This window comes from Mercenaria mercenaria, unplaced genomic scaffold, assembly GCF_021730395.1.
Source record: "Mercenaria mercenaria strain notata unplaced genomic scaffold, MADL_Memer_1 contig_2805, whole genome shotgun sequence".
Classification (NCBI taxonomy): Eukaryota; Metazoa; Mollusca; class Bivalvia; order Venerida; family Veneridae; genus Mercenaria; species Mercenaria mercenaria.
In genome coordinates, this window is record NW_026460886.1 from 1 (window position 1) to 68125 (window position 68125).

At 34.8% G+C, this 68125-nt stretch overlaps 3 protein-coding genes across 5 annotated transcripts; 2 read left to right on the plus strand and 1 right to left on the minus strand.

Moving 5' to 3' along the window:
* Positions 1 to 2052: 2052 nt before the first annotated feature.
* LOC128552441 (uncharacterized) lies at positions 2053 to 40847 on the minus strand. Of its 3 annotated transcripts, XR_008369079.1 has the most exons (6): positions 34921 to 35093; positions 18329 to 18434; positions 16278 to 16457; positions 15721 to 15833; positions 3635 to 3739; positions 2053 to 2508 (listed from the first exon to the last, which is right to left on the minus strand). XR_008369079.1 is itself a non-coding variant. In XM_053533481.1 (4 exons), exons 2-4 carry the CDS (start codon positions 18423 to 18425, stop codon positions 2276 to 2278), a joined length of 435 nt encoding a protein of 144 aa, XP_053389456.1. In that variant the 5' UTR covers positions 18426 to 18434; positions 40709 to 40847; the 3' UTR covers positions 2053 to 2275. The 3 variants fall into 3 exon arrangements, 2 of the variants coding, with proteins under 2 accessions (XP_053389456.1, XP_053389457.1); XM_053533481.1 differs by lacking the exons at positions 15721 to 15833; positions 16278 to 16457; positions 34921 to 35093 and adding an exon at positions 40709 to 40847; XM_053533482.1 differs by lacking the exons at positions 15721 to 15833; positions 16278 to 16457 and having other exon boundaries at positions 34921 to 35081.
* Positions 39622 to 43920, plus strand: LOC123543574 (jerky protein homolog-like). Its single transcript, XM_053533479.1, has 6 exons — positions 39622 to 39950; positions 40448 to 40485; positions 42139 to 42204; positions 42777 to 42985; positions 43245 to 43458; positions 43658 to 43920. Exons 2-6 carry the CDS (start codon positions 40452 to 40454, stop codon positions 43918 to 43920), a joined length of 786 nt encoding a protein of 261 aa, XP_053389454.1. The 5' UTR covers positions 39622 to 39950; positions 40448 to 40451.
* A 41-nt stretch (positions 43921 to 43961) lies between these two features.
* On the plus strand, positions 43962 to 46735 carry LOC128552440 (uncharacterized). The gene is made up of 4 exons (XM_053533480.1): positions 43962 to 43970; positions 44282 to 44495; positions 44743 to 44990; positions 45385 to 46735. Exons 1-4 carry the CDS (start codon positions 43962 to 43964, stop codon positions 45799 to 45801), a joined length of 888 nt encoding a protein of 295 aa, XP_053389455.1. The 3' UTR covers positions 45802 to 46735.
* Positions 46736 to 68125: the final 21390 nt, after the last annotated feature.

Below are 68125 nucleotides of genomic sequence, written 5' to 3' on the forward strand. Positions count from 1 at the left end.
AATCGTTCTCCTATTAGATAAAAAGACGGAACAATTGATTTGAGATTTAAATTTACTCTTCAATTTGCTCTTAAAAGATGTAAGTATGTTAGCATTGCGTGTCGGGAGGTCAAGGTTATTCAATAGTTTTACTGAATAAACCAGAAGACCTATATCTTAGCTATTTGATATGTAGCATGGCCTAGTAGACTTCTACAAACTTTGTTCAAATCATGACTGTCGGGGTAAAATTGGGCCCGCCCCAGGGGTTACTTGATTGTACATCGGAAAATCTTCCAACAAATTTCAAAAAATCATCAGTTTGACATTTGAAGCATGTAGCTCATATTACTATGGTGAGCGATCCATGGTCATCATGACCCTCTTGTTTTTGTTTTTGATGCTTTAGCAAAGAAATTTGTTCAAGGAAGCAACTTAACTCAGGTGAGCGCGATATAGGGCCATCATGGCCCTCTTGTTTATTAATTACCTCCCTTTAATATGATAAATTATTTTATTATGCCCCCCCCCCCCCCCTTCGAAGAAGGAGGGGTATATTGTTTTGCAGATGTCGGTCGGTAGGTCGGTCGGTCGGTCGGAATGTGGACCAATCCGTTTCCGGATGATAACTCAAGAACGCTTGGGACTAGGATCATGAAATTTTATAGGGACATTGGTCATCACCAGCAGATGACCCCTTTTGATTTTGAGGTCAGTATGTTAAAGGTCAAGGTCACAGTGACCCTGAACAGTAAAACGGTTTCCGGATGATAACTCAAGAACGCTTAGGCCTAGGATCAGGAATTTCAAAGTTGATTGGGAGGTTGGTCATCACCAGCAGATTACCCCTATTGATTTTGAGATCATTAGGTTACAGATCAAGGTCACAATGGCCCTGAACAGTAAAACGGTTTCCGGATGATAACTCAAGAACGCTTAGGTCTAGGGTCTTGAAAGTTGATAGAGAGGTTGATCATGACCAGCAGATGATCCCTATTGATTTTGAGATCAGTGTGTCAAAGGTCAAGGTCACAGTGACCAAGAATAGTAAAATGGTTTCCAGGCAAATAACTCGAGAACGCTTGGGCCCAGCTTCAGAAAATTGATAGGCTGGTTGGCCATCACTAGCAGATGACCCCTATTGATTTACAGGTCATTAGGTCAAAGTTCAAGGTCACATTGGCCAGGAGCAGTTTCTGATCTTCTTATCCAAAGCAATAGGGCCTAGGGCTTTGGTATTTGGTATGTAGCACCATTTAGTGGTTCTCTACCAAGTTTGACCCTCTAGGGTCAAATATGGCCCCCACCCCAGGGGTCATATGGTTCATATAGACTTACATAGGGAAAAACTTAAAATGTTCATGTCCATAACTTACATCATTCAAATTTGGACACATGTAATGTTTTGTGGCAAGATGAACCTTACATGAGTTGACCTTGGTCTTGACCATGTGATATTTCATTCTGTAGTACAAGCCTTCAATTTGGACACTTGCATTGGTTTGACCTGTACTTGACCTAAGTGACCTACTTCACATTTTGAGTACAGCTTCAAATTTGACCACATGCATTGTTTTTGAAAAAATTGACTTGATTGACTAGTGACCTACTTCCACATTTTTGAAGGTACAGGCTTCAAATTTGAACCACATGCATAGTTTTTTGTTCCAAAAAAATGTGACCTTGATTTTGACCTAGTGACCTAATTTCACATTTCTCAAGCCTTCAAATTTGAACATTTTGACCTTGAGATAGTGGTTAAATTTAGAACATTCACAAATGGCTCAGTGGATGGCGCCCAGATCACTCTGTACTCTATTGTTAGGTTAATGGGTTAAAGGTCAAGGTCAGATTGAACCAGAATGGTAGAACTTTAATTTGTTTACAGTGAGCATATAATTTCTGTTCCTTGTGCAATTACTGAATGCATCAAGAGGGGGGGGGGGGGGGGGGGGGGGGCATTTCGGGTTCGACGAGCTCTTGTTATATTTGTATTTATTTTTCCATGCCATAAGAATAAAATCACATTAAATCTTAAAATAAATAAATAAAAAATTGAAAGCATTCACCAGACATTTTTCAAACTACATGTACATAATATTTTATGAATTATATGATACATAGTTATGATTTATATACATTTTTAGTATGTTGCCCTATAAAATAGAAGAAGATGCAGTAATTTTTGTTAAAACGTCCCTTGTTTGGGGACGTTGGTAACTCTGTTACAAAATTTCGTTTTACATTAGTATTGACGACACATGTTATGCTGTTATGTAAATCTGTAGATACTTGTTTATTTTTTACTTCCTTTTGTGTTTCGTAAAAAGTTTTCCACTGTTTTCATTAACGATTCACCTTTCTGAGAAAGAAGGAAGTCAGTTGTTAATTTGTCCGGAGACAAGCTTCCGACAACTTCCTGTATCTTCTCCACCAGTCGTTGTTTGTCAGAATCACTGAGATTTTTCATCACTGTAATCATTGAGTTGTAGTCTTCCGAAGAACATGCATAGAAACCAACACTTAAACCTGAAAAGAAAGTATGTATAAACAATAATTGTTTGTATTATGTCCCTATGATGGCCTATCAGAAACCTCCGGATCAACATGAAAAAATTCTATTTTTTTAAAACAGATAGCAATCGAAATTAAACTTAGAAAATGGTAAACCAGTATTGTTTAAATAGGTAATTTTGATATTTATGTCATAAAATACAGCTAAATTTCTTCAATTTCATATCACATTTTAATACCTACACTCTTGAGAATTTTCTACATATCATTATATTAACTAAAAAGGTGTTATTGTAGATCATACTAAAATGTATGGAATAATTTTGTTATGACTTTCTACTGCATAAGAATTTACAAACTATAGGGTGTATTTTCCAAGTAGCTCTAATATTTGAAACAAGAGGGCCAAAAAATGGCCCTATATTGCTCACCTGTTATCATTGCACTTTAGGACAAGAAGGATCCGAAACATGTCGTTTCGATGAGGTAAACATTTGTGTCAGGTTTCTTTGAAATCTTCAAGGGGTTCAAGAGTTACAGAGCGGAAGGGAAATTGCTAACCAACAGACAGACAGACTGACACCAAGGTGATAAAATAATATGTCCCTTCGAGTGTGTAAACAGGAATCAAGTTCTTATGGTGATACAAGTTTTGTGCAAGTTTGATTAAATTGAAATCATAAATGAAGCTGCAATTCTGCAGACAATGTCAAAATAGCTAATTCTTGCTTTTTCAGGGGCCATAACTCTGGAACCCATAATGAAATCTGACCAGTTCAATAAAGGTATCAAGATAGTATGGTGATACAAGTTGTGTGCAAGTTTGGTTAAAATAAAATCATAAATAAAGCTGCTATTGCGCAGACAAGGTCAACATAGCTAATTTTAGCCATTTCAGGGGCCATAACCTTGGAACCCATAATGGAATCTGGCCATTGCAATAAAGGAAGCAAGATCTTATGGTGATACAAGTTGTGTGCAAGTTTAGTTAAAATAAAATTATAAATGAAACCACTATCGTGCAGACAAGAAATCGTTGCCCCACGGACGCACTGACGAGGGGTGATCACAAAATTCACCTTGTCACTATGTGACTGGTGAGCTAAAACAATCAAACAGTCATGTCTAAAATGGTTCTTACCTGCAAATCCCCCAACAACAGCCCCTAGCGGACCTGCAACCATACCTCCTATCCATATTCCTGCAAATGTTCCCGGAAGTGCATAATTCAACTGCTTTCTTATACCTTAAAATATAAACATAATATCATTCAATATCCAGTTCCTTGAGTTCATTGTTCTATAAATGAAGAATGTATCAAGGTTGAAAGCTATAACAACTATACTTCAGTGTCCTTAAACCTAGTTTATTAAATGCAGGTAGAATGAACTTTACCGGTCCCTGGATGTTTACAATGCGCATGCGCAGCTAGTTGTGGGTGTGGAGTAAAACAGGTGTTTGGGGGCCGCAACCCACAAACATATTCATCTCAAAATAAAGTTACCCCTTTTAACTTTTAACATCTTAGACATTATTAAATTATTATTATTATAGGGACCACTAAAGTGCTCCTTAAATGCATATTTGTAGTGACATGACAGGTAGTATCATTTATACTTATCTAACATATGCAGTGAAACCTGTATTAAGTAGTCAGCTAAAAGGAGCAACATAACCTTGTTGCTTAAGATAAGCTGAAAGTAGAACTAAATTTGAACTTACAATCAATTTGTTAGTATACTTATTAGGGGAATCAGTGGCGCAGTGATTGGCTGGTTGGACTACAACGACAGCGGTCCGGCCCAATTCCCAGTCGCAGCTGATATCACGACTAGTGTTCAGTGTTTGATTTTACTTAAACTGGTACTGTTTCCAGCAGTATCAGTCTAAACTGGACGCTCGGGAGGTAGATATGACACCTGTCATGGGCTTGACTGGAAATAAGCTTTTCCATCAATTCCAGGTCGGTACTTTTCATCAAATACCCACATTCAACGAGACGCCTTACCTTTACCTTTGGGAAGTTAGCTGACTTTCTGCGTAATACAAGAAGATGTTAAATACAAATGCCCACTAACGCAGATTCAATAATCAAGTCTTCAGTGTCATACAAGTAAATGTATATAAAAGCCATGTTAAAATATTACCAACCAAAACAAATGTTTTGTGTAAAACGTAAGTTTCTAAGAAAAAAGACTTTTTTAAACAAGAGCTCATTTTCAGTAATTGCACCAGGAACAAAAAATTCTCTGCTCACTGTAAACAAAAGTTCTACTGTTCCGGTTCAATGTGACATTGACCTTTGATCGATTGACCTCAAAATATATAGGGGTCATCTACAGGTCATGACCAACCTCCCTATCAAGTTTCATGATCCTAGGCCCAAGCGTTCTAAAGTAATTACAACAATGTACCTGGAAACCGTTTAAATTTTCTGGGTCACTGTAACCTTGACCTTTTACCTACTGACCTTAAAATCTATACGGGTCATCTGCTGGTCATGATGAACCTCTTTATAATCTTTCAAGACTAGAATTTTCAAGTAAATGTCCAGAAACCGTTTTAACTGTTCCTGGCCAATCTGACCTTGTACTTTATCCAAATGACCTCAAAATCGATAGGGATCATCTGTTGGTAATGATTAATATCCCTATCAATTTTTCTGATTCTAGGCCAAAGTGTTCTTGAGTTATCGCCTGGAAACCGTTTTACTGTTCCTGGTCACTGTGTCCTTGACCTATAATCTACTGACCTCAAAATTAATAGGGGTCATCTACTGGTCATGGTCAACCTTCCTATTAACTTTCACGATTCTAGGCCAGAGCAATCTCGAGTTATCATCCGGAAACCGTTTATCTGTTCCGGATCACTGTGACCTTGAACTTTGACATACTAATCTCAAAATCAATATGGGTCATCTGCTGGTCATGACCAACCTCTTTATCAACTTCATGATCCTAGGCCCAAGCGTTTTTGAGCTATCATCCGGAAACCGTTTAACTGGTCAGGGTCGCTGTGACTTAGACCGACTGACAGACAGACCGACCAACATCTGTAAAACAATATACCCATCCTTCCTCGAAGAGGGGGGGTGGGCATAATAAAATGTGGGCATTTTAAATAGAGAAGAAACAAGAGCTATATTACTGTGTTTAATATGGTTGCCTTTGTTATGGTTTTTAAAATGTGCAACTCTTTATTTGTTTTCATCAATCTCAGCCTAAAATCAAATAAATTGAAAAGAGTTTTCTTTAAATCTCTGAATGAACACTGGCATTGTGTAAACTAATAGAATCCCTTTCTTAATTTAGAGTTCTGCCGCGAACAAGAGTGTAATGTGTACATTAGGAGGTAATTCAAAAAGGGTTGTATTTCTTGTCCATCAATTTCAGTTCCTCTAAATATCCCCCATCTCTGTGTGTATTTAATAGTGTTGAAGTTTAGCTCCAGAGAAAGCTGTAATGAATAAAAAAGAGGAACAACTCTTGTTTGAAGTAAACCTATGAGATCATTACAGAGATTAAGAGAAAGTTCATCACAACCTTTACAAAATCCGGATTCTGACAAACTGCCAGACTAAAAGATGATAGCTCAAATTCTTGAGATAATTTTTACGGTCCATCTTATAAAAACTGATTAGGTAATTGTTCATTTTGTTTCTGTAAGTCATGAAATTCATTAAAACATTATGCCCAAGTCAATAAGTCTGTGAATAGTTTTTCATTAAATGTCACTTGAAATGTTGTAAATCAGAAATTTAGCCGAGCACAATAATTGGCGTTTCAACCTCCAGTTGTTTGTTCCAGGAATATAAGTTCCTAATCAAAGGGAGATGAAAATGCCACAACTTTAAAAAGAAACACTATCACCATAATCTCCCTTGTATTACTGGTTACATGAGTAGTTGAAATTGTAGTTTGCCTTCAGAATCTAAATATCACAATATATTTTCCTGAACTGAAAGCATGCTGACATAAGGAGGTCTACCATCATAACTATTGCTTCTGGTTTCTTTTGGGACCTTGACAAGCCTAAAATGACTGAAAAGGTGAAAATGAAGTGAAAGCAGCATTTATTAAATCTAAAATGGGCAATGTGACCTAGGGTGCTTTACTAATTGATGGCAAAGTAAATGTGACTAACTTGAAGTAAAAGCTCAAAGACACATCTATATATGAGCTTGCACCATGAGAAAACCAACATAGTGGTTTGCGACCAGTACGGATCCAGACCAGCCTGCGCATTCGTGGTTTCTCTAATTGCAAGAAGCTTTGAAAGTGAACAGTATGGATTCTTACCAGACTGTGTGGAGATGCGCAGGCTGGTCTGGAACCACGCTGGTCGCAAACACACTATGTTGGTTTTCTGAAGAAAAATTCTGAATGTTGTGAAAGAGTGTTTGCTATAAAGTTTCTTATTCATTTTTGCAACTTAATTTTGTTGATATATTATCAATTAATCTAATTTACAACCTACATTGCATGTTTTAGTAAGAGTGCCTAATTTGTACATAAAATTTCTTCAATTACTGGATATGAACAAGTCTTAGAGCTGTCTAATGACAGTAAGATCAACCAATTTAAGTACTTTAGTTATAACCAGCTATCCGTAAGACAGCGCGCTCTACTATTCGGCGAATTAACAGTAAATACGTTTATGTCTTAACTGAAAGACAAAAGGGTCATGATGACCCTGAATCGCTCACCTGAGTAATATGAGCAACATGTTTAAAATGGCAAACATTCTGACTAAATTTCGTAAAGATTTGGTTTCAACTGTGGCCTCTAGAGTGTTCACAAGCTTTTTCTTTGATTTGACCGGTGACCCCACATGACCGAGATTCATAATTAAACTAGAAATAATGAAGGCTAACATTCTGACCCAGTTTCATAAAGACTAAGTCACAAAATTTAATGTGACCTCTAAAGTGTTCACAAGCTTTTCGTTTGATTTGACCATGTGGCCTAGTTTTTGACTCCACGTGACCTAGTTTCGAACTTGACCTAGAGATCATCAAGACTAACATTCTGACCATGTTTCATAAAGTTTGGGTAAAAATGTGGTCTTTATTAGTGTTCACAAGCTTTTCCTTTAATCTAATCTACTGACCTAGTTTTTGACCCCACATGACCCAGTTTCGAACTTAACCTAGAAATCATCATGACTTACATTCTGACTAAGTTTCATAAAGATTGGGTCACCCTGAAGGACCCAGTTTCAAACTTGACCTAGAGATCATCAAAAAAAACATTCTGACTAAGTTTCCTAAAGATTGGGTAAAAATGTGGTCTCTAGCGTGTTCACAACGCAAATGTTGATGGACGACGGACGATGGACGTCGAAGGACGCCGGACAATGACCGATCACAATAGCTCACCTTGAGCACTGTGTGCTCAGGTGAGCTTAAAACAAGAAAGTAGGTCAGAAAGTCAAAGTCAGAGTCAAATGACCCCTAATCACTTAGGGTCATCAGGTAATTATAATTGATCAGTCTAGAAAATATGATCTCATATAACAAGTGACCTTATGGACAGGGCCTCTTTTCACCCCAGGGGCATAATTTGAACAATCTTGTTAGAGGTTCGCTACACAATATTATATACCAACTATTAAAGGCCTAGACCTTGAACTTTCAGAAAAGGAGATTAAAAAAAAAATCATATATAAGTCCATGTAAAACTTTGAACCCCCAACACGGGGCCTCTTTTGACCCAAGGAGCAAGATTGGAACAATTTCTGTAGATGACCACTAGGCAATGTTACATACCAAATATCAAAAACCTAGGCCTTGCAGTTTCAGACAAGAAGATTTTTAAAGATTTTTCCTATACATACAAGATTATATAAAACTTAGGACCCCCGGGGCGAGGCCTCTTTTCACCCAAGGGTAATAATTTGCACAATCTTGGTAGAGAACTACAAGGTATTGCTACATACCAAATATCAAAGGCCTAGTTCTTGTAATTTCAGGTAAAAAGATTTTTAATTTTTTTTCCAATATAAGTCTATGTAAAACTTACGATCCCCAGGAATGGGACCTCTTTTCCTTTCACGGGCATAATTTGAACAATGTTCATAGATATCCATTAAGTGATGTAACATGCCAAATATCAAGGTTCTATGTCTGGCAGTTTTGGACAAGAAGATTGTTAAAATTGTTCCTTTCGGTTGCCATGACCACCAGAGTTCTGCATGGAATTCAATTCTTTGAAAAAAGTTTGGAAGGGGACCACCCAAGGATGATTCCTGTTAAATTTGGTGTAATTTTGCCCCCAATGGTTTTCAAGTAGACGATTTTCTTAGAAATTGTTGATGGACGGACATTGAGCGGTCATAAACGCTCACCATGAACCTTTGGCCCAGGTGAGCTAAAAAACCTAAGTATGCCAGGGGCATATTTTGGTCAAAATACATGTCAGAGTTATGGGGATTGTTACCGCTGTCAACAAGAGGGTCATGATGACCCTGGATCGCTCATCTGAGTTATATGAGCTACATGTTCCAAATGTCAAAATGATGCTAAAATAATAAGAAAGTCAGTAAGTCATATTCATGGTCAATTATATTCAGTTTTATGATCAGTGTGCAAAACTGTTTATGTCATCCAAATTTCAAGGCTGTATCTTAAAAAAGACAAGAAAGTATGTCACAAGGTCAAGGTCACAGTCAAGTGACATCATATCACTTGGGGTCAACAAGTAATTATAATTAAACAGATTTGGAAATAGGATCAGATATTTTTTAAATATATCTTCCTACATAACCCATATAATAACTAAGTGGTCCCAGGGCAGGGCCTCTATTAACCCTAGGAGCTAATTTGAACAATTTTGTTAGAGGACTACTAGGCAATGCCTCATACCAAAATATTAAAAGCCTAGGTCTTGTAGTTTCGGACAAGAAGATTTTTAAATAGTTTGTTCCTATACAAGTCTATTTAAAATTTGGGACCCAAGGACAGACTCTCTTTTCACCCAAGGCGTACAATTTGAACACTTTTGGTAGAGGACCATAATACAATGCTACAAATCAAATATCAAAGGCCTTTGTCTTCTGGTTGCAGGTAAAATATTTTTAAAGTTTTTTTCCTAAATAAGTCTATGTAAAAATTCAGACACCGGGGCGGGGCCATATTTGACGCTAGGGGGATATTTTGAACAATCTTGGTAGAGAACCACTTGATGATAATACATACCAAATATCAAAGCCCTTAGCCATGTGGTTTTGGACAAGAAGATTTTTTGCGGCTGCCATGGCAACAGTTCTTCATTTAATTCAATTCTTTGAACAACTTTGAAAGGGGACCACCCAAGGATCATTCCTGTGAAGTTTAGTGTAACTCTGCACAGTGGTTTTCAAGAAAAAGATTTTTAAAGAAAATGTTGATAGACACACGACGGATGACGCACGACTGATGACGGACAACGAACATTAAGCGGTCACAAAAGCTGACCAAGAGCCTTTGGCTCAGGTGAGCTAAAATACAATGAGAGTTACAGCAGTTGTAGCCATACAGTCATCCAGATGATGATTTTAAAGAAATACTTCTAATTTCAGGTCATTGTCTTTTTAAAGTACCAAAGATATGTCTATAAACGAAGCTTTCAAAAAATTCAACATGAAAATAATTACAAGTATAACACTTTGGTGACCTTGACTTTGGGTATATTGGGCCCAGCCCCTGCACATTCTTAGTTTGTATGCTTGGCAATGTTTATGTGTATTTACAGTGAGATATAAGTAATAGTACTAAAAACAGAAAAACAAAGGTTGCCGAAAAACTTTATCCAAAGAAGTGACACGCCGACATCAGGCGAGTAGAAAACCCTTAGCTCAGATCTCCGCAAATAATGCGGAATTCCGCATTTCCTCCGCAGGACTGTTTCCGTAAGTCATGCGTAAAAAAAGCAGAATATTGAGCCGCAGAGATCCGCAACAAAACTAGAATGCGAAAAAAATGCGGAAATTGGGACAGAATCAGGTATCGAAAAAAGTTCCGCGATCAATGCGGAATATTGAGCCGAGCCGAGGAAATCCGCAGCAATTAACCAGAATGCGGAGAATCTGCGGAATGCGATTGCGAAGTATTATCCGCATTTTATGTGTAAATTTCCCAGTTTCTTTGCCTCGATTTTCCAGGAAAGAAAGCTGAAATGAACAACAAAAGGTATTATAACGGGCAGACTGGGTGATCACTATAATATGAATTACAACTCTTATGAGGCGTGATTCAAATTATTTAATAACACTCCATTCCAGATGCAATATATTCCTTGGTTTAAGTGAAGATCAGAATCGGAAAAGTTACGCATCTAATGCAGAGTATTGAAATCTGCAGCAATTAACCAGAATGTGAAGAAGCTGCAGAAAATTAAGAGAATTTTCATTTCTAAATACGACAAGCTTTAATTAGAATAAAAGTTTGATGATGGACATGGGGTGGTCGCAATAGCTTGCCAAAAACATTTCGCTCTAATGTGAACTTATATAATATTCAAAATCTTTAAAATTATGTTTTTTATTTAATTTTAGTTAAATATATTTTCACACACAAGCTCATACAGTGAAGCATATTTAAATGCCTGAAGTTTAATTAATTAAAACATTAAATGAATTAAAAATAGGCACAATTATGCAAGTGGACATTAATCTGATGATAAATACAGTAGTCTAAATTTAATTTTTCTGAAACACATGTCAAGATTATTCTAAGCAAAATGCATTCATACTACTTTGTAGAACAAAATTCACATCCTTTTAATGTCAGAACAATATGATTTGCCATGTTGTAAATTATTCGTAAATATGGCTGAATAACTGTGAACGTAATAAATAGATGATCGACAAATTGAACTAATTTAAAAGTACTAAAAGGGTCAAGTTATCCCCTTCCTAAATTTCAGTTTGTTTAGTTCTGCCCATTGTTTTCTCGTTTCGGGCAAACCCTTTACTTTATCTGGGGACCAAACGCCGCTCTTCATGGAACAAAATACACGCCTCGACATGTGTATCACTGAAAGTTCCATGTTCACCGCCATTTGAATACATCTGCAGATGTCTCTAAATTGTTTTTTGTACTTTTAGCATGTGTAAATGTTGAGTTCTGCTCAACCCGGGGCTAGAGCGCGTGGACGGTAGCATGCATTTTCGTTTTTGTCGTGTTGAGCGACCTGTGAAGTTTCCACTTTTCTACTCTATTTTATTTTCCCTTTTTAATTAGGATGAAGATGATACCGGCACTTCTGACGATTCACAGTGACTATTAATTGTCAGATTTATCTTCTTGCATCATGGCAATTCTAAGGTTTCATTTCCACTACTGTCCATGAACAGGCTCTGAATCAAACCGTACAATTTCGATTTTGTCTTGTTGAGCAACCTGTGGAGTTTCCATTTTTCTATTTAAAATGTCATTGACAACAAGTTTTCTATTGATCTTTGCCGGACTTATGTCGACATGTGGGAATATATCCAGCACTGTGAGTTATCTGAAAAACAAATAAAATTTACAAAATCAGTGTTAAATAATAAAATTTCCTTAGAAAGCATTTTAACAAACATAATAAGCCAGAAATTGCAGTTACAGGTAAGATCATGTTCAAGGTAAATTTAAACTAAATTTGTAAATTTTGATTGTGCTAAAAGTTTGAGAAGACTGGGGAAAATACTCAAAATTTTGTAGGGGCTACAGCCTGTATACAAATTTCAGAGGCAAATTCAATAGTAAACAAAATCACTGTGTGCTTAAAAAGGAAACTAACAAATAAAAAAACCGACTTAATTTATCATAATTTGATGTTTTCTTTTTTAAAAAAATACGTTTGAAAATGGGGACCGAAATGACCAAATCGGGGACGAGTTGACTAGGGGACGAGTTGACTGTAAATCGTTTGTTGTAAGGCTTTGTTCTTTTTTCCAAGAAGTCTACCCTTACCTATATTCTTTTGCTTCCGGAATTAAGTCGCAGGATTTCTCAACGATTGAATTGTTTGGTCAGCGTGGTATGCTACTACAGATCCACAATTTGGCACAACATAGTCAAAGAAAAACATCTCACTAATTTTAAAGATGGCGCAAAAACTGCAACAGCTTTGGAAACCAATAGAAATACTCGAATCATTTGACCCTCGGTCTTACAATAACCAATCAAATATGCCAATACAAAATTGTCTCCTGCATGGCCAACTTTTGAATAATGCGACCGGTAACCAGCAATTTCCTGTAAAAGCTGATTGGCTGGGTATCTTCGGTAAACAAACATGGCGGAGCATGGGATCTAACGGGAGACTGTACTTTCTCAATATTTAGGCGTTTTCAATTAAAACTGGCAGTAACATACATGAAGTATAGTTTTACTGGTCTTGATTGTATTTATACGTAAAGTTGACGCAAGTCCGAAAAAATACACGTAAATGTTGTCTTCCGATTCGTTCGCCCCCGTTCAGCTCGTTTCCATTTTTACAATTGGTTCGACTCTCCATGTAGAAATTTACACATACTGCCTTTTAAACATTGTTTTTTATACAATTTGTACAAATTAGTTAACAACAAATACATTGGCAGTTTTTATTGACTATCATAGCACGATAATTGTTTGTAATTTAATATTAATTTATTTTCTATTTTATTTTCAGCATACTAGATCTATTATGAATTTGAATAATAATTTAAGTTAAGTCGTACTCACCAAAGCAATGGCATCACACATAAGTCTGCTTTTTGAAGAAAAAAAAGAACTTTCGAGATTTATAATTAGATGTGCCCTAACATTTACTCCAAACGTTTTTAATATATCTTGTAATATCTAATTGATTTACAACAAAAATGATCTGAAGAAATGTCAGATTGTATGCTTTATTAGATTTTTTAAGCGAAACCAAATCCCAAGTCAAACTTTTTTCTAGGGGCCTTCGTGGCCGAGTGGTTAAGATCGCTCGGGCTTCATATCACTTGCCCCTCATCGATGTGGGTTCGAGCCTCACTCTTGGCGTTGAATTCTTCATGTGAGGAAGCCATCCAGCTGGCTTACGGAAGGTCGGTGGTTCTACCCAGGTGCCCGCTTGTGATGAAATAATGCACGGAGGCCGTCAGAGTCAAGATTTCCAAAACTGAAAATGTCTAAGTATAACTTCTCCGCATCACGAAATAGTCAGAGTCAGAATTTCCGCAACTGAGAAATGTTTAAGTGTCATTATTCCGCATGTTCTCCGCATATCCGCAGATTCTCCGTAAAACAAAAATTCTTTTCTGCAGAGAATCTGTGGAAACTGAAGGTTTACGCAACTTTTCTACAACTTTTCCGCATTTTCTCCGCTTCTTGAAATGCAATGCGGAAATCTGAGTTAAGGGCAGCACCCCTTAGATTCTCTAAACAGTGGAGCTAAAAAGGGGCATATTGGAGAATTTTGCTGTCCATGTACAAGTGTACATGTATATCTCAGTTAATTCAAATGGTATGAAATTTTATGCATTTTGTCCTGGCACTATAAATAAATATACCTAATGTGAAACATAATTCTTTTTAAAGAAAGTAACGGAACTATGCCATTTTCTGTAATTTTCCCATCTCTAACTAAAATATTTTCCTCTGGTTAATTTCTGTACAAAACGTTTAGGAAGTTAAACTATTTATATTTACATTTTCAAGATTCAATAAAGTGAAAAAGGCAAGTCTATATCTTACATGCAATACTTCAGACACTAACATCAGATCCTCTTTGAAATCCCATGAAAAGACTGGCTTTTTATCAGTCTATGAAATGGAATTAGACAACAAGAAGGTCATGATGATCCTGAATCGCTCATCTGAGTAATATATGAGCCACATGTTTCAAATGGCAAACTGACGCTAAAATAATAGAAAGTAGGTCAGATGGTCACATTTGTGGTCACTGAAAGACAGTTTTAAGATTGATGTGCAAAACTGTACCAAATCATCCAAATTTCACGCTGTATCTTAAAAAACAAGGAAGTAGTTCAGTAGGTCAAGCTCACAGTCAAGTGATTCCTAATCGCTTGGGTCATCAGGTAACTATAATTAAATAGTCTAGGAAATATGACCTGATAAATTTTGAATTATTTTTCCTATATAACTCATAATTATAACAAGTGACCCCCATGGCGGGGCCTGTTTTCCCTCCAGGGGCAGAACCACCCGGAAAAAAATCAGGGAATAAAACCTCGGAAACCTTGGCGAAATAACCTCGTAAAATGCACATGCATGGAAACCTTGGAGTATTCGGACAACTTCCGTGGTACTTAACCTTGGATATTTTCCGCGGCAAGAAACCTTGGATTTTTCCATGAAAAGAAACCTCGGAAACTTTGGAGTATTCAGTTATCTTCCATGTTTTAAACCTTGAATATTTTCCGTGGTAATAAACCTCGGAAACCTTGGAGTATTCGGACAAAATTCGTGGTACAAAACCTTTGATATTTTCCATGGTACAAAACCTCGGATATTTTCCATGGTAAAAAGGCCTGGAACTCCTGCAGTTCTCCATGTTTTTTTTCCGTGGTCCATAAATGAAAACCACGGAACGTCTTGTAAAATATCCAAGGTTCTAAAAACTGAGAAGCATATAAAATGTTCTCAGTTTAAAAAACCACGGAAACCTTGGAAAATTTCCACGGTGGAACTTTTCTTTGAATTTTTGGGTAGAGAAGTCTGAAAATTAATTTTAATTTAAACTCACATACCCATGGGAACAGCCATGCAAAAATGCAGTTGAAAATCCATGGAATTCCTTGGAAATTCAGTGGAAATCATTGCAGTAAAGTTCAAGGAATTTCTAAGCATTCTTTGCAAAAGTTTGGAAAGGTTTGATGGAAAACCATTGGAAAACATTGCTGGTATTGACACAAAATTCCAATGAATTCCTATGAATTCCATTGAGAATTTTTATAAAAAATCCAAACAATTTCAAAGAATTGCAACCTAGAAAAAAATTGGAAATCTTTGGCATTTCTGAATTAGGCCTGACACTGAGGAAAAGAGGAAAGACAAAAAGAAATAAATATCATTACAAAATTATTTTGATATAATATTAAGACAGGTTTTGGCTTTAAAAAACACAAAAGGTATAAAACTCGAAGGAGAATAACACATCTGCCAGCGGCTTTTACATCTGTGGTTAAGAATAATAAAAATTCACTTAGCTTAATCTTGAAAATTAAACTAAAAGATATATTAAATATCAAAATTATTTGACAGAAAATTATGAATACAACAAAATCATTTTTGGAGAATTGTAGGCTCAGTACAAGGTGTCATCAGACTGTCTCTTTGCTTTTCTTTTCCAAAACCATCACCAGGGTTAGGAACTTCATTCCAGCCATTTCTGAAAATGATATAAAATAATTATAGAAACAAATTATATTAGTTATTGCGATTAAAATATAATTTTAGGTAATACAATATTCGTAACCTAGTATAATAGTATGTGAAATGACAACTCTAAAGCGAGTTTTAATATGTAGTTACCACCATTATTTATTTATTGGACACTGGAATGAAAATATTCAGAGCACCGCCTGTGGGTACTATCCCTCATCCGTGTAAGTGCTTGACCATACAACAATGCAAGTTTTTTTTTGTTGTTTTTTTTTATCAGACAAGCTTAAAATGAAATTTTAGAATTTAGAACTGACAAAAAAAATAATGTCATAAAATGTTGGTGTAATGATCAACCTGTCAATGTGACGTTAACCCCAACAAAATAAATAATTTATCAACCTTTGATAGTAATTGTATAGTATAAGACTGTTTGCAATTTTTTACTTACAATTTAGTTGAAATATTTTGTAATTTATGTTTGATCTTTGATGAAATTTGCCTTTGATCTCATATCATCCTGTAGCATTATCTAAGTCACTGAAGACATCTGATTTCTCTGACTAGTAACATCAGTTCATACAATAGGCATACTTCTAATAACTAGATGTGCACACTCTTTCATCTGATTCTGAAAATGTTTAGACTCTGTTTAGACTCAGTTGTAAGTCAGAGGTTCAAAGTGATTTTACTAACATATTTGTACTAATTACAAGTAATTAATAATTGAAAACTGCAACAATTAAGTACTGAATATTAAAACTGTTTTTTCAGAAGCATTATAAATTATCTATCATTCACATATACCTGAAAAAGTTACCTGTAACCAGGTGAAGGTTCAATCTACAACCTACTGAGATGAATAAAGTCCCTGTTTCAGTCTATTTATTCTATACCTGTGACATATAGCTTGAAAATTTAAATTTTACATTAGAAATTTTTATGTTCTTACCTGATATCTCTCTAAAGCAGTTTAGAGTTTCAAGTTAGCTCTATTCCATTTGCCTCCAACAATATGGACAAAGAACTTACTGTTTACACTCAAATTTTTGTATTAATGAGCCATTTTCTTTGGTACAAATATAGTTACTGAAGGGAATATATAGAAAGTTCTTAAAATATAAAAGTATACAGTTCATGGGAAAATTTGACCATTTATTTGCTCACAGCATTTGCAAAGGTCGCAGAAAAAAAATCAAGCAGAAATATTGGCATTATTTTTTGGGTACAGGTGTAAAACGGCTTCAGAAGCCTGTATTTTTATTGGTCCTTATCTTGATCAGATAAGCCAAATCTCTGTGTGTTAACACATCTGTATACATTGAATAACCGACCTTCCATAAGCCAGCTGGATGGTTTCCTCACATGAAGAATTCAACAAGTCTAAGTTAAACTTGGTACCCCAAGGACAGGGCCTCTATATACCCTAGACAAATAATTTGAACAATTTCGGTAGAGAAACACTAGGAAAAGCAACACACTTAATATCAAAGGCTTAGGCCTTGCAGTGTCAGGCAAGAAGATTTTTAAAGATTTTTCCTAATTAAGTCTACGTAAAACATGAGACACCCCGGGGCAGGGCCTCTTTCGTAAAACCATAAGATGATATCACATGCGACATATGAAGGCTCTACACCTTGTGGTTTTGGACAAGAAGATTTTTAAAGTTTTCCCTTTTGATTGCCGTGGCAACCAGAGGTGTGCGTGGAATAAAATTCTTTGAACAATTTTAAAATTGGACCATCCAAGGATCATTCCTGTGAAGTTTTGTGTAATTCTGCCCAGTGTTTTTTTTAAGTAGAAGATCTTTTTACGAAATGCTGACAGACGGACGACGGACGATGTACTTTGAGCAGTCACAAAAGCTCACCATGAGCTTGGCTCATGTGAGCTAAAAACTATAACTAGCGTAGAACCATCTTTATTGTCATTTTGTGGCTTGTCTAGGGTTGCAGCTACATACAATTATTGTGGACACATTTGCCAATATTTTAATTACACTGCTTTCTTTTGAAACAGGCACACTGTTGTTAGTTTGTTTCTTTTTTTCGGAATGGGGGCGGGGCGGTGCTGTAAATATCTTTTTAAATTATATTTGATATAGAGATTTAGTAATTAACCCCAGTTACCCAACATCTGAACTGACCTAGATTTCATACAGACAAATATTGTAACAAAGATTGATGATGAAATTGAAAGACTGACATCAAAAGTTCAACAATCGGAACATCAGAACTAATGACCTAGTTTTATCCCAAGTGACACAGTCAGAAATCTATCCTAGATTTAAAACACACAAACTGTCTTACCAAGTCTCATGAAAGTAAGGTAGAAAATGTAACCATTTGAGTGTTAACAATGCTTTTCTATGGTTTGACCTTAAGTGACTTAATTTTTGGCCTAGATCATCCAGTACCCAATCATACTGACTGATATTAAGACTAAGTTTTATGGAGTAACATCTTATGGAACTTTGACAGAGGGAGACACCTTAAATAATACCTGTTGTAGTCTTCTTTAATTCCTTAGTAGTTTCAAGAATTTCTATCAGATGATTGTAATAAGGTATATATGCCTCTCCGTACAGATCTGAAGCCATTGTTCATCCCTGAAGAATGAGAAAATTCAAACAGTGTCAAAAGTTAAATTATACGCGGGCAATTTCAGCCCTTTTCAAAGCCTTTTTCGAGGGTGGCATAAAACAAAACAATGATGGCCTAATTTCTCGATACATTGTAGATATAGTTCTATTTTGAAGTTTAAATATACATGAAAATTTGTTTTTTGATCTATTGTGGAACAGTTAATGCTATATCATGTACATGTACAGTTAATATTCAACTCTATATTTTGCTGGGCTTATTTTCAAGTCATCTAAAAGGAACACAAGAACTACAATATTTGCATTAAAATTAGCATTCATTTTATTCAGACAATAAAACTACAAAGGATGTTGCCATCATCCGCACCTTATTCTGTTACATGCAAAGAGTGGTGAGACTGCATAGTGGCTTCGATAACCTGTGTTATGGTTAGCCGTACTAGACACAAAAATCACAAATACTTGTAAATACATATTCAGTTTCATGATCAAAAAGTATTAGTACTCCTGATCACAGGCGTAAAATCACCTAAAGTTGTTAGCTAATGGCAATTTTCGTGTAAAGAAAAAAACATAAAATCTCACCACTTTCAGTAAGTACAAAATCCAAAGGTTTTGATGATATCAAATACATATTTCAATGTAGTAATAAACAACTCCGTTTTATACAAAGTTTCAGCTTTATTCGTCTACATCAAGTATAAATGTTCTGAGATGACCACATCACATTTCGACCATGTGGACATTGCTTTCTCAATAATAATGATAACGTTACGTTACCATAGCGTAAAACAAACTATAATGCGCCAATTCAACGTTGACTAGCAGAAAAACAGATTAATAATAAAGAGATGACAAAGTCATAAGACCCAAGATTCATGGGTCTTTGAAATACTACGTATTACGTATTATTGAATTCCAGATCTGTCTAGATTCCAGTTTGGCCTACGACATAATCACATAATATGTACTTTTTATTTATCACTAAAACAAGAACATTCATTGAATTGGTATCCCCTGCAGAAAGGGATTGTGGTGCGGAATGGCAAATTTATCCGGAAAAAAGTTAGGGATGTTACTAAGAAGCAAATCATAAATTTCATTAGTCAAAATCAATTTAACAGAAAATAAATGCTATTTTATGGTTGGGGGTGGAGGGCAACAGGGCGGACCGGGTGAGGGTACAAAATATCACATGTTGATTATAAATATTGATGAAAAATTAAAAATAAAACAAGAGGGCCAAGAAGGCCTTGTATCACTTACCTGACCTGCTGACCCAAAGACTATCAAGATTTACATTCTGACCAAGTTTCATTAAGATATGGTATAAAGGTGGCCTCTAAAGTGTAGCTTTTCGTTTAATTAGATCTAGTGACCTACTATTTTGACCCAACACGACCCAGATTCAAACTGGAACTTGAAATCAACAAGATTACCATTCTGTCCAAGTTTCATGAAGGTACATTCATAAATGTGGCCTCTACAGTGTTAACAAGCTTTTCCTTCGATTTGACCTAGTGACCTAGTTTTTCACCCCGCCTGACCCAGATTTGAACCTGACCTATAGATCATCAAGAATAACATTTTGGCCTAGTTTCATTAAGATATGGTCATAAATGTGGCCTCAACAGGGTTATTTGAATAACCTTTCACCCAACTCTATTCCAAATAACATTGGTTACCATCGTCCGTTTTCTTACATTCCTGCAAATATCCTGCGAACTAGTATAAAACCAATCGCGGCATGATCGCAGTAGCTGCGAATATCCCGTGAATACTTCCTGCGAATAGATATGTTCACAGCATGTTCGCAGCTTTATGACCATTTCGTAAGGGTAACCAATTGCAATTGAATATTTCCAAGGTGGTCGACTTTATCATCTGTTCGGGTTTATCATCAGTACCAGTAATGAATAAATTACGAATTTTCTGGTGATTTAAACCTATGTAAGTACTGTACAAGATTAATGTTTACTATGCAGACAGGTGCCAATATTCACAAGTGATTTATATAAAACAAATAAAAACAGGGCCTTTGCAGAATATACTTTTTATCAAATATTTGCCATAACCTTTGCAGAACAGTTGCAGCACATGATTGCTAAATATATTCCACAGACGAGTAGAAATGGAACGAAATGTGCAACTATTCTGCAAAGCTTTTGCAAATACATGTATACACTATGCACACAGAATGCAAATACAACAAAGTTTATATCCAGAAAAAAATAATTAGAATATAATGATCTGTTTAACACAAGTTTGCATCACCAAATATTTCTACTCACTGATGTGTAAACATTTCCTCACTATATTTTCAAAATTCCTGCCATTTGAATATAGACCAATCCGAAAACAGAATGGTTAATTACTTCCTGTACCTAGAGTCTACCAGGAAAACAAATGCATCTATGTTAACTATTTGCAAATGCTTTGCTCTTTCATTTGTGTACAAAGTGTTTATTTGCAATACCTTTGCTAACTAAATGAGCTGAGTGTTTGCAGATGCTTTGCTGTCTGCTAATTTGATAAAGTGTTTATTTGCAAAACCTTTGCAGTCTGTAATTTATCTAAGTGTTTATTTGCAAACCCTTTGCTTCACTGTGATACGTTTTGCAGACTGTTTGCAAAAGTCTGATGCAAATACTTTTCATTCACTTAGAATATAGTTTCTGAGAAAACAAATATTAACTATATATTCTACAAATACATGACAAAGGGTTAAATGTGTATGGGACTATATACTAAAGTAAACCCTGGGAGAGAAAATACCAAGGTCCCTACTGGGGCTCGAACCCCGGAGATCTGTAGACGGACACTCAACAACGTCGCTAAAGGGTTAACCCAACAGCAAGGCATTATCTCACTATTTCCTGGTGTCGCGTCAAATTAGTTGTCCTAATACTAAATAGTAGGAACTATAAAATCTGTAATTTTATTGGACCTAATTTATTACCACGTACAGTATTAATTCAGCCACAGTCTCCACTTAATGGTATCTTTATGGCATGCCATACCTTTGTATAACTTTTGAGAAAAAAGAAATTTTGGGGCTTGGTCTTGGAATATAAAAAAATATCCTACAAAATGCAAAGGACATCCGTAGAAATCTGACAACATTTCCAGTTGTTTTTTGTTTAGAAATCAATCCCTTAAAGGGAATTCCTATAGTTTTTTATGCGCATCTTTCTGCGCAGCCGACACTTTCTATGGAAAACTGAACTGAAGTCAACATTTGTTGAAACATATGACAGACAATCTTAAATATGAGAAATCTTGAATGAAATAACATTTTTTCATAAGTTATCAGTAATCAAATGTTGATACTGGTTTATGTTGTATTGACAAGTATCATGCCTGACAGGTATCTTGCTATTTTTGTGGTTGCGTTTTCACATCGCATTTTAGTACAAAGACAGTGCTTTTCATATAATGTAAGATAATTGACTTAGTACTGATAAGACAATATCACCTTTCAGATTATTTAGTATTCAATTATAGAAAGAATTAAGAATTTTTAAAACTTTTTTTTTTAATTTTAGCAGACAAACATATAATCAATTTGACCAGGTTCGCGCCATTTCCGTCCGAACAGGTGTTGTATTCTAGCGGTCTTAACATAAAATTTAGCCTGGTGACCCATACATTTTTAGCCATTTTTATGCTTACAATACAATTATCTATACACAAGAAAAGAAGGAAAAAATTCTATGAAAGAGTTTTTTCAAAATTAAAAAAAATATTCTTCACTATGGGTATTTTTCATAGAAAAAAGTTCACAAAAGTAAATATGAAACAATATCTTTTTTTCATTTGTACCCATTATTGTAAGGATAGAGTATTACAAATATGACTATGATATCAAATAAGTATATAATAAAATCTGTAAAAAGAAAAAAAACCGTATTGTGCTGTCTTGATGTATATATTGGTTGGTATTTATAAAAAGCAGAAAATTATGAAAATGTTGAAAAATCGCTGGCAGTTTCAGCAACAGTGGGTGTGTTCAAAACAAGTTTTCACAAAAACAAGCCTGGTGACCTATTGTTTTTATTTGTTCATTGTTTTCAGCACAAATTTTCCTATCATATATGTGAATTTAAAAAAATTCTATGAAAGGAAAAAAACTATAGGAATTCTCTTTAAACGAGTTAAACAGAAACTACCAAACAGTCAAATAACAAAATGACCCAAACAACAAAATATGGAACAGAAACAACAAAACTTACAAGTTTTCTTCCGAACTTTATCAGTCAGGGGAGTTACTTAAACAAGTGCGAATGATAACTAAATCTCAAGTCATCCAAAATTCGCTCTTCAAACGTTTTTTTTTTTTTGTTTTTTTTTTGAATTCCGCGCTATTTTGCGTCATCAAAGTATCGTGGGAATTGACGAGAGTTACCGTATAGAAAGAACATGGCGGAGAGAAGTGGCACGTCGGAGAAATCGAAGGAAAACATAACAGAAAGTGAGTATTTTTCGGTATTTTTAGCGATTTTCATTGACCATTTGGGTAGAATGCACTTTAGCGGTCCCCGGAAGTTTACAATGCGCATACGCAGCAAGTTAGGGGTGTGGGGTAAAGCGGGGGTGTGGGGGCGGCAGCCCCCAAACATATTCATCTCAAAATAAAGTTACCACTTTTAACTTTTAATATTCAAGACATTATTAAACTACTATTATTATAGGGACCGCTAAAATGCAAGTGCTTCTGCCATTTTTCATATGCTTCTGAAGTTGTGAGCCAACTGGTAGAGGTTTTCCCTGTGAGTTCAATGTTTTAACTTGGTTATTAATAAAACCCGGTCTGGCCCGGTCCGATCCGGCCCGGCCCAAACCACGGAAATACCCGATTCCGATTGTACGGAAACCATCAGAAACTTACGGACGGAAGGCTAATGTAATTACGAATGATACCGTGTCGATATCAACATGCATATTTAAAATGTAGAGAAAACACTGAACTTTATTATGCCCGCGAGGAATTTCTTTGATGAATGGGATAAGACTGCGTATTCTTTCTGGTGGCAAAAACCGTCTTAATATAATTTGTAAACGTATACACAGGAAGTCGTTATAGATAGCATTGTTTTAAGATCTATTGCAAGGACGAGCCTTCTAATTAGTTCCCGAAAGTTTGTATCGTTGTCATAATATACTATTTTATAACCACGTTTTGTCCAAAAAGTTGTTATATTTCGAAGAATGGAATTCATCGCGGGCCTCATAAAGTTCAGTGTTTTCTTACTTGTTTTTTTCTGTAGTTTTACTTCTACAATGTCGGCAAGAAATGACAGACACTGAAATAAGGCTTGGTCTATTAATCCATAATTTGCTTACTTTATAAACACACACACACACACACACGCACGCACGCACTCACGCACGCATAAATGAGTTTTTGTTTCACATGTGCATGCCCAAAGGTCTAAGTAATTATTTGTGTCCGGTAAGATGCCTTAAAAATAGGTAGTAAATAGGCAGGGTTTTTATATCTTTTTATTCAATGAGACTTTCCAGAAATTATTTTTGTGTAAAAAAATTGATTACGAATAATTTCTAATATCACTGACAATTTTTAAAGCATAGATTAAATGAGCAGTTTTTAAACCTTTTTATTTAAACGTTTAAAAAATCTCAAAGGCCATAAAACATTTAGGGTCTTGTAAAAAATTTAGGATAGGTCGGGATACCGATTACGCACGAAGAATGCAGCGTTGGGTATTGAAAAGTTTTACATGCGGTATCCCATATTTTAAAAACATTTCTGTATAAATATTGAATATTTGTGATACATTGCAGTAGTTGGGGGCATAGTCTTTGCACTGTCGATAATCGATTTCATATCCGGCAGGTTGCTATGATGTTTTGACATCTTTTTTAAATTTTTTTCTCAAGTTTGCAAGTAATATCTGAATAAACTGACTAACTTAAGTTATATTTAAATTAGTTCAAAACTATATAGAGTAGAGTTGAGATACAAATCTTACCTTTTTTTCATTTTTTGCATAGATATCTCGTAATCCGGAGGTCGCGGGGTCGAATCCTGTCAGAGTATTTTGACCGCGACTCCAACAGTCCCTTATTCATCGAGTGTATTTCACATTAATTGGTGAACCAAAACTCGACGAAAAAAGAAATCTTTAAAATGGAAACAAATTTACCATTTAACTGCACTCAATATATAGAATGAATCACACTGTTTGACCTTGACATTGACCTAGTGACCTACTTTCACATTTTTGAAGATACAGGCTTCAAATTTGGACCACATGCATAGTTCTGTATTCTGATATAAAATTTGACCTTAATTTTGACCCAGTGGCCTACTTTCCCATTTCTCAAGCTAAGGCCTTCAGATTTGGACTACATCATGCATATTTTTGTGGACCGAAACAAACTTTGTCCTTTACATTGACCAAGTGACCTACTTTCACATTTTTAAGGTACAGCCTTCAATTTTGGACCACATGCATAGTTTTGTATTCCAAAATAAAATGTGACCTTGATTTTGACCTAGTGACCTACTTTTACATTTCTCAAGCTACAGCCTTCAAATTTGGACCACTTGCGTAGTTTTGTGTACCAAAATGAACGTTGACCTTAAGATTGACCTAGTGACCTACTTTCACATTTCTGTAGCTACAGGCTTCAAATTTAGACCACGTGCATAGGATTGTGTACCGAAACAAACTTTGACCTTGACATTGACCTTGTGACCTATTTCACATTTTTGAAGGTACAGGCTTCAAATTTAGGACTATTATAAACATTGAACACGTTTTAAATGGCTCTCTTCAAGATCAAGGTCACGCTTAGGGGTCAAAGGTCATATGACTGTGTGTATATGTCTCTGCATTGAGGTGCTCTTGCTTTTGTATGGCAGATCCCTTTTCTGTTCACTTACAATAATATTTTTATTGAATTACTTTCCTTTTATGTAACTTTAAATAGCTTATTTAGTAACTTTTTTGCTGGTATTGGCCGTAGGGAAAAACTGACACCACACAAATGCAGTTTATCGATTGGTAATGAAAATCATTTGTCCAATGAACTTTCATGGTCATGTGTTTCTTTGGCTTGGTAACTTGTTAATCTGTTTTAGTTATTTGGATGAATTTAAATAATCATTTCCCTTTGCTTTCCTTTATTTTCAGATTATTGATGCGGTCAATGATGAACCATATGTTAGCTTTTTGGATAACTGAACTGTGAGAAACATTAAAAAGAAAAGACTGACTGATAGAAGATAAAGCCTTAGTGGCACCATCACATATTGTGAGACATTTGAATATTCCAGAAGAAATTATTCAAGGACGTGCAGAAATGTTGAATATTCCAGAAGAAATTATTCAAGGACGTGCAGAAATGTTGTATTTTAAAGATTACCCTGTTTAGAGTTAAAAATAGAAAAACCTTAAAGCAAATTCCCATGATTAGCTAGTCCAATCTTTAACAACCTTTGTCTGTAGCGTCATTATAATGGTTCCACTTGGTCTCTGTTAAAGGTTACTAGAGACAGATTGGGGAGGGAGAGGACTTCTAAGAATTGCCCTTGTCCGTCAGTCCAACCAAGTTTGTGTCGTTTCCACAAATACTATTTGTCCCAAAGTTATCAAACCGCACAGGATTGTAATTCAGCACGGGAAGTTGTGCCCTAGGGTTTCACACAGCCAGACCAGAATTATTGCCCTTGACCTAGTAAAACATATGCATAAAAATGGCCTAAGTTTCAGTCGCATGTTTCTCTAGAAGAAACCTAGAGTTTTTGATAGGAGATATCACTTATCCAGACTAGAGTTATTGCCCTTGATTTAGTCAAAACATGCATAAAGAGACTAAAATATTACTTGTTCAATCTGTCAATCTGCTCATAGTTATGGTCCTTGATAAAAAATACATAAATGGGATACAAGATTGTGTCGAATGTATCTCAGAATGTATTTAACTTAAAGGCATAAAACATAAGGGGATTGTTAGCAGGGCTTTTTTTCCTATGAATCTACCTCCTGTAAAAGGAGGAAATCCCAATGCCAAAAGGTATGTTTTTTCCCAAAGTTGAATTTAAAATTCCCAAATGATTATACCTTTTAGGGTTTTAATTGTTTTAAGATAGTTTTGCTAATATGTATGTATAATTAGGTAAATTATAATACTGTTGAACAATTACTGAATTGCTGTTTATTAATATTTCACACAAAAACACATTTATGTAGATTTTGGTAATTTGCAAGTTGTCCCAATTAAGATATTTTCCGAGAGCATTTTCCCAATTCCAATGGTGTCGGTGGCATTCCCAAACTGATGAAAAAAGGCCTGGTTAGAAAGCACAGCTGCGAGTTTTCTCTCAGCCAGACTGGAGTTACGGTATGTGTCTAAGTGATAGGTAATAAATGTGTGTCCTATAGACAAGCATATAGTTAAAATAATAAATTTCTTTTCATGATGTAGTGATTACATATTTTTAAGTTGTCACAACAAAGTATAGAGAAAAAACTGTAATTAAGGTACATTTTAATGAACTGTTTAAATCTTTACCAAACTTGGTCAGAAGAAAGTTCAGATGGTCAAGATCCTCTAAAGGCAAAGGACTTGTTTGTATACTGTTGCATCTCAAACTTGTTTCATATGTTTTTATTTGCATTGAACTAAGTTGTATATATTGTTAAACTGATTACGGCATGTATATCCATTAGTCAAACATAATTATTTTTGCTCTATTAAAAACTGTGATAGCTTTGCACAAGCTTTATTATTATTTAGTCATCTTCAGAGTCACAAGGATTTTTATAAAATTAGAGCATAGGTATAACTGGACATGTCATGTACAAAATGGGAATAATAAGGTTTCTATGGCAACACATAGATGAAAAATGTAACTAAGTTTGATCCTGTGGTAATGTAAAAAGTATATGTGACTTTTGTCGAGCCCGCTTGCGGCTGGAAGACATGGCTAATCAGTGTATTTGTTTCTGTCCGGATTTGTTTGCCCGGACCATAACTGACATGCATGGAGCAATCTTTTCATACGCCCGAAGAGACGTATTATGTTATACCCCCGGTGTCCGTCCGTCTGTCCCTCTGTGACTCTTGGACCCCTTGAAGGATTTCAATGAAGCTTGACACAAACGTTTACACCAAGACGACGTGCAGAGCGCATGTTTTAGATGTCTCGATTCAAGGTCAAGGTCAGACTTAGGGATCAAAGGTCTAAACAGTTTGTTTCGTGTCCGCTCTGTAACACTTGAACTGCTTGAAGGATTTCAAAGAAACTTGGCACAAAAATTCACCACACCTAGACGACATGCAGAGCGCATGTTTCAGATGACTCGCTTCAAGGTCAATGTCAAAGGTCATATTGCTCTGTATTGCAGTGCTCTTGTTTTTAGCTCGACGTGGTTACTGTAGGCTTACATTTTTAGCGGTGTACTAATAACAGCGCTTTTAGCGCTATCGCACGTACGCTAATTCATGTCCGCGCATTAATTTGTCCAAGCATTTTCATGTACATTTTCATTTGATGATGTTGTCTTCGAACTTCTGCAAATAAATACTCTTGATAGTTTTCACTAGTTACACTGCTTGCTTATATTTTAAGGTTCGTATGATATTCCTGTTTATTGTTCATATTATTATTTTAAATATATAATCATGCAAAATAAAATATTTAAGTTTGTAGTTTGTGTTTTTCTCATTTGATCAAGTTGTTATCGATTTCCGTATCACCTTCGGGCATGTCCGTTGTTTCAGTCGCTCGTTTATGGGAAGGTGTAAACGTTTGTATTAAGACACAATGCATGTAGGACAAAGGGGATTCAATGATTTAAATGTGTGACAATCTCGTTTTATTTCAGCAATTATAACTAGTATACAGAATATAAAACACGCAGATTATTATAATTAAATACAAGAAGACAATACAGTTACGTAGGCACTATTATACTGGGAGCGCGACAAAATATCGACAGACAAAACATCGACACGACAAAACGTCGACACGACAAAATGCCGACGCGACAAAAGCTTGACAAAAAACATCGACACAAACATCGACAAAACATCGACACATAATTTATTTACACCTTTTCTTCATTTTCAGGGGTTAAATTACCTTGAAATTTTTACACATATCTGAAAGGTTCGGTCTAAATCTTCAGACAGTCAAGATTAAGACTCGAACATTTACGGTTAATGTTCAGTTAATGGGTTGTGGTATTAAAATGTGCAGTTGTAAAAATTGTTGTCGGGTACTGACCAAACTTACACAGCTGACACAAAATTTAATACCAGTTCGATTAAGTGCAACACTGATATCTTTTATGTGACAACAACTCAATTTTGATGACAATGAGCTTAGTTTGGACATACTAGGACATACTAGACAAGTTTCGTGTCAAATAATATCATTCTATGTCACAGATAACAGCTCATTTTGTTCATATTCGTAAGATAATATCTGTAATTTAGTCAATAATGAAGAGAAGTTAGCAATATCGTTTAAATTCATTCAAATTCATTCAAATTAATTGAAGTATGACAAAAAATGATATACGTTCCCTTACCCTGCAAAATTAAAGACATTATTTAGATAAGGTTTAAGATATTGGCAAAACAAAAAAACGTCTATTTAGTGGATTATATATGTCAGTATCGACTCAAGTTATGCGATTTCCTTTGATCAAACTTTATATAAATAGATTGTTTTTCATTGTACCGTTAAAATCGATGTATTTGTCATTCATAAGTTGTTGAACTGTATACAATAAGTAATTATGAACAAAAGCATTAAACAATAAAACAGATATAATTTGACAACCCTGTATACAATACTATCGCTTTTAATTATTTGATTATTTAGAAGGAAACATTAGCCTAAGAGTTATTGTTATAAATCAACGCCATAACCGTTTTTTACGAGTTGTTAAAAAATAACCACCGAATACTTACTGTAGTTATAGAATTTCACTAACGCCGCGCCACATTGTCTCAAACGTCGTTAATTTTGGTCATGGATAGATAACCTTCAAGTAACTTATAACTACTTACTGTAGTTAAACTATAGAATTTCACTAACGCCGCGCCACATTGTCTCAAACGTCGTTAATTTGATCATCATAATTATCATGATGGATAGATAACCTTCAAGTAACTTATAAGAAATTTGGACCTTGTCATGGCGTAATAACACCTGTTTCGATCTCCTAGGAAGGTATTCGTTTCATAATATATATATATAACTGTACTTGAAAAAAGACTACGTTGTATATACTTTTTTAGTTTTGTTTTTTGCCTTCCCTTGTTGTTCTTTGATAGCTTGTTTAGCGCAAAGTTTGCAATGTTTTTATTTCAGTCCACGAACACGAATATCACAGGTAAAAACTTTCAGCAGATGTAATTCAGTTAGTATACTTATCAAAATATTATGTATTCAGAAAAGATCGTCCATGTATTTTGATGTTTATGATCAATTTAATCCAAAAATATATAATACACATTTAAAAAAACTAATATTCGCTCATGTTCGTTTATTTATGGTGGTACAGGCCTCAAACAGATCGCGTGTAAAAAAATACAATAATAACGTACTTATTGCCACTACGATTTACTTCCATAGTAAGTTCTTGCTTTCTTTTTCAGTTTGTTTATTAGATATTGGTAATTCTAAGGGCCTCTGTGATGGTGTAGCGTTTTGTTCCTCGGGCATCTTCGGTATTCGGTGGTTCCCCGATGGTTACATCTCGATCTGAACATTCTTGTATGACACATCGCCAATACGTTTTTACTATATTTCTTCTTCTTCTTGTCGTTCGCGACTTGCCCTGAGCGCGACTACACTGTCAGACCAGTAGCCTCGATGAAACTTGTGGTTTGTCGCAGATCCTCAATGCCTCCATACAGTTTCTGGTGGATTGAGGTATCTATCGGCCAAGTCGCAGCTCGCTCCTGGTCATGCCTTTTACATCTCTGAAGTATATGCTCCGCAGTCTGATCTTCTTCACCGCATGGACAAGTTGGCGATGATGTCAGTCAGTATTTCTTGTACATGTGAGCATTGAGCTTGTTGTGCCCTGAGCGGAGCCTGACCATCATCACTTGTTCAGACCGATCAAGGAGATGAAAAGCATCTTCCTCCATCCTTGGTCTCGTTAGTGCCTTGATGATGGTGACTTTCTCCTTGTAACTCACAGGTTCTGTTGGTTGTTCTGACTGAGCTCCTAGCTTAGCCAGTTTGTCTGCCTCTTCATTGCCTGCAAGTCCACAATGGGATGGAATCCACTGAAGTGCTACTTTGCAGGTTATACTCAGGCTCTGCATTCTCCTGGCTTGCTGCGGAGCTTTATTATTGATCAGAGCTTCCATGACAGACAGTGCATCTGTGAGAAAGACGACTGAGGAGCTTTCTTCTGCCGAGTCTTCAACCATTGAGACGGCCTTCATGAGTGCTTCAGTCTCTGCCTTGTAATCGCTGCAGTGTTTTCCTGTGTTTTTACTATACTGAACAGCAAAAGAAACTATCCAGGTGTATAACTGGTATATTTTGAAATAAAAAAATAATTTTTCAAATTTGAATTGTTTCTTCATACCAAAATTACACTTGAATATCTTCACGTGAGAATTTTTTAAAAATCAATCAACCGAGAAGTCAGTAGTCCCACAATAGCCGTTTGAAAGGCTATATCTTCTGCGCGTCAGTTGCACTGTAACATCCCAATTGGGCGCTCGCGCTAAATTTGATTCAGTCGTGCGGTGCAACCAACAATATTTTTCAAACTTTATGCTGTTTTTCGAGTTAGTCAATTACCAATATTTCCAATGACAATAAAATTTTACAAAGAAAATTGTTAATTACTGGCGCATGTGAATTTCGTGCAAAACGGCTATTATGGGACTGCTGACTTCACGGCTGAATGATTTTTTTAAACTTTACATGTGAAGTTCTTCAAGTGTAATGTGATATGAAAAACACAAGTTATTTATAAATTAAAGTTTTTTAACAATAAATACACCAGTTATAAAACTGGATAGTTTCTTTTGCTGTTCAGTATACTTTATCCTTACGACTTCTGTCCTTATTAAAAAAATATCCATCAAACACAAGTTGTAACTTTCCTTTGTGTGAAGTAACGAACTCCATCACTATGGACGAAGATGAAAGTGTGCTCACTCTTTTTGTACATGTATTCAATTATATTCTGTTGTGACGATAAAGAAAGTCAATACTTGGAGCATTTCATCGTTCGATTATACGTGCTCTTAGACTAATTCTACAAGAACGTAAATACTTATAAATTATAATCGTATGATCAAAATTATGAATTATTAATTATGATCATAAAATTATTTTTGGTCAATTTATTGTAAAGATGTTCAATACTCGGATCATTTAGGGCATTTAGAGCACGTAAATGCTTATGAATGACAATCGTATGATCAAAATCATGATCGTATGATAATCGTATGATCAAAATTATTTTCGACCATAAATGCGAAAAAATGCCGACACGACACTATGCGACATGTCGGTCTTATGTCGCATCGATCAATTGTCGCGTCGGCGTTTTGTCGTGTCGATGTTTTGTCATAGACCCAATATACTTTATATACTGTACGTAAACATATAAAGCTATATCACAATTGAAAGTATCAATGAAACAATACAAGTATCATCACGGCACACTATCTTAAAGTCGTACTTGGTACATGTTCAGGTTGTATAGGGTCGACAGTCAGATTCGTATTACAATAATTACAGCAGAAACACATTACATAAAAATTGCCGACGGTTAAGTTTATTTCCGAAAATCTTCGTGAATCTCCGTAAATCTCCGAGAGCCTCATCTCGGACAGCGCTATCGCGAGAGCGTTAATTCACGTCCACGCATTAATTAGATATTTCACCAAAAATTGCGTTTGCGCTAAATTTTTGCCGCGCTAATAAATGTACGCCTACAGTAAGTTTTTGCATGCAAGTACATACAGCCATCAATTAAAGGCATATAGCTTCGAAACTTATCTTTTGCTTTTTCTAGGTCAATTACCAACTTCACTGGGTCAAGTTCCATAACTCTGACATGTGTTTTGAGCAAATTATGCCCTCTTTTGGACTTTCTGGTTAAAGTTTTACATGCAAGTTACTATCTCCGAAACTAATGCAGATATTGAATTGAAACTTCACGTGTCTTCGGGGTTATAAAACTAGTTGATAGCAGCAAGTATCATAACTCTAACCTTCATTTTGGCCATATTATGCCCCCTTTTGGACTTAGGAAATTGTGGTTAAAGTTTTGCGTGCAAGTACATAAAGCTATTACTAAAAAGCATATAGATTTGAAACTAATATTTTGCTTTTTCTAGATCAATTACCAACCTCACTGGGTCAAGTCCCATAACTCTGTATTTTGGGCAGATTATGCCCCCTTTTGGACTTAGAAAATTCTAGTTAAAGTTTTACATGCAAGTTACTATCTCCAAAACTAATGCAGATATTGAATTGAAACTTCACATGTGCCTTCGGGGTTATAAAACTAGTTGAAAGCAGCAAGTCCAAATAACTCTGATATGCATTTTGGTCAAATTATGTCCCCTTTTGAACTTAAAACTCTTTTGATATTTAACCTTGTGGGTAATATTTTCCTGCTTCTGGAACAATATTTCGAATAGTCGAGCTTGGCTGTCTTACGGACAGCTCTTGTTATTTGGCAGATCCCTATTTTGTTCACTTACAATAAAAAATAAAAAAAAAGTTTGAATTACTTCCCTTTTATGTTACTATAAATATCTTATTTTGAAACTTTTATTATTGGCCGTAGGGAAAAACTGAGACCAATTTTCTGTGGTACAACATAGATGGTACCTCCAATTTTAGGTGTATTTTTATATATACCTGTACCTGGTAAAGACTTTTTTGAGGACTTTGAATTTTTAAAAAAAAATCTTCCCTTTGTTGTTTCTGTCCTTTGGGCTTCAACAGTCAATATCTTTAAATTTTGCTGCCATCCTCAGATGTAACCCTTCGGGCGTATATTAACCGGTTTGGCGGAGCTCTTGTTTATATTTGGCATGAATGTTAACCTCGGTGAGATGGAGTGGCATGCCCAGATTCCAATCTCAAAGTTGGAGGTCAAATATCATGTCAGCTCTTGTATGGCCCATAACTATGCAATGTGGAATCTTGTTTATATTTTGCATGAATGTCAAACTCAATAAGACGGAGTGTCCTGTGCAAAGCCCAGGTTCCTATTTCAAAGGTCGCCCACAGTTAGAGATCAAAGGAGGGCTCGACATGTTGCCCGTAGGCATCTAAGTTCATAAAATGTGGTTGGCAATGTAGAGGTTATGTACAGTCATCCTATTTTGTGGCAAAAATAGTTAAGATATTTGAGAAAAAGATAATTTTGTTAATAGCGGGAAAATGATTTCACATAAAAACTGATTTGCAGTTTGTGCAAATAATCCAGATTAGAAGTTGGCAATACCTAGTTGATAAGATGACTCGTCTCATGAAAATGTGATTTTAAATACAAGTATAATAAATGCAGCCCAGTCTGAAATTAAATATAACTGTTAATATAAATTATTCTTTGAGATCACTTGTTTAAGTGTTTGCGGTAAATCAAGGGAAGAAACTACTGTACGTAAACGGAACCGTGGTAACAAAAATAGAGTTATCCCCCTCTTTAATTTAATTCAAGAAATGACTTATTTAAGTGACTGGTGAACTTTGAAGTGATCACTTATCTAAGTGATGTTGATCTATAAGTGAAAGGGAAACAAATCTTACAGCTAAACGAACGGGCAAAAAAATCACTGTGTTTAGTGATTTTTCTGATCACTGGTTTAAGTAACTCCCCTGACTGTTTATGACACTTTGTCAAAAGCAAATTTCTGCTAAATTAATTTATCGTTGTCATCATTGAAGAGTTATAGGTCACACAGCAGTAAATATTATTCCCTATATATTCTATATAAAACTTACATCATGTATAAAAAGCAGCATGCCTCCAGATCGTTCAACAACAAAAAAAATATATTTTTTTTAGATATCTTGCTATATTTCTTAAGAAGGCTTTAAAACTTAATTACTGACAAACTTTATGTTTCAGAAACACATGAGATTTTGCTGTTTATACTACTTTTTACGATGAAAATCGAAAAGCGTTTGTAATGCTTTTACTCCATGTAAACTGTCTCGATTATAAATATCTATATCTTGGAGTCATTATTCACTACTTCAGCTATAGCGCTATTGGTTTCGACGATGGGAATATGTCATTATTGACGCGGGGGTAGGGGTTCGATTCCCGACGTGGTCATCTTTTTTTCTTGATTTGGAACTTTTAAAATATTTTAGACACAGAAATTCATATTCCACTGTTCATAATAAGACCAAACTTCAATTTGAAAGAAAGAGTTTTAGCCAATTCTGGAGGCATGCTGCTTTAAGAGCTACCAAACATAGGTAGACCCATTTCAGAGAACAAATCCTTACCTCATTTTAAAATCACACTGCTGTGACCTGGAAGTATTACTCATACTAAAATTGAGTTTCATTCACTAAATACAACCTCCTGTCCCATTTTTTTCTACCAAAATGTCAAAAATACGTCCAGAATGAAATTCAAACAGAAACAAGCTTTAATTTAGACCATGCCAATTAACTCCCTGAGGCCGATACGTAAAATCTTTTTGTCAACCACCAAATCGTGTTAACTCGCAAACCACAGATTCCGATCCCGCCTACATCTTTAGCTCCGCCCCTAGAATGAATCGGAAGTCGAAGTAGGCAGCCCGTAGAAGTAGAGAAGGACGGATATCTCACCAACATGGCGGTTTCAGCAATCAGAAGTCTCAAAATACAGAGTAATTGTGTTTACATTTTCTGATTTTTTAAATATTTGACTTCAAATGCAGTATTGTTATAGCTCTTTGATATGTGTGACTGGCAATCAAAACGAGTGCATGAAAAAAATATCTCAATATATCCTAGGATCACGTTGGACTAATCAAGTTACGAAGACGAAAGAGATCTGTTTTAGCTTTGCATAAATGTTGACACTAATGAGAGGACTAAAGTAAAGAGTCGTGTGCAAGACCCAATCTGACTAAAGTACATCTCCTATTACGCTACACGTAGGATCTGAAAACAAGCTATTGATAGCCTTGTTTTGACGACCCTTCAGCTAGCCAATCAAAAGCTAACTTACAACATTCTGCAAGCTTAACAAAAGCCTTGATTTTTGATATCTACAATTCTTAGATCTATGTCGTAAGATGTCACATAGCCAGTTAGCTCAGTCAGTAGGGCACTTGCTCTGTAAGCGAGGGGTCTCGGGTTCGAACCCTGGACTGACTGCAAATTTGTCTTACTCTGACATTCGAACAAGTCGTCTGATTGGTTCCAAATAAAAATATATTTGCCAAGAAAAATAGATTGCGAAAATAAAAATAGCAATATTGAAAATCCACAATATACAGAAGACGAATGTGAATGGGTCAATCTCAGATCTTCATTTAGAAGATCAAGTACTTTAGTCAGATTGGTGCAAGACCCAGACACATAGCGCTCCGAGGTCAAGGTCACACTGAGAGGTTAAAGGTTAACATATTCTCTATTTTGTGTCTGGTTCCATTAATGGATTTTGAAACGTTTACCATATAAAATAATGAGACAGTGTGTCATGCACAAGACCCAGACCCTAGTTCCAAGGTCAAGGTCACACCTAGAAGTAAAAGGTTAACAGAGCCTATATTGTGTCCGGTCCATAATTCTGCCACTGATGAAGAAATTTTAAAATTACTTGGCATAAATATTTCCCACAATGTCAATGAGACTACATGTCAAGTGCAAGCTCATGACCCCTAGCTGTAAGGTCAAGGTCACACCTAGAAGTCAAAGGTTAACATGGTCTGTTTCTTGTCCAGTCCATATCTCTGCCATTGATACAGGGATTTTAAAATTATTTGGCATAAATGTTCCTTACTTAGACCATGTACTCTTTAATAAATTTGACACAAATGTTAACCATATAAGGAAGAGTGTTATGACCTTGGTCTCTTGGGTCAAGGTCAATAAATAATGTGTGTTTTTTTTTGCGCAGACAACAATACTGTACAGTAGCCTACTTGGGCATGCTTCAGGGGCATTTGTCACCAATAGTGACAGGTCTTTTATTTTAATCCTTACCCTGCTAAATTTCTATAATGAACTTAACTGTTAAAAGGGGTGCTTACCTAAAAGATACTAACTAAATGGTGAACAGTGCAGATCTTGATAAGACTGCATGGATGTGCAGGCTGATCTTGATCTACACTGGTTGTAAAGGCTGTATCAATCGTGTCTAGCATGATAAGGGTTAACTTGTTTATATTTTAGCATTTTTAAATCATTGTTTATGTTTTCCTATCAAAGAAAAATATCTGTTGTTTCAAGTAACATGCTCTAGAATATTTTTTGTTGTTTGGAATTAGCTATAAACAGGTGGTAGAGTTCTATCTTTTATTTCATTCCTAAATATGTCTCTTTTCAATAATTCGCATTTCATAACAATACAAAGTACATAATATTATTCTCTTTCAAAAAAGTTCACATTATTTCTTCAACATAAAATCTAAAGATCTCAATTTTGACTTAAATTGACTGTCTGGTGCCTACAACAAAATTCCAACTCAAGACTGACTTTTTTTCTCTAACTGTTTTCTTTCAGTTTTCCCTCAAAACTCTCACATATTCATTCGGACTCACTTCTGGACTTAATCATCACTTACTAATTAATTCATTACCGTATCAAATTATGTGTGGAACATCTTTTGAAGTAATAGACCTAATAGAATGAACATAAGTTTAGCTATAATTATTAATAGATAAGTAATAAAATGTAGACACTAGACAGATATGGGTACTCTTAATAAATAATGACTTTATGTTATTTTAATTATTTCCATAATAAAAAATATGTAATATCTGGAACTGGTCACAACATGATAAAATTGATTGAGCTTAGACATGGACTAAACTTATTAACTCCATATTAATTAGTTCCATTTCCTATGATATTTACATGTTTAACTGTGTGACATTTGTTATCATAATTACTTGTGATATTTTGTAATTACTATGACATAATACATCTTACATTAAACTTTCTTTGGCATAAAGATAAATAACATTACAAGACTTTCTTATTACAGTAAAATACTGTTAGTTGCATAAATTTATGATACAAGGATGTGATGCTTAGTTCTAAATGTCCAAAGTGCAACAGAATTAAAAAGACAAAATTAAATCTAGACCAAAATGCAGTGTGAACAAGTGAATTGTTCTGTACATTAAATTATACCTATGCTTCTTTGAGAAGCGTCATCAGCTATTTCTTTAATTGGTTTTAGAAGAAATTGTGTTGCTTAAGGGACAAAAAAACAACATTTTTGGGGAGGGAGAGGATATGTGACAGAGTTATTTAAAAGGAATGTTTATATAAATTATTTATATTTTGGAATATTATATAAATATTTGGAACAGTATGAATATTAGTATATACAACTAAGACACAACAATATGATCAGGTTTGATTGATGTTACCTCTGGTATGTTTTGGTTAATTAGCAGACTTTAGGGGTCAATATGGTCAATGATGTATTCATAAGTTACTATATTAGATATCATTAAGGGATATATATTTATATTTATTTATTTATTAGAGTCTCATCCATTTACATAATATACATAGATACAAACATAAAATACACATATTATAAATATAGTAAATGGCCATTCTATACAGAATTACAAGAGACTATAAAAACAAAATACTCAAACCATAAAATGTTACACAATTAAAATCACAAAAAAAGAAAACAAAAAATATTGCTAATGTATTTGTTGTGTTTGTTTCATGTGGCTTGAATATGTTGACTGGGTGGGTGTGTGTATGTGTACTGGAGTTATGTGTATGCGTGCAATGTGCATGGAATATGTTGTGTTGTGCATGCCTGTGTGTGCGTGTGTGTGATTGTATGTGCCTACAATAAAGTATTACCTCTGACAATAAATGAAGCAATTCAACAGCAAAACTAGTATTCATATGTGTAAATCAATATCAGTACAGGCCATATAATATTTTAAATGCTAAAATACATCTTCATTAACCATATTAAGGAGGTAAGTTACCTTGTTACAAGGGTAAATTCAAACTAATTGAACCGCAGCACATTTTTGTATTTCGTGTAATATGAAGTTTTAACTGCTACAATCTCAATTTCGCTTGTCTCTGTCCCTTCAAGTTCAATTTTTATCCAGGTTTGAAGAACATGACCCTCCAAAGGTATTTCATATTGAAAGAAGATGGAAAATACGGATATTTAACACTTTTCAGTGTATTTTAGTTTCATTGATATCGTAGAAGTCTGCATAATTGATAATTTTACTAGTATGCACGTTATCTTTCTAATAAAAGCTTAAAATGTATATGTCGCGGGGCTCGTGTTTCCATGGTAACGCATTTTCTCTCATTTTTAAACAACTATGTATAAAAATAGGGATTTTCGACGGCTTCAGTGCCATTCTGTTAATGACCAACATGGAATATTTGGGTCATATTATTAGCAAAATACCAAGCACTTTACATGGTACCCTATTGTTCTTAAAGTTTAAAGTAACCATGGCAACAGAGATGTTTAAAATAGCTTATATCTTGCTTTTTGTCGTAGTTTGTTATAAAAATATTGAATAAGATTATCTTTCTAGTTAATGTAGCTATAAAACATATTATTTCTAACTAAGTTATATTTTCGTGTTATTTGCATTTATTCCAAAAAAAATCACAGCTTAGAATACTTACAGTAGTACCCCTCGTCTGCCATTTTTCATGGAAAAATCGTTCAGCATGCTGCTATTATTCTTATGGATATTGTTAAAATGAAAATAAAAAGCCGAAGCTGTGTTTCTTAAATAGACCAGTGTCAACGCTTTTGAAGTATGCATCATGCTGATATAGCTTAACATCAAACAAGATAGCAGATATGTGTAATTTTTGTTTGATGTCAGTCTGTACGTGCAATTATGAAACACATTCAAAAGCAGGTAATAATTATGATTGACAAGTAATAACATTTTTATTGGCTGCTTAAGTTTGAGGCTAGAATAATTTGAGGTGTGGCACAAGTTGATTTGAGAAGTTTTGTAGTCAGTAAGCAATCAGTTTAACTTAAGGATATAGTAGGGTTGGTTTGAAAAGTGAAATATAAAGTTAGGAAGTTTTAGAAAATTAGTTTAGATTGTTTTATATATATTACCCTCTCACAAAGCAAGTGGAAATTAAATATAGCAATGCCATGATAATTTATTTATTTACAATTATACATAGACATATAAATGAATGGATTAATCAGAAGAAAAACTTTGAAAATGGAAAAGTGTTGTGTTATTTTATATGTATTTGTAAATAGAAAATGAACAGTATGATCTGTATGTTTACATTATTGCTTTTTCACTAACTTACTTCACATTGTTTTGGCAAAGAGGTAAGATATTATTTGAATTCACCAGTTGTTATCAGAATTGTTATTAAGGACAAGAACAAGTTTCATTAAACATTGTTGATATATTTCGATACAATTCAGTGTTTGAGAAAATTTTCTTAGTAATACATTTCCCTCTATTGTATTGCTGTGATTTAATTTCTTCACATGTTTTCATTACTTTAATAAATTGCTAATTTTTATTTATTTTCATCCTCAGTTTTTAATTTACAATTTGTAAGACATTATATATAGTCCATTAATTGTAATTGAAATCTTTAGAATTACAACATTAAGGACATTAAAATTAATTGTTACTTGAATTTTTAACAGACATTCTAATTTCCAATGTTTTGGGTAATTACAGCTAATTAGGTAAATAAAGTACCTAACATAATGTCAATGAGCTATCAAATAACCTTTATGGCTCAAAGATTCAAGTTTATTTTGTAGAGAAATTTGTCCTACCTAGTCCTGCACAGATAATTTGATTATTTCAGGATCATGGAACAGATCTCTGAAGAAGGTTCTAATGAAGGTAAGACATGTAAATGAAAGAAGTTTCAACTTTGTCCTTTATTCCCCTTCTAAGAAATATTGAAATTAAATTATTTGGTGTAATATATCTGCTGCGGCGAAATAAGAATTACCACCTAACGTCGAAGAACATTTTCTGATCTTATCACAATCTCACGCGCATGCAGTCAATTGAAATCATGCAGAGAATCATTGGTGATAAAAATAAATTAAAATAAACTTACAAAATCTTCGAAGTTTCAAAAAATATTTTATATCCTATTTCATCCAAATAGAAAAATATTTTCACTTCGAAGTATTCGCAGTTTTAACAAACCAACTGCGTTGAAAATATTTGAATGTTTCTGGTTCGCTTACTTTTTCACATGTAAAAACAAAAGACATTGAACTCCATTAAATAGGAATACATGTACAATATTAACAAAGACTTTGTACAAAAGCATATTGAAAATTGACACCCGTTTTTGTGTGAATATCAATCATGCCTTTGTTAATTTTGATATAATTACAACTATTACTCAATTCATAGATTTGCGCGTTTCTGATTGGCTGCTTCAACACACGTGACCATCTTTCATTTCTCAATGAAGCCGTCACGTATTCATTAGATCTAATTAATATTCATAATTCTACGGACTACTTTCTCGTTTCTGGGTCACGCACTTTCAATTTCAATTCGCCGATTTAGTACATATTCTGACCATAAATCATGGAACAAAAAATAAATATATTATAAGAATTATTTGTTTTCATTTACTCTCTTTCATTAATATGAACATAGATAATTACTGCCGCATCTACCGTTCTGTAAACTTCGTCTGCACAACAACAACACTCGGATTTTGTTTTATTTGGCACTTTGTTTGAGCAAAGAACTATAAAATACATGAAAGTAGTCAAGAAGAAATTCCCGAGGACATTCAGGTCCTTTGATGAAATCGAAAGTAAAACTGAAAGTGAAACCACAAACAAACCAACAACCCGGAGTCTACAGCTATCACCTTTTTGTTGTTTTTTTTTTGGTGGGGGGATGCAGAACAACTAGAAACTGTTATAAGTTGAAGCTAAATTTGTACGTGTAACACATACTGCTGCTCCCTCCAGATTTCAAAACTTGTCACCAGGAGAAATTGAAAAAACCAAAGAGAACAAATATACCCCCAAGACTACTGGTATCCGAACAGTATCCGAACAGTACCAGTATCCGAATTCTCGTAATTTCTCCTTTCATGTAACTCTTCAGAAAGGGAGTACTATATGTTTTGGAACGCTGTTTTACAAGCAAACATCGTACGAAATTTCATTCATCAAAGGTAAGTGTTTACACAGAAATTCTACCTTCTTTATTTAGCAATCAACTTTCTATTTTGTTTACATCTGAGGGATTCCACGTGACACTCAGGCGCATGCGCGGAAGATAACCCCATGTTGCCTGTTTAAGGGTCAGTTCCCCCCTTGTCGCTAAAAAACAGACGACCTCCTAAAACAGTCTTAAAATGTTAATAATTCGTTAAAATTGCTACTAGTGAAATAAAAAATGTTTTAAATATTAACGAAACTATGAAATTTTACCTAAGAACTAAAAGAGGTCCGGCCAAACAATTGACAAAAGACGAGTCCGATGGTCTAGTGCAATTTGTACTTTACATGGCAGGGCAAGGTTTTCCAATGACCCGGAAGATGGTCCGTTGTTACATACAGGAGATGTATAAGGCCTCTGGTATGTACACAAGAAGGTTAATTACTTTTTACCGCACATATATGATAACGTAATACAAATCTAATATGTAGTATACATATGTATTTTAATATACACTCTAGAGAACATGACACGCCATAGAGCAATTCAAATTGTTAAGGATACATAAAAGACGCATATGCCGGTCTATATCTTTTACGTCAGTCAAAATGAAGGTTCAGTTGTGGCCTGTGTATTTTTTTTACTAATTTGTGTATAGGATGAGCTTCTTTCTCATTAATACACGTGAAATATTGTTTACAGCATAACAATGACATTCTGTTAATCATTTAAACTAATTTCTTGATTCTCGATCTTTTAGCTTATATTAATCGTTCTCGATTCCAGATGGGAAAGTATCTAACATTGTGGCGGGAGTGGGGATCGAATCCGGGACCCTTCCATGTTTAGGCGAACAAGCTACCACAGCAACACGTTTTGTTAGAACTTACACCCTTGCTTTTTTATGATACATAATTAAAACTGTTTTTGTTATCTTTTTAAATCTGTTAATACAGAACATAATATTCAACGGAAATATTGTTACATTGCAGGACGCACAAGTCTTTTCAATTTAGACAAAGGACCAAGCGACAAATGGTTTCGCAAACTGAAGAAAGATTACCCACAGCTTGCTTTCCGAAAGCCCCAGAGCCAGGACAGGGGGAGAGGCCGCATGTCAAACAAGAAGGTGGCTGGGGAATTTTTCCAGTTCTGGAGAGATATATTGGAGAAGCACTCCCTGTTAGATAAACCGTCACAGGTAAGTTCTATTTCTTATTTTTATATGAATATATTGTTATCATGGTTTTTTATAGTAACTCGTTTGTATGCCTATAGTATATCATAGCGATTCCGGCATCTGCCTTAGAAGCGGAAGGTTGAAAGTTAAAATCCCATCCGGGTTTCGTTCTAATGTGGCCGACTGGAAAGCTGCCGGATAGTTTACAGATTGATAAAAGGGCTGACACTATAATACTAAAACATTTTACTTAAATTATTAGGTCATCCTCATTTTTCAGCTTTTCAACTGCGATGAGACTGGGTGGTCAGGAAAGGAGTCAGGTCGGAGAAAAGTGTTAGGGCCTAGGACAGGATTTTTGTATCAGCAGAAGCCCATCGATGCAGACCACATGACTGCCCACTTGTGTGTTTCGGCAGACGGACGATTTATGCCGACGATGATCATCTTTAAGGGTAGTTTGCCGCATCGCAACTACAAGGACGGCTTGCCAGGTATCCGAAATCATTTATGAATGCACCATTATGTTAACAGTTTTAGACGTGACTGTTTTTTGTTGTTTTTTTGTTTTTTGTTTTGTTATTTTTTGGTTTAAGTTTTCTGAATGTAAATGAATTCATAAGAAGATGAGATGAATAGATAGATCAATAAATAATAAACATATTATCGCCAACAGCTTGCTTTTTGTTTCAGGCTCATGGCTGTTCAGCACATCAGAGTCAGGCTATATGGACTCAGAACTGTTTTATCAGTGGTTCATACGAATATTTCTTCCGAATTGTGGTCGGGCCCGTCCGGTTGTATTGCTGATGGATAATCATGACTCGCACATTTCACTGCACTTAGTGGAGAAAGCGAGGGAAGAGCAGGTACAACTATATAAGTCTCTAATTAATCGTATATTATTTCAACTTTTGAATATTGATAACATATCTCAAATGAATCTCATCATATAAATTCCGTTCCTACCATACGTCTAGAAAACATAACAAATACGATGTCATTGGTTCACATTAAAATCTGAACAACTCGCCCGTAGGTCTGTGCATACACCTACGTACCAAAACAGTTTCCATTTTACACATGCATCCACATAGCTAAGCAATATCCACATAAAACAAGTTAACACGAGTGCAGCTACCATCCAACAGTATCTCAATATATTGCACGTCTATAATAATAAAAAAATGACCAGCTGAAGAAAAAACATCGTAATGTTTTGTTTTTATTTGATTTACTGTCAATATAGCCTGGTGTCGTTAACAGAACACCTTGGATAAAAGCGACTTTAACAGTTACCTCAATTATGTTACGCAGGTATTACTAGTTCCTTCACACACCACACACTACTTGCAGCCGCTAGATGTGCACATTATTGGGCCAGTGAAAGAAAAGGTGACCAGTCTGGCGTCAAGTGTTGGGTTTTCTAAACCCCACACTTCTATAGGAAAGGCGCGATTACCAGTTCTAGTGTGTTATGCCATTGATCAAACCCCACCTTCAACTGTAAAAGAGGCGTTCCGGTTGGCTGGTATGTTGGAAAACAATTATTGTTTAAATCATTATTCTCAGTATAAAACAAGTTGAAAACATAGCTGCTTAATTATTAGTTCGCATGCAGAAGACGGATGTACAAATCAAATACTAAAATGCGTAATGCTAAAAGTCTAAATATCCGTAGATCGATATGAATTTGCATTTTCTACTAGAATCACCAAATAATATTGACTATTTTAGCCTAAATCAAGACTATTGTGACAGTCTTTTTTTCGTTACAGGTATAACTTTTGCAGGAGCTGATCAGCCAAAGGATGGCGAAAGCTCTCACGAATCTAGTACCAGGACATGTGAGACATGTGGACAATTTATAGGTCAGAATCCACTTGTGAAAAGGGGGATGATTCCACCATCTCTGGCCGAAATTCTGGTGCCGCCTCCTGTGAAACCACAGACAGAGAATAAAAAACGCAAAGTTGTGACTTCCGGAAGAGTTATTTCGGGAGATGAAATGCTGAAAGTGTTGAAGGTAATCCTTAAACATGTAATACAAAAATGAATGTCTGAATATAACACTGTACGCATTCTGATATGTTATGCTAAGATCCTGTCAAACTTTTCACAGCCGAAATATTCGAACACAAAGTTTATTGCGGCTAGTACAATGTCAGCAGCATAGAATGCAATATAAAGCATAAGGAAAGATTTACCTTATAAAAGCAATGCAATGTAAAGTGGCAGGACATCACCGTACTGGGTAGGCAAACAAATGCATTCTCGCTGTTTCATTCAAAACTCTCTTGCTGTCTTAATTTAACAGTGATGTACATTCTATCTGTGAGCACTGCACAATGGAAAAGTCCAAACATGACACGCGTATGCATAAAATTATGAATAGTCATGAATTACTATTATGTTTTCAGGAAAGGGAAGAAGCTGAAGTAAGGCGCGAGGAGGAAAAAAAGAAGCGGCAGATAGAGAAAGAATCAAGGAGAGAACAGAAAGAGATAGAACAGGAGATGAGAACGACGAAGAGGCAGAAGAAAGAACAGGAGAGAAGTGAAAGGAAGTTGGCAAAATTAAGAGAGAATGAGAAAAAGATCAAGTTCGGAAAAGTGGCAGAAAAAAAGTATACGTGTGGAGTGAGAGGTAGAGTAAATGACGAGTTGTATGGTGTTGAATGGTACGGATGTGACAATGAGGATTGTAAATCGACTGGGTGGTTCCATTTTGAGTGTTTGAGTGAGGGGGAAAGGGATGTGATCAGAGACAGTTTGGAGGATGAAGACGTAAGGTGGTTTTGCAAGACTTGTTTCCCCCGATTTTATGAAGAGGAATAAATGAATGTAGATAGTTATCACATTTGACTCTGTGGCAGTGTAATAAAGGCCATACATAAAAATGATACTACCTATATACACGTACTAGTGTAAAGCTTTGACGCTGTTTACAATTTTAATGTTAAGTATGTTTTAGGTGTTCAGGTGTTTATTGTTGTTTGTTAATTTATTAATGAAGACGATTTTGTGTGGAACGGTTAAATGTATTTTTAGGTGCCGAAACTTTGGATAGCTTTACCGGACTGATATTATAGAACTTGCATTAATTGATCACTCTGCTCCTCGGTTATTTTTTTTTTTTTGTACACTCTCATCATCAAAATTTACACTTTTGAATGGTCAATAACAGCTCTTTGTGTATTTTTTTCTTTATGGACGTCATTTTTATTTTACATTACTCACAACTTAATCAGTTTTTTTCTTTTGCTTTTAATTAACCATGGTCATTTCTTGTATGTTCAGATTAAAAAGTAATATTTTTGCAGGACAAGATAATATTTCGTGTGCTATATCATTGAGCAATTTCAACACTTGCCATTATTGCGATTTAAAACAAATTATCATGTATTGGTATTCATACAAGGTCGTTTCTCATTTTCATAGAACATTTTTTCTGTTGGTAAATTATGGAAAATAAGCTTTCATTTATGGTTCTATTGCGTGATAAACTCATTAATATTCAAATGTGACTTTGTGAAATCTGACCAGTCAGTCACGTGAACTGACAAGATAAAGATTAGCTGCCAATCTTTGTTAATTATAGTTTTAATTCCACTTACCTTTATGTGTAGTGATTGTATAAAGCATTGTGAATTCTTATTTAATCAAATTAAACCTATAACATTATTTGTAATATTTATATGTTGTTTAATTCGTCATTTTCAAATATTTCATAGTTTGAGATACTTAGTATCAAATACAAGAATGAACTTTTTTCTGTCTTACTGGTTTTGATATTATATCAAGCTTAATTTTTTTTTCTCTTGTAACCTCTTAGTATATGCCCCAAAATCCTTATCTAAGTCAGCGATGTAAATGGAATATAACCAATGGCTATTATAATTATGATAGTTAAAGTGATCATCTACTTCTAAAACGTTAAACGAAGTCAAGCTAGACAGATACACAATGTGAAAAGTGCTTGCCTGAAGAGTTGCACAATATAATTATACAGGTGTTGTACGGTACCGTACGTAACGGAACGGAAGATAGTCACACACTTCGTGCGATTGACGGGGAAAAGTAGTAAAGGTTAATTACATCCTTTAAAATCAAAATTATGAAAAATCTTCGGTCATAATGTTTTTAAAGCTGCTTACGAAATCATTTATCGGAAACTGGTACTGTAGATAAACCAATTAACGTTAATTAGACTATCCTTTCGGAGCCCCTCTTTTTGGACGCATGCGCAGATAAGGCTGGTATTGTTTACATCCTTGCAAGGAGTAAAGACTAACGTTTATAGATTTGTAGATTATTTTTGTTAACAATTTGTATTTAAAGACAAATATAGAGAAAACTCTCATTTTTTATCGGAAACTGGTCGGAAACCAGTAGGGGTGACTATTGAGGCAAATTTTGACTATTGCAATACCATTGATACAGTATTGCTGAAAAACTTAATGCAATCTATTCTATTGCAGGTTACTACAATTGCGATACATGGACTAATAAATGTGCATGTGTTAAATACGCGTATAAATATTAAAACATTTATGGCAAATCTGTGCCACCGTAATTAAACTCTTTTTGTAACTTTCGACTCCGTTCGTTTAACATACTTTCCTTTCAAGCACTGTTTATAATTGCTGTTAATACACATTGAAATGTTTGTATAAACTGAAACGCACAGAAATAAATCTAACATTAAATATTTTTAACATTTTTTTTCTATTTCTTGCCTTCCTTGGCTTCGAAACAATAAGTCAGGGTTGCCAGCACTCTGGGTGAATAAAATTCCCTGACTTTTCCCTGACCAATTCATGTTTTTCACTGACCAAAACCGCCAAACATTTAAACGGCCTCCTGACCTCCCCTATAGCCGTCCAATCCTCCCATTATTTTTTTCCAAATGTTTTGTATTTATTTTCCAATATATTAAACATAAACATCAAACACAATGATAATAAACATGGTTTTCTTTCTTGTATGACTGTTTGGTGGTCAAGTCAATGAAACATAATTGTGACTATTGGTCAGTGAAACCTAATTAAAAAGCATCTTTGCAAGACATGTAACTATCAAAAATCTAACATCTTTTAAGGTACACTTTCCTCATGGTAAAAACAATAAAGTATAATAAAAGTATGGTTAATAACAAGACCATTGGAACCCTGCTAGTATTAGCAAAATATCATTCTCAAAAATCCAAGATCTGTTATTATACAGTTTCCTAGAGGCAAAAACAATAAAACACCATGACTAACAGCAAGACCATTGGAATCATATTGACAAAGCATCACTCTCAAAATCCAAGATCTCTTAATATACAGTGTCCTAGTCACTGTGGCAAAAACAATTAAGCATCATGACTAATACTGTAGTAGCAAAACTATTGGAATCCTCTCAAAACTCAAGATCTCTCAATAGTTTCCTAGTGGCATAACAATAAAGCATTGATAATAACAAGATCATAGCCTTTCAGTCTTCAAGCAAAATCAGTGTTTAAAGAAAAATGGGGGATTTAAACAAATTAAATGCATGTTACAGTATTACATCATTAAACTTTGTTTTTAATTACTTAAATTTAATGCTTGAAGACTGCCATAGCCACAAAAGTTTAAAATGATTAACTTCTTCGAGCTTTGAAATCATTTTTCCCTGACTTTTCCCTGACTTTCCAGGATTTTCATTTTTCACTGACCAAATTTTAAAATTCCCTGACAATTCCCTGACCTTGAAAAAGAAACCAATTTCCCTGACTTTTCAAGACTGCTGGCAACCCTGTTTAAAGTAAAACAAAAAAAAACTATGCAAGGTATACTCATCAAATTAGCCATTTTGTTGCGAATGTCAACGTGTTTAATAACCCGACGCATCAAATAAGACGAAAACTGATGGATCAGACTAACTTCACTAAGGTATACCAGTACTACTGTACTAAATGAAGTTCCCTACCGAAAAGTTGGCTATATTATACGAGTAGCCTACTTTCTCCTTGTCCATAGTACTTTTTCTCATTTAAGATAAACAGGTTATTTAAACAGTTTTGTATTTACCAAAATTTCAAAACTATCGAAACTATGTCAAGGTAAATGCCGTGATACAGCAATACATATTAAGTAAAAAATCCATCTTTATACTTAATCGGTATCTTCCATAGAAACTGAAGAAAGTTAATCTTGTCTTGACAACATGACAGTTTGCACAGCCAGACCAGGATTCGAACCTGGAACCTCCCCAAAACACAAATTACCATATGTAATTTCCACAGTGTTGGGTTGCTCTGCCAATTGTGCTATCTGGCCAGTGGAACTGCAATATGCTAGCAAAAACATAAGATTATTTTTCGATTTCTGGTTTATACAACTAAAACGGAGCGTTAAGATGGGAAAAGAAATTGGTATGGGGATTTTCAGTAATCATTCTACTAAATCAACTATGCATTAAAGCTGATTTACCACCATTTTCTAATTAGCCCACTGAAATTCTCACAAAAATATTACATAAAATCCTATTTTAAATTTTAACAAGCATGGTCATAAACAAATACAAATTAGGCCTAGAAAAAAAATGTTTGATTCCGGTACTGCAGTATCTTGAATTTCACCCACAGTTGAACCGCAACAGCCTTCAGATTTGTGCTGATAAGGAAGGCATGGAGTACATTTCTCTGACCCATGAAGTGAAAGAAAAATAAAATCAAAGTGACATCACAAATGAAAAGAAAATTTATGCTATAGAAGGTGACAGTGAAAATTGTCCTATTCAAAACTTGAAGGCTTGTATGCTCACTGTGACCCATTAATGCTGAAAAGCTATTCTGCCATGTAAACATGTTTGTCAGATTTGGTACAACACTAAACCAGTCAGCATCAAACAATTCACCAGTTTTATGGGCAATATTTGGGCGATATTTCTAGAAATACACGTCTTGACACACGGTAACTCTGTTTTCAAATAATTTCAATTCCATTTTTTAAAATAAAATTAGCTTCTAATAAAAAAATCAATATTAAACATTTCACAGATATATAAGAATTGAATGTTACTTTTCTGCAGTCCATTATGTATAAACTGTCAAGAAGTTTACGACTAATTGACATAAACATCGAAGATTGTTCGTTATTGTCAGCTGGTTATTGTACGGTACCATTGCATTTTCTGATACACCGCACACTGCCTTCGTGCTAGTGCAACCAAGGGGCTAGATGATGCCGGATGTGAGCTCCGGCGTATAATGCTTATGACCGGATATCGTAACGAAGCATCTTTACGGTCATACAGCACAGGAAAGACAACAGAGCAGAAAATGAATTTCAAAAATCCTCATCGGATTATCGACTGGCACCAAGGAAAATTCTCAGCTAAATTCAAATGCAGTTCTGTTTCCCATCTCGGATGGTCCAAATCCGTTACCTATGAAGATAAAAGAAACACCATGTGCCAACAGGATTCCGGAATGGGAATGTTTAATCCGTCTTCGTGCACATTTAACAACTGCACATTCACTCTGCAAAGTACTCTAAATACTCAAAATTAAGCTCAGATTCTTCAGTTATTAAAACTGAAAACACAATTTCAATTTGAAAAACAGATTCAGAATTATGTTCACTTTGTTATCTTGTAACAATTCATTGTCCCAGTGCTAAATTTTCCATACCTGATCTAATTCATAGAACACGGGTACATAATACCAGGGACATAAATAGATACCCTGTATACATTATTCCTGATAATACTTGTTGACTTGTTGACAGAAACACATGTGAACAGATGAAAATTTAAGGCCACGCAAAATTTGCCAAAAAATGTTCAATTTGTGCAGTTTTTCCACGTTTACTGATTTGTGAAATGTAGATACTTTTTATTGCAATAAACAGACATATAATGAATTAAACTCCTTACCTATCGCTGTCATTTCCTTGCTCCAGTTTCCAAAAATATAATTTCCAAATTCCAGCTGTTAGTGTCACTGACCGACTCTGACACGTGTTTTCTCCAAACATCCTTTCATAGTTTCAAATGAATTTCTTGAACGTTATATTCATAAAAATAGAATATCTTTGATAAAAGTTCCAGTTGTTAAACCACAAATTCCATCCTAGCAACCTCAGAAAATCCGATTTTAATTTAATCAAGCCTAAAACTCCAGACCGTCACGATCGCGACGTTGATGTCGGCCATCTTTCTTTTGCTTTTATGCAAATGGTCGTTCGCTTGCTTCCATGACGACGAAATTAATACGCGTAGTTGCATTTCAGTATAAAATATTGGATTTTTCAAATAGTAAACAAATTAAAGAAGATTTGAAAGTTGTAATTATAAGAATTGAATGGTGTTTTTCACGAATTTTATAATTATTTCAAAAATTTGAATGAAAATATGGCCGAAGACGGTGAAAGTAATGAAGACGAAAATCACGTGAATATAAATGATACAATAAATGAGGAAATCAATGGTATAATAACCGAAAAAGAAATTTTAGATGCTGTAAAAACTCTCAAAAGGAATAAGTCCCCAGGGGTGGATGAAATTTTAAATGAACAAATTAAATACTCCATTGGTCCGATGTTAAATATTTACAAGAAATTGTTTAATATTGTTTTAGATAAAGGGGTTATTCCAGAAAGCTGGACTATAGGCCATATAAAACCAATATATAAGAATAAGGGAAATCCAAAATTACCTGAAAATTATCGCCCAATATCACTTTTGAGTTGTCTCGGAAAACTTTTTACATGTATAATTAATCATAGACTAAAGAAATTTGCAGATAGTTCGAACTTTATACATGAAACGCAAGCAGGCTTTCGCAAGAAATATTCAACCATTGATAACATTTTTATCCTTAAAGGACTAATTGATTTCGTACAGTCAAACAGGAAAAAATTGTTTTGTTGTTTCGTTGATTTCAAACAAGCTTTTGATTCTGTTTGGAGAGTTGGACTCTGGCAAAAATTGAGACAAGAGAACATAAATGGGAAATGTTTTGATGTTATAGTCTTTATAATAACATCAAGTCAAGAGCAATAACCTCTGATGGATGTACACCTTTTTTTGATTGCCTTGTCGGTTTGCGTCAAGGGGAAAATTTGTCACCTCTTTTATTTTCAATTTTCTTGAATGATCTTGAAAGTTTTTTACAAAATAGTGATGTAAATGGAGTTTCTAAAGATATAGATATCGAAGGAGCACATGTTTATTTATAACTTTTTATTCTACTTTACGCTGATGACATAGTAATTTTCGGTGAAAGTGAAGAGGATCTTCAAAAAGCCTTAAACAAATTCAAAGAATACTGCGATTATTGGAAGTTAAGCATAAATGTAAACAAAACTAAAGTCATTGTTTTCAGTAAAGGCCGTTCAAAATGTAACAGATCATTCTCAATTGGAGAAAATGTTTTGGAAATTGTAAATGAATACAAATATCTAGGTATATATTTTAATAAGAGCGGTTCATTTTATAAATCAAAAATAAATATTGCCGAACAAGCAAATAAAGCAATGTTTGCATTACTAAGAAACATCAAGTCGTTAGCTCTACCATTTGATCTACAAATTGAACTATTTGAAAAGACAATTAAACCAATTTTATTGTACGGAAGTGAAATTTGGCGATTTGGAAATGTTGATGTTTTAGAGAAAGTCCAGCTTAAATTTTATAAATATATCTTTAACATGAAAAATCTACTCCGTCATACATGGTATATGGAGAAACAGGTGTTTTACCACTCAAAATTGATATTAAAAGTAGAGTTATAGCTTACTGGGCCAGACTTATTGATAATATAAAAAATGAGGACACAACAAAACTTTCATCAAAAGTATATATTGTTTTAAGGGAATTACAATCTAAAAATATAGTGAAGTCACTATGGATAGAAAATGTAAAGCAATATCTATTTGAGACTGGTTTCTCTGGAATCTGGTATATACAAAGTTTCAACAGTAGTAAATGGCTTATAAAAGCAACGTACCAAAAGCTAAAAGATATGTATATACAAAACTGGAGATCCGAAATCAGCAATACGTCAGATTCAAATGTCTACAAATATATTAAGAGTAACTTCTCAAGAAGTCCATACATAGATAAACTACCTCTTTATTCATCTAAAAAGTTGTGTCTATTTTTAACAAGAAATCATCGGCTTCCGATTGAACTGGGGCGATGGCAAAATATACCGGCACATGACCGAAAATGTATTTATTGTAGAGATATAGGAGATGAATTTCATTATATTTTTGTTTGTCCAACATTTGAAACCGAAAGGAAAAAGTATATAGATAATTACTGTAGGTATAGACCAAGTATGTTTAAATTAATTAATTTGTTAACATCTAATAATATGAAGAAACTTGAAACACTAAGTATTTTCTGTGACAAGATTATGCAACACTTCAAATAAGACTTTTTTTCTTTTTTTCTTATTTAGAACTTTGATAACCTTTTTACTTAGACCAGTGTGAAATTGTAAACATGTTTTTGTCACTGTAAAATGTTGTACATACTTAAGATGATACATTTATATGTTTCAAGTTTGAAATACGTTTGTACGAATTTATATGCACTTTATATATTGTCTGTAAATGTAATATATAGCCGTTTTCCATTATGTATTACAGTATTATGTATATAAATATATGATATCATACTGCTGATGTTTCCCGCTATAGTGGGACTTATGCATTTATTGTAAATAAAATCTTGAAATCTTGAAATCTGCGGTTCATCGATGTATGAACTATCAGGAAGTTTACACCTAATTAAATTAGGAATTAGGTGTAAACTTCCTGATAGTTCATACATCGATGAACCGCAGAAAAACACCATTCAATTCTTAAGTATACATGTACACAAAAGTTTTGTGACCCGCGATGAGACAGTTAAGTTGTAATATATACATTTATCTTTGAAACATTGTTAAATTTACAATCATATATTTATGTAGTCACGTTGTTTTTGTATTTTATAAAATATGTTTTGTTGTGTTCATGTTTTTTCAGTTTGTATCGTATTCGATGTAAGTGTACGAATATTTCAGCCTTCTAAAACTTAACATTTTCCGACCATTCATCTAATTGATAATGGAATTTCATCGTCTGAATCATCATCGGACGGAACTGATATGTCAGAAGCTGCATGATAATGAATATTTTCTTTATTTTAAGAAAGATTTTTGGCAGACGACATTATTTTACTCCTTTGAAATACAGTATGAACGAAACACAGTGAATTTTGTCTTTAAGCCGGTGCTAGAGGGCGTGGGCAGTGTTGCACTTTCCATTACTGCTCATGAACAGACTCAATCAAACCGAGTCTGCAATTTTCACTGTTTGCCTTGTTTTCGGTGCTTCCGAGGGATCTACTTTCCAGATTTTATTCACATGGCCGCATAATGGCAAACACTTATTTTAACAAGGGAACTTATTAGCACTAATTATAAAAAATAATACCCAGTATGCAAAATAATTTTGCTTTTGCCAAGATTATCAAAAATTAACAAGTACATGTCACAATCAGCATGATCTCGGTGCCGCGACTGTACTCGTCAATCGCCGTCCTGGGGAGTCCTGATAACGCGCGTATAGTCTGATATCGACGCTACGGGGGTAGAAAATATAACGCCTATAGTCACATTTCGGCCCCAGGGAGTTAAGTAAAAATAGTTTTTAAAAACCTGTCCGCCATTACCTCCACATTCACTGAAGAAAAATGATTTTCTTTCATCTCCACTGCACACATCTTCATGGTCTAGTTGGGGTCCCTGCTGTGCTAATTGCCCTCTAATCAGTTACGGTTACATAATCGCTGATAAGCAGCAGATAAGATGGGAGTTGTATATTGGATTTTGGGAGAACACTTATATAGTAGTGAATCTAGGCCTTTAACTAAAATACCGGCAGACAATTAGAGCATGGAAACAACAACAAAAAAAAGTAAACGAGTGAACATTTGCGATGGGCTCTTGTCAATATTCTGTAATCTATTTCTGTCGCATCTCCGAGATCGTTACACTTTTTTTAAAAGGTATGTATTGCCCCGAGGCACGCAAATGCTGAAAAAAATGTCGGTAATTCTGTGATATATTAAGTCGCACTGTGGAAGGCGCATATAACTGCAATGCTATTTAACCTCAGGTGTCAGAACTTTAATTGAAGAAAATAAATGACATTCAATTAATGTTGTTATAAAGCATGCCATTTATATAACATATATTATACATACAAATCAAATCAGAGAGCGGCGCTAAGTTTGTTTGTTTTTTTTTTCTGTCGCATCCATGTCATTTCTTTCTTTAGTACAAAGTATGGGCAATATTCTTTCTAAGCAATTTGTGCAATTTTTCACTGAAAGTCATGTGCGCGTAAAGTGTATTTACGTCCGAATGCCGCATTGCTTTGTGAGATTAAGTTTTAAAAAGTTGTATTGTCAGAATCAATCAAAAATAATATATAATTACTGTACCGAAAATCTTCATTCCCGCTAAATTCGCGCTAATAAGAATATATTGGCGTTTGAGTTTCTGAGTTTCAACAATTTCAAGAAGAAAACAATTGTTAGAAATTGTCAAACTTTATTCCGAGGCTAAGCGTTAGCCGGAATTGAACATGACACTTGTCGATTTTAATTACAGACCCACGGTAAACCAATAAACTGATAATAAAGAATTTGTCGCAAAATTTCAACTTTTGTAAATTTTCTCTTGTTTTAGTTATAGTGACAAATGTATGTTTATTTTAGAGATTTTCAAAGAGAACTGATTATATATAACTGTATTATATATGATACTGAACATAGGATATAGACTGGCTACATCCATAATTTAAAATAATAAGAAGAAGAAATACCATGGTCTAGGAGCTAGACTAGACCAGCTAATTCTACTATTTTAAAATACATATTTTTAACAACCAGGTGTTTGTGTAAACATAATTAAGTTTCCTAAGATTAAATATAGTGCATGTATGTACAAATATGGAAACCTTGAACATATTAGATGACCAGTGACCTTTCTCCCCGTCCTTGAATAAGTTTTGTTCACAGGACTGATACGGGTATAAAATAACAAAACCTCGCTTGTGGTCAGTAGATTAAGATTAATTTTCAAAATGTGTGATCCGTTTCTCGGCTTACCACTATTAAAATATCCATTTATACCATTTCATATTAAAGTATCAAAATATGTAGCATAAAATCAAACATAAATATTACACTAAGAAAAGACAGACATGATATCGGCTGTATTTAAAACATTACTAGTTTTCGTTTACTCCGCCGAATTTCGCCGTCGGCAGTATAAATTCCTTATTTCTTACTTTCAATAAATACTAGATTTATATATTTACATGTTTTCTGTATTGAAGCACTTAAATGAAGAAAAATCATAATTATCAAACACATCATTTTTAATAACCTAAATTTACAATTCATATAGTGCAATTGTAGCTGATCTATTATTAGCACAGACAGATGCCAGACATCACGTTGTATTTAGGCATTTCGGGCGACAATTGGGAGAATTTGAGGTATACAAGGGAAGAAATATATTTAATACGGCCGAAAATCCAACCAAAATTTATATATAATAGATTTTGCCATGGCAATTAATTTATTTTTTCAAATATTTTAAAGGAAGTTTGATAATTTTAGTGATTATGAAATACAATACTAGCAGGAACAGATCAGATTTTAGATTTCTTGTGTTGGCACATTAAAATCAGCCAGCTCAGAATGTTGCTACCTAGATTGTTTCACCATTACTGGGATAAATGCTGATTGATTTTCAGCGGCAAGAAGTAGTTTTTTACTTCCTTGTTTTAATGAATGAAGAGTGTATGAAATGTATTTGTAATATTACATAACGGTGATCGTGTGCCATATTGAGGGTTCAGCGCAATAAGGGCGTATCTACATATAATAATCATAAGTAGGTACGCCCTTATTGCGTTGAAACCTCGATATATTTTTTCTATTAAGAACAATACAAATATTACTTAATTTACAGAACATATCTATTCATCAAATAAGTAAGTTTCTTTCGTTTATGAAATACGATATTAGTTATTATCATAGTATCTTGATCTTTGATGTTATATATGACTCGAGAATTTTAGCAGGATTGGATAATCTTAGCCGCGCAAAAATGGAAAAAAAAATCCGAACAAAAATGTTTAGTGCTTTAAAGTTTTTTTTATATTCTTGATCTGCATTGAGGTATTTAAGCATTCAAGATATGACTGTGAATACAGCGATTTTTAATGACGAATAGGAATAATGTGTATCAGATTTTCCCTTGCACATAGATTTGTGCAACATATGCTATACTACAAAAAATGAGTATTTTGCAAAACCCGTAGAAAGTCACACACCAGCGGAACCGGTTATAGGTTCGATGCCCAGTCGCCTCATACCAAAGACGTAAAAATGGTACTAGAAGCTTCCTCACTTGGCGCTCAGGACGGTAGTCCTAGGACTTGTCAGTCCGGTGTCAGTATAATGTTACTGAGTGGGGTATCATATCACGTTTTTACGGAGTGATATTCTAGTGAGGCAGCACTATGAAGTTCGGCATTGTGCTCACTGCTACATTTTTTCAATTTTTTTCATAAAAAGTGATTTTAACTATCTCTTAACGAATGTATTGGTAGAAATATGTTGTTTCATATCGATAACTCAGTTTTTTTTATTTTGTCATGGCAATTAAGTTATTTTTTAAAGGAAGTTCGATAATTTTAGTGATTATGAAATACAATACAAGAGGAACAGAGAAGATTTTATATTTCCTATGTTGGCACATTTAAATCGACAAGCACAGAATCTTGCTACAAAGATTATGGGATATATGCTAATTGATTGAAAAGGAGTAGTTTTTTACTTCATTGTTTTAATGAATAAAAATTGATGAAATGTAATTGTAATATTATATAACGGTTATCATATGACATATTTTTTTCTGTTTAGAAAAATACATATATTTCTCGAATTACATATATAAAAAGTAAGTTTCTTTCGTTTAATATGAAATACGATATTAGTTATTATTACAGTATCTTAATCTTTGATGTTATAATTTATATGACTCGAGAATTTTAGCAGGCTTGGATAATCTAAGCCGCACAAAAATAGAAAAATATCCGAACAAAAATGTTTAGCGCTTTAATTTTTTTTTTATATTCTTGATCTGCATTGAGGTACTTAAGCATTCTAGACATGATTGTGAATACAGCGAGTTTTAATGACGAATAGGAAAAATATATATCAGATTTTCCCTTGTACATAGGTTTGTGCAACATATGCTATGTTACGAAAATGAGCATTTTGCAAAACCCGTAGAAAGTCACACACCAGCGAAAACGGTTATAGGTTCGATGCCCAGTCGCGTCATACCAAAGACGTAAAAAATGGTACTAGAAGCTTCCTCACTTGGCGCTCAAGACGGTAGTCCTAGGACTTGTCAGCCCGGTGTCAGTATAATGTTACTGGGTGGGGTATCATATCACGTGTTTACGGCGTGATATTCTAGTGAGGCAGCACTATAAACTTGGGCACTGCTCACAAGTAGACACCGTAGTTCATATAACTGTAAAACTTTTGAAAAAGACGTTAAACCTGAACACACACTAAATTCAGAGATACGCGCCGGTGTCAGATAGCTAGCATTTATTGGGAATCAAAACATGTCAGGCAGGCGAATTGTAAGTGCATCGGTGCAAAGGCAGTTTTATTTATATAAAAATATTATGAAATGACAATATTTAAACACAGAAACTATTTTGCGGAAAGATAGATTTGTTGGTTTTGGGTTTAACGCCGTTTTATAACCTAGCCGGTGTTGCTGGATTCTGTACCGGTACAAACCTGTTCTCCACAAGTACCTGCCAACTTCCCCACATGAAAAAGAGGTGGAGGACTAATGATTTCAGATACAACGTCTTTTATCAAATGGTCACGGAGAACATTCGCCCAGCCCGAGGACCGAACCCACGACCCCGCGATCGGTAGACCGAAGCTGTCCCTTCTGACTAAGCTAAGCGGGCGGGTATGCGGAAAGATAGAGCTCCTCAATTTTAATCACTAATGATTAATCAGTTTTTAGATATGGCCGAGTTATTATCATTATTATTATTATTATTATTATTATTATCATCATTATTATCATTGTTATTATTATTTTTGTAAACACGTTCAAATGCGCTTTACATATAGAAATGCAGCCACACAGGGCGCGAAATTTATCCTCTACTTCAGACTCTGAGTGGCCTGACCACAGGGACAGAATGAGATAAAGCCCCAGAAGAGTTAGAAAAAACATATTTAGATAAGGTATGTCCGGCTAACTTAACCTATCTCTTTGCGATTAGAAATTCTGCTATTTAACGTGCCCAGTGTATAGCACTGATTCACGCAAAGCCGTCTCTCCCGGGAAGAACCAGTACAGGCCTCTTAGTTAGGTGGGAGACACTCCAGAGAGCATCTCAGAAATTTCCAATGCCTGGACCGGGACTCGAACCACGGACCTCTTGATTGACAGTCAAGCGTGTTACCGCTAGAACCGCTAGACCACCGGTCCGCCTAGAGCTGGACATAATTCGAGACTGAAATAAAACGAAGGTTATAACTACGTCACAAGTTGGACTATCAGACTGAAATAAAAATGAAAGGAATAGTCACGTTAGAAAGTGGACTGATTATTCCCTACCTAGCGGGTAAAGATAATATGAAATAAGGCACTTCCTCAATCGGGAATCGATCAGACTTCAACTCATCCCTTTAACATTTAAAAAAAAACTGTCTACTAGGGTGTTTAATAACAAGCAAACTGTTGAGAAGCACAATGACAGACTTAAGGTGATCACAACAGCTCACACTGTGCTCAGGTGAGCTAAAAATCATACAAACTGAAAAGTTACTAGATTGCAACTCACTGTTAACAAGACTTAACAGACAGACACACATTAACAATCTATTTGCACCACGGCAGGTTAAGAGCTCAGTCTAGGGAGACATATTAGCCTTCTTGTGCAGGTTTGGTTTTTTCTATTTGTGTTAATTGTAATTCTGAAACAAGATTTAGCTTACCAAAAGGTTCCTTCTAGCGCATATAAAATGTTCTTTTTAAGGGATATTGTTTTAGCATAATGTTACAAATGTTCAATAATGCAATGAGAAAAATATGTGCTGTCATTAATGGTGCAAACTTAATTAAGAACTAATCTAAGTATTAACAGTTTTATCATAACCCAAAATTGTTTTTTTAATATAAGCAAGTGCAGTACATTTTCTGCTTTTTGGGAAGCATTTGTCTTGCAGTCTGTGTTCCGGATATTTTAATCACGCGACTACACCAGCGAGTACCTGCACACTTAAACAAAGAAATTTAATACATGCACTTACGATTCGAAAAACAATCGGGAAGAAAGCACCTGCAAATCCGAAACTTTTAGAACTAAAAAAATTCCGTGACAGGGACAATTTCTTTTATTTAAAATTCTTTTTGGCGGGAGTCTATTTTTAGATGATGCATATTCATATTCATTTCATTAATCTCGATTCTTTACTATAATATATTCAATTGAGGAGTTACATGATTTAAACTTTATTATTGTGTCTTTGTTGTTCTGTTATTTTAGTAAGTTGTATTGCACTATAAAGACTGAAATAAAGTTTGATTATGCGTAAACACATATTGGGCTAGAGGTTATTTGTAATGAATATGCATGAGTCCAAGATGGCGGCGCCCTACGGGAAATCGGATTCCTTTGATGATACCCTTGCATCCATTACATGCTCAGTCAAGTGTGACATGTTTACTCTTGAGAAGGAACAATTACTCGTAAAACAAATCCTAATTTTGTTTTTAAATACACATCAAAAAGACTTGCATTACACTTTATTTATTGAATAAACTGTTCACATGTTTAAGTTTTATCTGTATACACATTTATAATGATCACAGATCACACAACTTGTTTTATCCATACATGAAATAAAGCTGAACTGTGAATAACAACGTTTAATAACAGTACTGGATGCTTTTGTCAGGCTTTGAAATAAGTATTGTCAAAATAAAGAAAATGTGACTTGCGTAATCTGTTTTTTAAAAATGTACAATTTCTCTTACAACAAGAAAAAATAAACAAGGGGGCCATGATGGCCCTTGTATCGCTCACCTGACATTTTGACATAAAGATCATCAAGATCAACTTTGACCAAGTTACATTAAGATATGATCATAAATGTAGCCTCTAAAGATTTAACTAGCTTTTCCTTTGATTTGATTTGGTGCCCTAGTTTTTGACCCCCCCTGACCCAGATTCAAACTTGATGAAAGAACCCATCAAGATTAACATTTTGGTGAAGTTTCATGAAATGCAGTCATAAATGTGGCCTCGGGAGTGTTAACGAGCTGTTCCTTTGATTTGCCCTAGTGACCTAATTTTTAATCCTACCTGAATAGATTTAACTTGGCCTATAGATCATCAAGATTAAAATTCTGACAAAGTTTCATTAAGATTAAGATATGGTCAAAAATTTTGGGCTTCTAGAGTGTAAACTAGTTTTTCCTTTTATTTGACCTAGTGACCTATTTTTTGACCTACATAACCCAGATTCAAACGGGACCTTGAGATCATAAAGATTAACATTTGACCAATTTTTCTGAAGATATACCCCTTAATGTGACCTTTACCGGTGTCAACAAGCTTTTCTTTGATTTGACTTGGTGACCTATTTTTTGATCCAAGATAACCAATATCAAATGTGTCCAAGATTTTATTGAGGGTAACATTTGACCAAGTTTCATAAAGATTAGGTCAAAATTGTGACCTCTAGAGGTTAGCAGTCAATTGTTGACGACGCCCGGAAAACGGGAGCGATCACAAAAGCTCACCTTGAGCACTTTGTGCTCAGGTGAGCTAAACGCTAGAGTTGTCACAGGAGTGACGATTATACCCTACAATATGGCCTTATCACAAAACTAAGCCAATATCAAAGCAGCATTTTCTTGAGCTATGCCCTAATGACCTCAAATTCAATCTCTATAGTTTCATGATCCTCGCCAAAGTTTTCCAAGTTGTTGTATGGAAAAGGTTTAAATGTTCCGGGGTACCCTGACCTTTGGGACTCTAAATCAATACAGGTAATCTGCTGGTAAAAGACCAACCTTGTACAAAATTTTTTTGTGTTTCTCTTTCCAAGCATCCTGAGTTATTGTCCAAAAACAGTTTAAAGAACCGTTATTATTTTGTTGAACTTAACATCAACCGACACGGGGATAGGTCATTTTGGCGACTTTCCAGTTTTAATGGTGGAGGAAGACCCATGTGCCCTCCGTGCATCATTTAAAGAACCTGGTCAGTGTGACCTTGACCTGTGACCTACTGACCTCAACATCATTGGGGTTTCACCTGCTGGTCAAATAAACCCTCCCTAAAAATTTTTCCCCATGATCCTAGGCTCAAGCATTCTCAAGTTATAATCTGAAAACATTTCACTGTTTTGCTTATTGTGCCCTTGACCTACTGACCTCAAAATAAAACTTGACCTGTATTTCTTGATGTGACCCCCTGTGTACCAAACTTATCATCCTAGGCTCAAGGCCTCAAGTTATCATTCGGAAACGGCTCAACTGTTCAAGGTCACTGTGACCTGACCTTTGATCTTTTGACCTCAAATTCAAACAACCGTATTTTATCATGTTACACCTGTGTTACAAAAGCTATGATCTCGGGCCCAAAGCTTTTGCAAGTTATCTTGACTTTGACCTACTGACCCCAAAGTCGAACTTGACTGTAACTATGTACAAAAAATATTTAAAGCGGTCAAGCTTTTCATGAGTTATCACCTGGAAGCCATGAAAACCTACTGATGAAAGACAAACAAGCTTACTACATGGGGTATAAAAAGAACATTCTCTTTAAAATCTCATGAAAAATATGAAACTAGAAAACCCACGGCAATATGTCAACCCCGCCAGCTGTAAAAAAGGACTGGGAGTTGTGCATGACACTCCTTGTCTCATTGAGGCAAACATTTATGCCGAATAAAAGAGATTGCAAAAAGTTACAATATAAGTTATTTACAGTAACAACAAAGGAACGTAAAATTAAAAAAAAAAAATAAAAAAAAAATATAAAAAAAATTCTAAGTCCACACAAAAATCTGCACCAGCAGAGATAGGTCAAAATACACCTGAAAATTGGATGTAACATGCATGTTGTACTACAGAAAAGTAGTCTTGATTTTTCCCTACCACCAGTAATAAAAAAGTTACAAATGTAAGCTATTTATAGTAACAACAAAGGGAAGTAATTCTAGGATCTTTTGCATGACATTCCGTCGCATGATGATGAACAATTGTGCCAAGTTACATCAAAATCCCTCTATGCATCAAAAAGAAATGCTCCAGACAGTCATTTTTGTATCTGACTTTTGCCCTCTAAGTGTGACCTTGACCTTAGACCTAGGGCCCGGGTTTCTTCCGTATGACACTCCGTCTCATGGTGGTGAACATTTGTGCCAAGTTACATCAAAGCCCAATCCATGCATGAAGAAGGAAATGCCCCAAAGTTGTCATTCTTGTATCCTTTGACCTCTAAGTGTGACCTTGACCTTAGCCCTACGGACCTGGTTCTTGCACATTACACTCCATCTCATGTTGGTAAACAATTGTGCCAAGTTACATCAAAATCCCTCCATGCATGAAGAAGAATGCCCGGACAGTCATTTTTGAATTTGACCTTTGACCCTGTAAGTGTGATCTTGACCTTGAGATGGAACCTGGGCTTGCGCATGACACTCCGTTTCACTGAGGTTAACATTCATACCATATATAAACAAAAATTGCTCCATGCATGTCCAAATTATGTCGGACAAACAAATCCGGACGGACGCACGCACGCACATATCCGAATGACATTTGGACAACTAGTCTTCGCTTCCGCAAGCGGGCTCGAAAATAACAAAACAATGTGATAATACATTATCTTTTAAAAGTAACAGAGCTTTGTCAAACACTGCTTTCTCAAAATAAATTTAGTTTCTAAATAAATCCTGAATTCCCTAGCCTTAAAAGTTTTTTTTTTTTTAAAGTTCCCCTGTTCTTCTGTCTTTTTTATTTTTTTGGTGTTTTTTTTCTTGCTTTTCAAGTATACTGGATTTGTTGCCCTTTCCATGTTGTAGCTCCCTGCCTCAAGAAGTGAACCTGTAAAACAGAAATCAAATATTGTAAATTGATAAAAAGAGACCCAAAACCCACTTCATAAAGATCCATGAAAAATTTTGACATATAGAGTGGTCACAAGCAAAAGTTTATCGACGCACGGACGGACGACGGACGCCGTGCTATCACGAAAGCTCACCTTGTCACTTTGTGACAGGTGAGCTAAAAAATCAATATCTGAGAACCGCTTCCTCCGGTCACAAATTAAACCATTTGTTGATGTGATTTTTGGGAAATTTTACTTGCATTTTGGGATTTTGGGAAAAAATGCAATATTTTGGATTGGGAAGTGGCCGAATACAGGCCTCTGTCATATAGATGAAAAGCCCTGCCGGCTAACAATTTCTGACAAAAAAATCATTTTCAAAGTTTTTCTTTCCGGTCATTTATATGGAATTAAATTCTTTGGGAAATTTTTGAAAGAGGACCACCCAAGATCATTTTGTGAAGTTTGGTGTAAATCTGCCAGTGGTTCTGAAGAAGATTTTTTACAAATTGTTGGGCACATGACGGACATCAACTCATGTTGTAAACCCTGTGACAGGTGATTGAGCTAAAAATTGTTTAAATTTGCATACATGTATTAAATTTTATGGTTTTGTCCAGAAATGCTTTATCATCAAGAAAATGAAATGGAGGTCTTTACTAATTAAGGTCTAAAAAAATTTTTTTTCGGTAACATGCTAAAATAAATTAGGGTAGGTAGGTCGGAAAAACTTTTTCTTTGAAATTATTTTTAGGGAGACTTTTTGGAAATTATTTTTGTGTCAAAAATGAAATCAAATAGGGGGGTTATGCCTCTAGAGCATCAGTATGTTGATTTATAACATCACTGTTCATGTTTAAAGCATAAAAAGTGCAGTTCTGCAACTTTTTATCAAAAAGTTAAAAAAAAATTTTCTCAAAGACAAAGGCGGACGGCCCGCCCATTTAGGGTCGGGCAAAAATTTATGGTAGGTCGGATACAGGAAACAACAATTTTTTTTACGCCTAATGTTCCTTGGTATTTGATTCTATGCACTGACTCAATCGCAAAAATCTGTTCACACAAATACTAATTTGTATACAGTATATCATACTTTTTGAATGATTGAAACTGCTTCCCACAGCTGCAACTATATATATGGTTGGACGGATAGCTCAGTGGTTTGCACACTGGCCTTCCAATCCTGAGGTCGGGGGTTCGATCCCGGCAGCTACTGGGGAATTTTCAGAAACGCTTTTCAGTGTTTCCCACCCAACTAGAGGTGTATGGTCAGGAACCCAGGCAATCCTTGCGTGTATCAGTGCTATACACTGGGCACTTTAAAAGAACCAGGCGGGTCTATTCGAAACGAGCTAGGTAAGTTAGCGGGACAAGCCTGTATCTGATTTCTGATCTCTCTGTCGTGGGGGCTTTGTCTACTCTGTCCCTCTGGTCAGATCGCTTGTGTCTGTACTAGTAGAGGATGAATTTATGCGCTCTGTGTGGCTGCTTTTGGGAACTATGTAAAAGCGCCTTTGAACGTGAAATTGATCATGAAAGGGCGCTATATAAATCTGGGTATAATAATAATAATAATATATAATAAAAAAAACAGAATGATAGAAATACTTATGAGCCGCAAGCAAGTGGTTCAGTCTGTCAACAAGCACTTTGGAGCAGTACAACAATACTCTGTATAATAGACCAAGATGCCTGAAAATAGTGAAAAGGGAGCAATAAAGAAAACATGGACAACCAGCTGTTTGAAATTTTAAAGGTCTAAGAGCTAATAACCTTTTCGCCAGTTTTTCAATTTTCATGCCCAAAAAGATGACCCCAATTATTTAGGCATGGCGGGAGAAATTTGTTAAATAAAACTTTTTTTAATGAAAATAAAACAGTAGCAAATTTTGTCAAAAAATATATTAAAGAAACGAAGTAAATGCGGTTAAAAATTTCAGTTTTTAAAAAGAAAAGTCACTGTATGAGTAGGGTTTTTTTACAAGACTGACCAGCCAGAACAGCCAAACATTACTTTAAACCCAGTGAATTCCAGGTACCTTTTTGACTTGGTGGTTTTATGACCTTCCCTTTGCTCGGTATCATTAAAAGGCAAAAACAGATGGTTAAGCAGCTAGAAGAATCTTTCTGCCTTCCCAGTTTAGTATGAACACAGGAGTGACAAAAAGCTACAATTTTTTTATTGGTATTGATGGTCATGATTCATATTAAAAATAAACTTTAAACGTATTTGAGTATGTGTGCAGTGTACAACATCAGATTTCAACTAACCCATGTGGCAACCAGATAGAAAATTTTCAAGCCTGACCCAATTTCACATGCCTGAACTTAAAGCGAATTTTGAACATAAAACAATGGTCTAGCTCATACCCTCAAAATAATTCATCATATTGTTGGGGACATGCTCGACTGGGGATTTCCCAGGAGAACAGGAACTGAATGCATCGGACCAAAAAATGATGTGGCGGCTTCAGTTTAACTTTTTTAAACCAACACAAAAATTGTAGCATGTAGCTTTTTTTTTCTTGTTGCTTTGTCTGAAATCTACTTGCAATTAGACTTTCAATTAAGAATGTTAGAATATCCTAAAAAATCATGCTAGAACATCAATATTGTTTGCACGGTTTTCCTTGGCGTACAATTTTGTGCGTTATAACTCAAAATAACCTTCAAAGTAATTCGGAACGCATCATTGATAGCGTAACTTAACTACTGGCTGAAACTACGACAAGGCAAATTTTCGTACCTAATATTATAAAACGCGATTCAACTGTATACATGTACGAATTAGTAAGATAGCCTGCATTCTGATTTAATTATAAGATAGACCTCTACATTTCTTTATAATCAGTAATCCATTCAATAAAAAATGGCTAACCAAAAAAGATGTTGTGTTTTCTGTTATCCTCAAATGAAAAACGAATCTACAAACATTAACAAAAAACCGCAACAATTTGACTAAATTATTTGTATTTGCAAAATAAATTGTGTGAAATTTTGATCTTAACTGCATTCCATGAAATTGGGCTTGCATTTAGAGAGTCCAAAATTTGAGCCCTGTGATTTGTGAAAGTAATTACATCTTCTGCATGATTATGGTATCTGACTAACTCTTAAACTCTTGCATTTATGGAACAGTTTGAATTCAATTCCTTCATAATTCGACCAACTAAAACGAGCATGCTTCAGAACTCCAGATTAAAGCTGTATTTTTGTAATTACAAACTTGTTAGGGATTGATATGACTTTATTTTTTAAAAAAGTGGATGTTCATATAAGAATTTATTTTAAAATGTGGTTGTATCAGTAGGACATGTAAACAGTATTACATATATTCCAAAGGGAAAAATCGAGCCGAATTGCATGTCTGCGCCAAGTTGCGCTTATCAACGCTATCCTGACTGTTGACAATTTTCACGGTGTCAAATGAGGTGGAATAAACGAAAAACGCCAATAGCATATGTAATGCATTAAAACAATAATTATTTTTGGACTTCAAAAATTATGCGTCATAAAAATCTGAAAAGGGGAAATAATTATACCAAACTGAAGGCAACCAAGTTATTTTATTTCAATTTGTGTCATATGAACAGATGAACCAAGTTTGAAAGAAATATCTTTACTATTTTTCAAAAAAATGTTAGTTTTTTTGTCGAAAGCCCGATCGGGCAATGTTACCAGCCTGTTTAAAATCTATATTTTTTTCTATAAGCCGATCCGATTCCCCATATTTTGGCCGAGCACAGCTTATCGGCCAGAATCATAAGCTCAACTTAATCACTGTGTCAGGTTCGAAAATTTGCGGTAGTCCGACGCCTGTGGCTACCAAATTTCAATCGGGCTACCGATTTTCCGCAGGGGACAAGGCCCGACCAGGTACTAAAATTTTTCCCATAAATTTGTTTTAAAATCATGCTAATTAAACGAACTCGTTACAGCACGTGATTTCATAT

Bases quoted from the DNA above. Each gene is read 5' to 3' on its own strand.
- LOC128552441 (XM_053533481.1), bottom strand. From the start codon at position 18,425: ATGGCTTCAGATCTGTACGGAGAGGCATATATACCTTATTACAATCAT. The intron at 3,740-18,328 runs GTATTATTTAAG...TTATATTTTAAG, and splicing joins ATTAAAGAAGACTACAACAG to GTATAAGAAAGCAGTTGAAT. The intron at 2,509-3,634 runs GTAAGAACCATT...CTTTCTTTTCAG, and splicing joins TGTTGTTGGGGGATTTGCAG to GTTTAAGTGTTGGTTTCTAT.
- LOC123543574 (XM_053533479.1), top strand. From the start codon at position 40,452: ATGGAACAGATCTCTGAAGAAGGTTCTAATGAAG. The intron at 42,205-42,776 runs GTATGTACACAA...GTTACATTGCAG, and splicing joins GGAGATGTATAAGGCCTCTG to GACGCACAAGTCTTTTCAAT. The intron at 43,459-43,657 runs GTATCCGAAATC...TTTTTGTTTCAG, and splicing joins CTACAAGGACGGCTTGCCAG to GCTCATGGCTGTTCAGCACA.
- LOC128552440 (XM_053533480.1), top strand. The intron at 44,496-44,742 runs GTATGTTGGAAA...TTTTCGTTACAG, and splicing joins AGAGGCGTTCCGGTTGGCTG to GTATAACTTTTGCAGGAGCT. The intron at 44,991-45,384 runs GTAATCCTTAAA...TTATGTTTTCAG, and splicing joins AAATGCTGAAAGTGTTGAAG to GAAAGGGAAGAAGCTGAAGT.